The sequence below is a fragment of the Thalia democratica genome, chromosome 7 (genome assembly GCF_965202585.1).
Source record: "Thalia democratica chromosome 7, ktThaDemo2.hap1.1, whole genome shotgun sequence".
Taxonomy (NCBI): Eukaryota; Metazoa; Chordata; class Thaliacea; order Salpida; family Salpidae; genus Thalia; species Thalia democratica.
Window position 1 is genome coordinate 40,733,493 of NC_139171.1, and position 72,089 is coordinate 40,805,581.

The following is a 72,089-nucleotide window of genomic DNA, read 5'->3' on the forward strand; positions in this document are numbered from 1 at the left end:
AGCAAAGATAAAAGCTTACAGTATAAACCAGCTTTTGCTAATCTAAAATAAAATTACATTTTTTTAGAGAAATAAACATCAGTTCTTACTCTGCCCTCTTCAACAATACATAAGTCAAGTATTAAGCACAAACTAAAATCAAAAATCAAATAAAAGTTAAATTTTTGGTATAGTTTTATGATTTAAAGTTTGATTTTTAATACTGGTACCCTTAAGCCACTTCACTAAAACTTTTGTTTTAGGTTACAGAACACTTACATATTTACTTTTAGTTTTAAGAATATACCAGATAGAGTAAATACAGATATTTATTTTTTTTTTTTTTAAAGGTAGAAAAACATCAGAAAATACTCACTCTCCCCTCTGCAACAATAAATGTTTTCTGAAGGTCAAGCAAGTGAGTTTGAGCTCATCACATGTTATTCCACCTGCCCTATCTTTAAATTTACTAAGAAAAAAAAAATTACCTCTTAACTAAAAATAAAAATGTCTATGTAATAATAAAAGAAAAAAAAATTTAACTAACTGAAATAAAAACTAATCCTCACCCTTTATTGAAAAAAACCTTTGGTGACACGTCATTTAGCAAACACTCACAAGGTTAAAATCTCAACACTAAAAACCACAAAGTGTGGGAAAATCATGAAGCTCAAATCCCCAAGTAAGTATTTGCCGACGCTACAACAAAAAACACACCAACAATCCAATCATGTGATCACTGCCACCAGTGTGAACTCACAATCAGCTGTTGCAAACTCAAATAAACAAATATCTAATTAAAAGTATTTAGTTCTAAAAACATAAAAAACTAACTAGAATAAAGAAATACTGTAGTATGAAAAAAAAATACTACTTGTATGGATAATAATATATACATATATATTAACAAAACAGCAAGTCTTAAGTCTTAATTACTTAGAAGTCAGTAAACTTCTAAGTAATGCAGGATAGAGTATGTGTATAAAGTATATTTCTAATATGTTATCATGAGTTATATTTTATACTTAACTGAGTAAAAAAATATTCTGAAAACAACTTTAATAAATAGTTTTTTTTTTTTGGATAATAGTCCTGGACAAGGCTTTCAAAGGTATCCGTGGTGTGCGACTCAATAACCAAAAGGTTTTTTTTGTGCACTAGGTCCTAGGACTAAATATTTTGGTAATTTCCTCGGATGATATTAGGTATTTTTTGTCCTTTAATAAACTACATAATAAGTTGCATTAAACTAATACGTTCTTTTAAGTATAAAATTGAACTTGCCACCTTTGTATTAAATAGGCATTTTAAGGAAATAAGTAAATGTCTATTAAAGGCATAAGGGGGGGGTGGGTAAACACCCTTTTTTGGTTTTTTATCTTATTTTATATAGTTTTTACTAAGCTACAAGTTTCTTTTTACATATTTAAAAAATTCAAAATAATTTTTGAGATATAGCCGGTCAAAGTCGGAGGCAACAATAGGATCCTTATGGGAGGTGCAAACTAAAATGGCAAATAACTAGAAATCACTAAAAATCTATCTCCTCCTGCCTTTTTTGAGGTAGTTATCTCAAAAATTGTAGGAGAAGATAAATTTTTAATGAAATAGTCTATTTTTGTTGTTTTAGTTTGCGCCTCCCATAAGGAACCTATTGTTGCCTCTGACTTTGACCGGCTATATCTCAAAAATTATTTTGAATCTTTTAAATCTGTAAAAAGCAACTTGTAGCTTAGTAAAAACTATATAAAATAAGATCAAAAACCAAAAAAAGGTGTTTACCCCCCCCCCCCCCCCTCCCCTATGCCCTTAAATAACTAACCTCAATAGCTTGATTTTATTTAAAATAAAAATTAAAAGTCAAAAAGTTATCAATACAAAAAATTAAATCATATGATTTTAAAAAGGCAGATTTTGAAAACATCAACAATTACCTGTCAAAAAATAATAGGACCTCATTATTCTGCAAGTCAAAAAATCTCCAAAATTTTTATGACCAACTCATCAGCTCAATTGAGACCTTAATTAAACACTTACTCTAAAAATCACAACAATAAGAAATATCCATCTCACATTAAAATATTATTAAAAAGAAAAACTTACTCTTTACAAAAAAAGTAAGACAAATAGATCATATTCTAAAGATTATAATAATATGTCAAAATAATATCAATTAGCTGTTAAAGAATACATTTTTAAATTTGACAAAAAATTCTGTAAAAACCCAAACTTTTTTTTTCTGGTTACATAAAATCTGAACTAAAATTAAGAAGTGCAATACCCTTTTGTATGACAATGATTAAGATTAAACAGTGACCTCAGATTGTGAAAAAGCCTCACTTTTTAACAGAAGTATTTTAAAAAGATGATAACAACCAAAGTATTAAACTAGCTCAAAAAATTGTAGTAAAATGCAAAATATTTTTATAACTTTTGAAGACATTAAAAATTCAATTAACCACCTAAAGGATAAATTCATAAGAACCCTAAAAAATATCCCGCCCTATTTAATTAAGTATGCAATTCCATCAATAATTTTTCCACTTTTGTTGATTTTCAATTGTTCTATAGAATAGCTGAAGTACCAAAACAATGGAAAATGTCTTTTGTCATTCCAGTCCATGAGAAAGGGAAGAAACACAATGTGTTAAACTATAGGCCAATATCTTTAACTAGTTGCTTTTCTCAAATTTTTGTAAACATTATATCTATAAAAATTCTCAATTACCTTTTTGACTATAATTTACTATTTAATAAACAGTTTGGTTTTGTCCCTAATTGCTTGTCAAACATTCAACTGTTAACATACTTACATTCATGGATAGTTCCTTATCTCAAAAACAAATATATTAAAGTACTTATTAGTTTACACTGATATTAAAAAAGCTTTCCAATCAGTATCACACAAACGATTATTAAAAATATTGAGTCAGTGTGGACTACATGAATTCTTAGTTAATTGCTTCAATAATTTTTTAATTGCGAGATCACAAAGAGTGGTCATTATTGATACACTGTCAGACCCTTTAATGATATATAGTGAATTACCACATAGTGGTGTAATTTGGTAAGTGGTATGAGTTTATTTGTAGATGATACAAAAAAAATTTGTAAGTTTTTACAATTTTCTCTGAATTATACTTACAAATGGATAAAAACAAGAAAAATTGATTTAAATCCTAACAAATGTAAAATTATAATAATTAAGTAAAATAAACTGCTTGACCCAATTGACCAATTAATCAATAACACTAAGATACCAACAGTTAAAGTTTTTAAGGATTTAGGAATATATATCTCTGAAAATTTGAAATGCAATGAACACATAAATTATTTATATAAAGTTGCACAAATTTCATCTAATCAAATATCAAAAAGTTTTAAAACTATTTCAGCTACTACTCTAGCAAAACTATTTAAAATATTTTTTTGACCTAAATTTGAATACAATACCCAAATTTGGTCACCCTATTTAAAAAAGACATTAATAAAGTTGAGTCTGTGCAAAGAAATTTTACCCTATTTATATGTAATTGTTGTAATATATCCAATACATCATATAATTATAGATTGTTAAACTTGGATTGAAATCTCTAATTTACTCTTTATAAAATTATAGATGGCAAATATAAGGTTTTTCTCAGTCAATTTTTCAGTTTTTCCCATAATAAGTATTAGTTAAGAAGAATCGATATTTATAAATTTAAACAGTCAGTGGCAAGGTTCATTTTTTCACAGAGCAAAGACTATAGGGAACAACTTAACACAGGATGTGGTATCATGTGAGAGGGTGGAACATTTTTGCTTAAACTTTGCAATTTTGACTCGTTCCCATTTTTAGCAGTTGCCTTAATTTTGACAAATATTAGAGGTGTTGGCAACTCATTTTTATTCTTCAAAACAGCAAAAATTTGCTAAATTCAAGCTTATATAACTTTTAATATACTTAGGAAGAATAGAACCAAACCCAGTTTTCAGAGAGGAAGCCTAGCTCTAAACATCTGAATAAATCTCTTGGTTTAATTTATAAGTCACTAAAATGGTCAATGGCCAGGCCACTTGCCAGCCCACTGTGCTTTGCAAACAACTGAGTTGCAACAAACTCTGGCTAGTTTGAGTTTTTTTTTAATCAAAACTTCTTATATTTTTCTGCAGAACTTTTGCTATTTTAAAAGTTTTCCATAATCATAGTGCATTGACTTAAAATGCTTATTTTTTAAAAACTATTTTGTAAAATCTTAATCTCTTTCTTATTATTTTGGTAGCTTTAGGTATTAAAGCTTGATTAAACAGTGTTTTTAAGTTTTTGTTCTTACTATTTTTTCTAGTTTCACATAATTTCAGACTAGATTTTGGTCAATCATGCTGTAACTTATTTTAAAAAGAGTGGCAACAAACAATTAGTCTCAATTAACAGAGATTGGCACCATGTTGTCAATCTGAAATACAATACTCACGATCGCCACAAACTTATATAACTCGGGCTGAATTGTTTTTTTTTGAAAAGCTCCGCTTGTTTGATATTTTTCGTAAATCTCAAGCTAGCATTTTGAAATTGAGTTACTTTTATTAAAAGTTGTATTTTTATTATGTCCTATTGTTTTTCTTTTTAGGTATCTAAGCTTGATTAACAGTTTTTTTTAAATTTTTTGTTATTTTTATAGGCTAGCTTGATGTAACTTAGGCTGGCTTTAAGGGCATAGGGGGGTAAACACCCTTTTTTGGTTTTTTATCTTATTTTATATAGCTTTTACTAAGCTACAAGATGCTTTTTACAGAATTAAAAAATTCAAAATAATTTTTGAGTTATAGCCTGTCAAAGTCGGAGGCAACAATAGGTGCCTTATGGGAGGCGCAAACTAAAACGGCAAAAATAGACTATTTCACTAAAAATCTATCTTCTCCTACGCTTTTTGAGATAACTACCTCAAACTTTTAGGAAGTGTTCCTTGATACATTTAGAAAATTCTGTCGGAAGGAATTTAAAAAAAAATTAAAATAAAAAAATTATATAAAAAAAAAAACAAAAAAAAAAAACAGTTTGTAGAAAATAAGTTTTCAAAAGTTGATTTAAAACTTATTTTCTACAAACTTATTAATAATATTAATAATAAAAATTATTAATAAATTTCAAATGAAAAGTTAGAGTTTATAAAGTATATGATTGTAAATTTACCCGCTGTATTGAAGGGTAGGTATAGTATCATAGAAAAATTCTAAATTGGAAAATTTTGTAGAAATAATCCTTAAAATGGTATTGATGATTCTTAAAACAAAGTTATTAAAAACTTTTGAATTTTTAATAAGGTGATACGACTCTTTAATTTTAATAGACATAAAAAGATCATAATTTTCATTTTGCTAAGTTAAAAATGTTATTTAGCTTATATGAACAAATTCAATTGAGTTTGATATACATTCCTATAATTTTTGTTCCACCTGTATTATCAAAGGTTTTTAATTATTTCTATACAAAAAAATTCTACTTATTTAAAAAGGATGATCCTAAACAGTACAAAAACATTTTATTTAAAAAGTTTAAAGTTATCCCTACGATAAAAGTTATGTAAAGTCTGTAAATCACTCTGTAATTTGTTTTATTTTTCAGGAACAAGTATAATAATCACCACTTTATGAATTACTTTGATCAACTTTCAAAGAACTACTCTCTTAAAGTTCCAAAGGAACATGAAGCAAATGTTGACAACAAGAAAAATGTTTTCTTGATGGCTGTGCCTAATGATGTCTTCCGAGAAATGAAACAAGGTTCATGTTTTTTGAAGAAAAACAAATTAAAAACAAAAGCCAGTTAGTTTAGCTAAGTATATACATGTATATATCAGAATAGTATTTTACAAAACAAGGTTCACTGTTTCTTACTAAGTTATGATAGTGAAGTAGGTAGTGGGTCTATTCATATAACCCTTTAAAAACTTACAATTATGTTTTCACATTATCAACTAAAAAACTTGTATCATTTGTTAAAAATATTACTAAATGATGTAAATATACTTATATAAGTTTAAACAAAACTTATTGATGCAAACATCAACATCAGCACTTGAATGATGGCTTAATTATTTATATAATTTTAATTAATTTTTTATAGAATTTAGAGTCTAAATAAACTTATAACATATATTCTGTTTTGTGAAAAGTTACCAGTACAAATTTATGGACCATATTTTAAATATTTAGTTCAATTATAATTTTTAAACATCACTATACTTTCTTTTTTTTTCTTTGAATTCGAAATCTTAAATTTCTAAATACATTAATTAAACAGTTTTACTAGTTTGGAATGTAGAATTCAATTATAAATTAAGTTCTAGATAAAAAAAATTTAAAAAATGGGTCATTTGAAAAAATAAGTTTTGTGTATAATCATTTAAATATTAGTGATGGACTTTAATTTTTTTTTGTTTTAGATCAACAAATAAAAATATTACTAACTTTTAATATTTACAGGTACTCATGAATTCAATAACACAAGTTTTATACCCTCTGTGTCTATACATAGCGAAAAAAAGTTTATTATTCCTTCAAACTTCATAAAGATTGCTGATGACAGTATTTCACAGACTTTGGAAAAAATTGTTTTACCTTGTGATACTGATAATGCATCAAAACAATCTAATAAAACAGTAGATGAACCTGAGCAAACCATTCTAAGTAAAAAGAGAAAGAAAGAAGATACACTCACTTTAAGTTGCCTTTCACCAAGTATAAAAAAGCCAAAAGTACCTTATGTACCTCAAATACTTACTCAAAAAGAGGAAAAGAGTATAGATGATGTCATTACTGATGTACTCAAAAAGTACTCAAATAAGTCTGATGAAGCTGAAACAGAAATTAGGCATACTAGCATGACGAAAGAGAGTAAGTTGAATATATCTTCAAATTCTGATAAGTTGAACTCTTCTGAGACCAGTTTAGCATCACCCAAGCGTAAGAAAGCTAAAAAAGAAAGTAAATTAACTCCTGTAAAACCAGTAATTACAGAAAATACTGGTTCTAGTAAGACAACTGCTGTAAATCCATCTGGAAATTTAAATCTTTCTCTAAAAGATGATGAAGAAAATGGAAAACTACAAGTAGCAAACGGATCTCCCAAAAAAAATTTGAAAAAAAGAAGTAAAAAGAAAGCTTCATCATCTCCAACTAAAACAAGTAGTTTAGTTGAATCTAATTGCACATCAGAGCAAACTGAAGAACAAAGTTGTATCAAATCAAAGAAAAAGCCTAAGAAAACAAAGTCTAAAGTTGAATTAAACAAAGTTGCAACTAAAGTTGGTGGTTTAGCTAGTGAGAAATTAAATGGATCAGACTATGAATTCGATTTAGATAAAGAGCTGATACCAAAGGCCACTCATTCTAAGAATAAAGAGCTTAAAAAACAAAATCAAAATAATGATTCTGATAAGAAACAAAGTGGAAACCAAGAAAAAACTGCTTCTGAAGAATATGTTGCCAAAAAAGAAAAAAAGAAGAAGAAAAAAAAGAAAGCCAAACAAAACAAAGAAAAACTTTATTAGATTTCAATATCTTCTTATGATATCTTTATAAGTTAGCAAAATTTAAGTTTTATTTAGAACATTGATTTATTTAAACTTGGTAGGAGAATTACGACTTGTAGGCTTTATTTAAATCAAAAAGTTGTATAAGTAGTTTAAAAGTATATTTTAAAATTTTAATAAAAATTGTACTTAAAATGTATTAGTGGATTAAACGTTTTAGTTTGTTTTAAGCTTGTACATATCTTTATGAGTTTTAAATGCTTAATAATGTTATGATTTCTTTATTAAAATCTAGGTTTACTTGTTTAGATAATTATTTCTAATGCTATGTAGATAATTCCCCGTCATAATAAAAAAATAGTGTTAAGTGAAAGTTATCATGTTTATTGCAAATAATAAGTAACAACTTTGATATTTGATGTTTTAGTAAGTTATGCTGTGCTAAAACAAATAACTACATTTTCTGAATATTTGAAATTTGATTTTATATTTGTCGGAGTTTTACTTAAAAAGCAAAATTATTTTTCATTCTTATAAATATTGTGCCTTAATTAAAAGAAAAAACAATTAAATTTATTTTTATTGGTAGCTAGTTTGTTAGTTTATTTAATAAATAAAAACAATTTTTCGAGGCTTTATTTACTTTTTTATTTTATATATGTTAAAATCTAAAGTAGTTACAAGAAACTTATATTAGTAGTTATAATATTTTATTTTTTGTGAATTTAAAGTTCTAGCATATATTAAGTAATTAAAAAAATTAATAATCCAATAATTTAAAAAATCGTAATATGCAATATTTTATTAACCACTATTAAGTGTTTAGTATAGAAAACCTATCATTTTACAAAAAAAAAGTGTTAATTAATCTCTAATGTCTAGATACTTTAAGTATTATTTTAGCCTTATATGACCAGGTTATCTTTATTCTAAAAACTTATTGTCAGATCAACTTAGTGCGATACTTATCTATAAAGATATTTTAAAGTTTTATTTTTATTAGTCACAAAATTTTTAAATCTAATGGATCTCGATTTAAGAAAAACTAAGTCCGTTTCTGGCCGGATGTTAGTTTCAAAAAAAAGGATACTATATTTTGAATTTGGTAGGTTTCTGAAATAAAAAGTGTTTTATTGATTATAATTTGCATTATATGATTAAGGCTTTGATAAACTAAATATTCAAGAATAAATTGTCCTTTCTGTTAAAATGAAATATAAAGTTAATCATTTTGACTGCGTTTTTATAATGAAAACTATTTTTGAAGACTAATATTAAAAAAGACTATGTAATGTTTTCAAATTAGCAGTGTAAAATGATATGACGGCATTGTTAAAATAGACAGTAATAGGAAACAAATTTTTATATTTTTTGATAGTAATTAAATATTTAATCTATTTTTATGAAGTTTTACCAGCTTAGTTTTTTTTTTGTAAGAACTCAAGTATAATTGAGTTGATTCTGTTTTATTTTTTTGTAATTTAAGTTAATTAAAATTCATAAAGTTTAAGATATGTTTTTATTTAGTTTTAAATTATTTTAAGAGAATTATCTTATTTTTGAGTGCTTAACTTAAGATACAACATGTCAAACAACTTTTAAAAATAAATTATTGTATATAACATATATTAATCTCTTGAGTTTAGTTTTAGTCTATTTTTTAATGTTTGGGTAATCACTGGTTATAGTGTCTGTCACCTAAAGATGGTTTAATTGATTACTTTTTCTACAACATGATTATACAAATTGTCTAGTCGTTGCGCCAGATGTGACAGCCTTTTGTACTGCACGGGTCGAATTTATTTAGCATGAAATTTAATGCGCTACTTAACCTTTTTTTAAATTGAACAAAAAAAGGGCTTTTTATTTGTATAAGTTAGAGTTGCCTTTTTTTAAGTTCGAAAATGTATAAATAAACATGCTTACGTCGAATTATATATTTTTTGAATTTAAGGTATTTGAACTTTGAAAATATATGTTGTATAGCATTTTCGAATTATTGGTGTGTGAGAATATTCGTTTAATGCTATATCATTTAAATTTCGTGTGTACATAACAAATCAAATCTTAAGAAAAATGTTTAGGGGCAATGTCTTAAAAAACTAGTATTTGTTAAAGAAAAACTTCTGTATGTTTAATTAATAAAGTTATGATATTAAAATAAAATTAAAAACAATTTTCAAAAATATTAAAAATTCTTATACTTTAGAACTTATTGTAGCCATATCTCAAAAAAAGGATATATTTTTAGAAAAAAAAAGCATGTAGATTAAATAAATAAGGATATGACGGTTTTTATTTTTTAACATTTATTAAAAAGATATGAATAAAAAGACAAAACGACCTAAATTTGAACTGTCCTAATTTTAATAGCTCTGTACCAAAATTTGGTTTATAAAAATTAAGTAGTTTTAACAGTTTTTTAAATATCAAACTTAACTAGCATTATAGGTTTGTTCGTATAAAGCTTCTAACTTTTGTATAGGTTCTAATTTGTATAAACTTATCATTGTTGCTGAAGATAGTTTGATGGTCGAAACGTACGTAGAACAGTTTTGACGAACCAGTTCTTCTTTTAAATATGTGTAGGTATATACTTACGGTCATGCTCTTAATAACTCTTATATAAATGTATAGAAACTTAAGGTAAAAGCAAGTAGCACCAGAAGTAAATGCTTTTTTAAAGGTATTTGTGATAAGTTTAGGCCGATTTTCAATCACTCAGACTAGATTAGATTCTTAAAAAAGTGGGTAATCTGAAGTTAACAAAGGTAAGCAAAGAAGTTAGAGTTTTATTTACATTCTTTGTCAAACAATTCTCTTGAATTAAACGAAGTAAGTTGAACCAAATCTAATACAACCTATTTGTATAAAATTTAGCTGTACTCAACTCGTTTAATTTATACGACACTAAAAGTGCTAAAAATTAAAGTAATGTCAAAAGCTATGCTTCAGGAGTGCAAAATTAAGTATAAACGAATACTAAAAGCTAAAAAGCAGATTTTAAAAGCTAAAGAATTTAAACAAAAGCAAGTTTTTTTTTGCAAAAATGTATACGTTTCTGCAGATTTGCAGAAACGTACCCTACACACAGTATTTTTGGTTTGAATTTTTGAGAACATCAAGCTAGTTAAAATAAATTTATTTAAATTATCTCCTCACTCAAATTAAAAGATATAGATTATATTCCTCTTATATTTTTTCTAAAGTTTTACTTGGTTTAGTTCTATTTATTAGCTGATATTTAAGATGTAAACATAGGCTGTTTAATTCTAAAACCTAAATTTAGTTTTATAATTTTAGCTTAACATCTTTTAACTTCAATTATTTTTGATGTATCAAAATATTTGTATAGTTTAGGAATATTTTACTTCTTTAATATAGTTGTGTTTAAGAGCATTTATAAATAGCTTCTTGTAAATCTATTTTAATAATATTTATCACTTCAAAAAAGTTAAAGTAAAATAAGTTAAGTACAGACCTGTGTTATTATGTTATTTTATGTATTCACTTACTATAACATTCGTACACATGATAGGAGCAACCATATTTTTACAGTAATAAGTTTGTTGACTTTTTAATTATTATACAAAAGTCTATGACAAAAGTAAATTGGACCAGAAAAAAAAGGTTATTAAATAGCTCAGGTTAGTTTGTAATGATTTAGGCTAGTATTTTACTAAGGTGAAGTTTAAACGATATATATCAAAAACACGTAAGCTTATACAAGGTTGGTTAGTACTTTAATTTAATATAAACTTTATGAAACTTTGTCATGTTATTCTTATAACCTTGATAAAAAACAAGCTACAAGTTTAAACTCATTATTTTTAATACTTGAATAATTAGAAAGTTTCGAAAAACGCGTGTTTTAGTACTTTTAGACCTTATCAAAAACACGTAAGCTTATACAAGGTTGGTTAGTACTTTATTTTATTACAAATTTTATGAAACTTTGTCATTTTATTTTTATAATCTGATTATAATGAAAAACAAGCAACAAGTTTAGACTCATTATTTTTAATACTTGATTAATGAGAGAGCTTCAAAAAACGTTCGATGTTCAGAGTAGCCAACTGCTTAATACTTTAATATTTGTTAAGTGCGAAAAATATGAATTAAAAGTTTAAACTTTCAAGAATCATCACCTTATTTAAAACTGCTTGCTTAGTTATTCAAAATGAAAAGGAATATGTAAAAATAGATGATTCTCTCACAACTTTAAGTAGAAAAAGTTGTTAACTTTAAAAAACATTATACTTTTGAAAGGTTAATGAAGATGAAAATGAATGTGTAAGAAATAGTGACTCTTTCACAAATGAAAGTAAAAATTTATTTTTTAAAAGTTAGCAAATTTAAAACTTAATATACTTTAAAAAGGTTATTGAAGACGGAAATGGTTGTATATCGAAAGATGATTCCTTCCGTGATTGAAGTAAAAAGTTCATTAATTTGTAGTTATAAAATTAAAACTTAACATACTTAAAAAAGGTTAATGAAGACGGAAATGATTGCATAACAAAAGACGATTCCTTCAACAACGTAAGTAAAAAGTTTCTAGTTTCTAGTTACTAAATTTTAACTTTATTTACTTTTAAAAGGCTAATGAAGATGGGATTGATTGTTTAACAAGAGATGACTCTTTCCATGTTGTAAGTAGAAAGTTTATTGTTTTGTAGTTACTAAATTTAAAACTTCATATACTTTTTAAACGTTAATGAAGACGGCAATGATTGTATATCAAAAGATGATTTTCTCAATAATGTAAGATGCCACGAAATGCTTTACACTTAACATTTAATTATAGTTTAAGGTAATTAAAGCTATAGAAACTAGGAGTAATATATATTTATAAAATGTTTTTGATGGTTAAATCTATATTACAACATAAGTAACGTTAGATACAACTTAAAATAACAAATTAAAAACTTAGTTTTAAAAATTCCAAAGCACAAAACTAAAATTGCTGCGAAAATTAGAACCAGTTTTGAGAATGAAAAGTGACATGTGTTAAAGAAAAAAAACCTGTTAGATATTATTACTTTTTTATAAGCAGTCTAACCCATTGAAGATGGATTAAATGAAAAGAGTTGTAAAGAATTTAAAGATGATTTCGTAAAAAATTATTGTAAGGCGAACAGTCATGTTAATGTAACTACATTTTAACTAAATATTCTTAAATCCTTTTTTTATCTATACTGTAGCTAAAAATCTTTCAGAGTGAAGCTGAAGAAAAAAATAGTTCACCTTCAAGTACACTTACTACCAAAAATGTTAGCTTTTATTATTATAAATTTAAATTTAATAACTAACATTGACTGAATTTCTTCAATCTTTTAGAAAAATTAGAAGTGTACACTTACATTTAACAACGTTTTAACCGTTAATTTCACATAGTCAATTATTGGTCCTACGAATAATACCAAATGTTTTGCACTACCATTTAACTGAAACTGAGTTAAATAAATTAAATTTTTCAATTTTGATAAATGATAACTTAAAGAAGGGTTTAAAGTTAATATTAAAAATATTTATGCTTTAAAAAATCCCTTTTGCGTTCTAAAGTTTAATTACTACCACGTAAAAAATGTTTACTCAAAAAAAAGTTCTTTGTTTGTAGTTTGTGAATGTTGAAAAATTCAATTTTAGTTTTAAAGTAAAAGTAGTTATAAATTTATTAAGCAATAAATAACTCATTTACGTGGTCACGCACTCGATATCAACCCATGTTTTAGAGCTTGTTTTTAATCGAATAAATTTTTAAAGTTATTTGTGTTTCTGTGTTATACTTCGACGTAAGAAAATAAATTCATAATGTTTAAAAACTATAGGTTGTAATGCTAGTCTCACTGTTAAAGAAAACTTTGGAGACGACGTTTTTTTCAAAATTGCATTAACACGCTCTGGTGAGATAACACACAAACATGGCGAACAAGCATATAATCAAATCAGCCAGCCTGAACGAAGCAATCTAATTAGAATAATTTCAATAGAAAAACTAACTACGAACGATATGCATAGAGACTCTATTAACAAATAAGTATTTCATTAGGTTTTTTCATGTGAAATGCTAACATTTTTTGTTTTCTTTTAATAAATACACCCGAAGAGCAGCAGTACGCAGGAAACTTAGGAAATGTAATACCGGAGAAGTAGTATGTAAAATGATGTCGGAGTAAAAACCAAGAATAAAAAAGACTGGTTCACTGAAATAAGAACGGTATAACAATGTTTTAAAAGTCTCGATGTAGCTTCCAAAAATTATCTAAGGTTTGTTCTTTACAAATACTTTATTGTTTTAAACTGTTTAAAGACACTTTTTATAATGATTATTAATATAACTTTTTTTAATAGTCTGAACAAGCGTGCCTTATTTTTTAATTAGTGTATAGCAGGGGCGTCGCGTAGGGTGTTGCACTGCCGCAATTGCACCACCTTAAAATTTTGTACGAAAAAATTAAGTGTCCATAACGTTTTCGTTATTTTTTAGAACAAAATCTCTTATAAAACTCCAATTTAGAAAACGAACATTTTGCTCACTTCACTGCCGCAAATGAACTCAAAACAGCAAAATTTCTTCAAGAATTACCGCAAAATCAATATCTTGCGGTAAGTAAGCTAAGTTGAAAATTCCCTGAAACAGTACAGGTTTAAGTATCATTCCACAAGTTATTGTAAACAAAAAATAAAAACAAAGCTAAGCAGAGCACAGGCGATTAATGCAGAGGCAACTCGAGTAAAACCATCTCAAGCAGAGGCAACTCGAGCAGAAGCAACTCGAGAAGAAGCAACTCGAGAAGAGGCAATTCGAGAAGAAGCAACTCGAGAAGAAGCAACTCTAGCAGAGGCAACTCGAGCAGGGGCAAATCGATCACCTTCAACTCGGATTTTTTTTCTGCACCACCTAAGAAAAATACCACGCGACGCCACTGGTGTATAGCTAATTATAATTAATGTTCTTATTCAAGTCTAAATAGTGTTATTAATATTAATTACAAATATCATTTGTTTTTATTAAAGTACAGACTTTTTTTTTAATGTGAACAACTATTACTTAATTGTTTTGTCGACATTTTGTTTTGCCCAGATTTCTTTATTTTTAGTTGTGTTATAGTAGATTGTTGTCAAAGACCTTTACAAATTAAGCAGATAATTTCATAAAGTTTATAATGAAATAAAGTACTAACCAACCTTGTATAAGCTTAGGTGTTTTTTTTGATAAGGTCTAAGAGTACTAAAACACGTGTTTTTCGAAACTCTCTAATTATTCAAGTATTAAAAATGATGAGTTTAAACTTGTAGCTTGTTTTTTATCAAGGTTTTAAGAGTAACATGACAAATTTTCATAAAATTTATAATATGATAGGTAAATATAGTACTAACCAACCTTGTATAAGCTTACGTGTTTTTGATATATATCGCATATATCGAGTACTATTTGTATATCGTTCAATCTTCACTTCAGTTAGTATTTTTTGCTTTTATAGGTTGCAACTTTGTAGAAAGTTAAAATTGCAATTTCTCTGTTGTTAGGAGTTTATCTAACTGGCTGAAACATCCTGTATTCCAAAAAATCAGTTTTTAAGATCAGATATACATATTATACTTTTTAACTCGTTGGTTATTTAACTCTAGTCTTTACTGTTTACTAGTTAGAAAAGCTTTACGATCAATAAATCTAAGTCGGTCTTTGTTTTTGATATATAAATATTTTTCCATATGTATAGTTTGTGCGTATTATTCGTTTCTGTTGTGTTTTGTCTTGTAAATGTTTTTTTTTTCATGGCAGCAGAGTTGTACATTTAATTTCATAGTACATATAACTTAATTACTTTGTGTATAAATTTTCTTAGATTCTATTTTTAGATATTCTTAAAAGACTGTAATACTTTGACTTGGGAGCGCTTTCAACCTCTCTGCCTATGATCTATACGACTTTAAACAAGAAAAGTTTTGGAAAATTAAAATAATTTCCTTTTAAACGTCTACTGAACAAAAACAAAATCCAGAAATCAAACTAAAGTCATTTGAAATAAACTATAAGATTTTATAAAAGTTATGTTTATAGTATGGAAACTTAAATAATTAATTTTAACTAGCCTTCAATAAAATAACATATTTGTTGCAAATCTAAACTAATTTATTGTTTGTTTACTAAAAAGATAGTAAAATAATTGCATAAAAACTACATTAATCCTCTGATGTTAAGCTATCAAAACTTTAGAAGCTTCTCTCAGACTAAGAAGATTAAAAGTTGTACAAAAGCTACAACCAGTATGCTGCTAGAACTGTTTTAAAAAGTAAATTGTTTCATAAAAATTTAAATTTATATTATTTTATTTTTACAATGTGTATGTAGTTTGTAAATTAGAACAAATTTAATTTTATAAACAATTCAAACTTTTAAGTTTAAATTAAAAACCAAAAATCTTAATGAAAAAAATATTTCTAATTTTGTAAAAACTAATTATACAGTAATCTTCCTTTATTGTACCAACATATGTTTCTGTGTGTTAGCGAATCAACACACTTCAACTGGGTTTTTAACGGAAAGAATAAAAACCTAGTTGAAGTGTGTTGATTCGCTAATACACAGAAACATATGTTGGTACAATAAAGGAAGATTACTGTATGATTTGTTTTTATTTATATTCCAGTGAACTTGTTTCACTAGGATCTTTTGTTAGAAAACACTAAAATCTATATTTTGAACGGTTATTTATAATTTTGTTCAATTTACAGTATTAAATTTCTTATATTGTTTTTCTTATTTAGAAATTGTTCGTTAATCTAAAAGAGTTTTTAGGTTTGAACAGTCGAATAATTAAATAAATAAATTTAAAAAGTATATATTTAGACAAACTAAGTTTACTTTCAACATTTTTAAGAATTAGAAGAAACAAAACTTATCAAATTTAATAAAGTCTATAATAAGGTTTCCCAAAAAAATTTTAATAAACGATTTTTTTTTAAATTAAAAAAAGAACGCCTCAACTCATTAGAAGCAAAATAATATCTCGTGTAAGTTATGCCAAAAACTATCATTTACTTTTGTTCTTCAATACAAACCCCTAAATGTCTAAGTTGAGTTTTTCTTGTGAAAGTATTTAAGTACCCCCTTATTGCCTTTATACTAGTCACAGCAGTGCTTTCTCAGCATACCACCCCAACTTTGAAAAAAACTTCTGTCTGTAAAAAGTGCTTAAAAAGTTTAAGTACTTTAATGTATTTTGATAAAAATAAATCAACAGAATTAAGTAGAAAATTTTAAATTAAGCTAAATAGTTTTTGAAATTAGTATGACGTCAGTATTAGCTTTTTCTTCTGAAACAATAAACGTAATATGAATTTAAAGTAAACTAACTTAGATGAAAAAAAAAATCGGCGAATATCCACAGAACCTATGCCACAGAACCGTGAGACAAGCTCAAACTTGGTTGTCTGATGATCCAATTGGTGTGTTCAAACCTTATGTTAACTTTGATTAGGTATGCTTTTATCAGTTAACTACTTTTTGTTTTGATTTAAATGACAAAGTAGACTTAACTTACTGTAAATATATCTACTTTAATCGTTAACTTGTTTTTAAAGGTTATGTTGGACCTAATTAGATTAATAAAATATTTTATGGGAGTGGGATAAAAATATTGATAAATACTGATTGATTTAAACTTTTTGCTTAAGTTGCTAAACGTTTATCTTATTTATGATGCACACCTGTAGAAAAGTTTAATTTTATTTGAAATTTGAAGTGTTTAAAAAAAGTACTTTTCTGTTGCGTGCGGCGCTTATCAACGAGCTGTGGGTGCTGACGGCCGCGAAGTGCATTAAAAAGTTTAGAGACAGCATCTAAATGTAAGCGGAAGAGGCGCAATATGTATTTATAAACTTCGTTGAAAATATTTCTCTTTTAAAATCGAACATAGTTCAAACTAACATTTTTTTACTATTCATTGAAGTTCTGCTATATAAAGTAAATTAAAAACCAAGTGCTGTTCTGTATATAAGTGTTCTGTAACCTTTTCAAAAACTGTGCAAACTAAATTGCTGGAAAGTGTATGAATTACTATTTTTAAAAACTCACATGTTTATGTATTTATATAAGTAAAGGGTTAAAAATAATTCATTTATGTTATAACTACCTTTTTTAAATATAAATGGCATCTATAAAATATTTCTTCACTTTTAAAATTTTTTACGCAATATTTTTATCCACACCGTGAAAACCAATCTATAAATACTTTATTTGAAGATTTTTAATTTTTTCTAATGATGTTTTCTAACATATATGTTTTTAGAAAACTATGTCTAAAACAATAGTTTATATGAAGGGTCAACCATGCTTGTACTTGAAGCGATGACCTGCCATAAAAACTTATTAAGAAAAATCTTTAAGTTTTACGAAATTTGATTAAAAAAAAATTAACATTTAATTAGAAAACTTAACTTGGTATTTTAGCAGACTACCATGAAAAAACAGTAAAACCAATTTAAAATATTTTTAAGTTTCTTTATCATTTGAACTTTTTTACTTCATATTGTAAGTTAATTATTCTTCAAATACCGTATCATTTAGTTTTTTTGATGAAAAAAGAAAGTAAAAAACATGATTCTGTTATTTTAATACATTTGTAGATTTTTAAAGAAATTAAGTATCTTTAAGTATATCGCAAACTCTTTTAGCTTCTATATATATTTTTTTTATACGTTTAAAAACTGATAACAAACTATCATTACTATTTGTACACCAGGTCCTTAGATTTAATGTTTTTGATTAATTTCGATTTTTTATATTCGTTTGTTTGAATAAACTAATCATACTGTTATTGTTTACAAGATATATTAAAAGTGATTTAGATTTATTTTTGCAGCATGTTTCTTTTTTACTGTTGTTTAACGTTAGTCGTAACTTGAAGATTTTTTTTAGAACTTAATACTTTTTTTTTTGTTCTAGATTATCATTTTTTTGATAAAGCTGGTTTTAGTTATGCGAGACAAAAACACTTTTTTAGCAATTTCTTAAAAAAAACAAAGGCAACGAAACATCTGTTAAGTTGACAAAACATAGTCAATAGAACAAATTAAACTTGAAATATTTCAAGAAAAAGTTAAGTATATTGTTACTCAACTAAATAAGATTTAAAAAGATACAAACTACAGTTATCAGTTTTTTAAACCTAAACTAGGTAACATTATATTAAAAGTGTAATGTTATATTTTTAAAAGTTATATGTAAACCAAATCACGTACAAAACAATTATTTTTTACTCAATTTAATAGTACAAACAGTATAGTATAAAAACAAAAAAAAAACTTCATTTTTGAGCAGCAAATTAGAGAAAAAGTTATATAGACAGACAAACAAAAAGTAGTAGCAAAATAACGCTATAAAAATAAAATGTTTTCAAACTTGAGTTGCGTTTTCCATTGATTCACCTGTAAAACATTTCTTTAGAAAATATCATTTTCAGTAAATCATTTATAGTTCTTCAGTATTACCTAATAATAAAGTTTAAATACTAAACTTAAATTAAAATTACATATTACTAGAAAAAAAATGTTATGGTTAACTATATGACCTGTAGAGTCTTAACTATGGTAAAATAAATTTCAAAAAAAAAACATAACTTTTTATGTTTAGAAGTTGTCATTCATTTTATTAAAATTATTGGTTAATCTGAACTATTCTATCATGAAAAAAACGACTTAGCGTTTATTTTTTTTATCTAATGAATAATGATAATAATTCTTAGATAAAATAAGAAATACTTTTATAAGAAACTTTATGCTGCAGAAAAAAAAAAACAAAAGTTAAAAAAAAAATCGAAGTCCTCTATTGAAAAAAACTTTACTTATGACAAAAATTAATAATAGTAAGCACTAATTATAAAACTAACTTTTGACAACTAATCTGTGGATAGACTTGAAATGATTTCTTCTGTATAGCACTTCATCATACGTTGGTAACGTTCTTAATTTATCTAGAAAATAAAGTTTTCGGTACAACGTAAAAATATTTACTTTTGTAGTGTTGACAAAAACCTAATTTGAAATAAAAGATTCAAAGAATAAGTCTTTATATGTTTTTTGTGTACGTAGATCTATATACTACAGGGTTGCTACACTTTGAGACATAAAATGTAGCCTGAGTTTATGGTAAGCTTGAAAACTACGACAAATATGAGTTAAAAACTGATAATAATAATTTTTAATCAAGCTTAATTACATAAAATCACTTAAATAATAAGAAAAGAACTTAATAAAAATACAACTTTAGTCACATAAAATTTAAAGTCGTAAAAAACTAGCCTGAAATTTAGAAAAACATTTCAAAACTAGTCTTAACTTTTCAAAAAGGTTTCAATTAGCCTAAGTATTTAAAAAAATCAAACTAGAATTAGTTTTTAATATTTTTAAACTAATCTGAGTTATTCTGAGTGTGATACAAACAATTTTGACTTAATAAAACAATATCAATGATTATTTAAGACCCATAATATAAAGGTTCTAAAAACTAAGCCATTTTAATTTAAGCGTGTTTTGTAGTAAAGACATGCAACTGCAATTTTGAGCTGTTATTAAATTTTACTATTTGGAAAAAAATAAATCTCTACTTATGCTATTTATTTGGTTTTATACTAAAAAACACATACTTCAAACGCTATAAAAAGATACGAGCTCTACTCGTATTTAAACTTAGTTATTCAAGTAAATCTAAGATTAGTTAAACGTAACGGATTTACCACAACATTTTTTAGATTGAAACTTCATTTAAAAAAGAAATATTTTCTAAATTATTAAACTACTTTTTACACATCAGTTATCTTTCGCCAACATATTATAAGTTATTTTTATTTTTAAGAAAAAGCTTTATAAACATATTTGATGAGAATTAAATACATTTATATTAATAGTATAGTTTTCATAGTTTTGCTAAAACAATTTTCTACATTCAATCATTTTGAGGCAATAAATTAATTTTTAAGTTACTTAAACTTTATTTATTTTATTATTAGTTTCAGTTGAACTAGATTTTATAAGATCTTAGTGAAATTTTGACTAAAATACGACATTTTATGTGAAATAAACAAAATTGCTAAAAAATAAGCATTAAAAAAAATGTTATCAGAATTGTGCTCTACAAAATTATTATGCAGATTTTGTTAAAGTAAGAATAGTAACAAGTATGTAAAATTTTATCTCAGAAAAGGGATCCTAGTAAATATGTACATTTGAAAAGGGGATTAAAAAAATAAAGCTTTGTTTTACAAATTGATTAAAAAGTCTTATTTTTATGGGTTTGGCTAATTATGAGTATGCAAACACATTTATAGACAAGTAATTAATTTTGTAGAAATTTAGTCTTGCATAAAATACAACTAAACGCTTCTAAATATGGCAGGTTGTACAAAGTTAAAGGTGCTTGATTTATTTCGTATTGTAATCTCTTAGGACACTTAGTTACCATGCATCAAGTTTTATTAGATTACATTTTTCTTTCTTAACTTTTGATAATAGTTAAGTTCACAGTTTTGTAGACAAGCAATTTAGTTTTAATTTTACGTAAAATATTACATCTATGTTTAATCGCACTTTTTAAATTTTGAGTCAATGTATTTACTTAAAAACAGTTATAAATAACTACTGTACAGTTTTAACTTCATTTTACTTTACAAATACTCTATTTGTGATTCAAACTTTTATTGAGTTACCATTAAGACGAATAGATATTGAAACATTAAAGCCATCATTATTTATAAAAATCTGGTCAAAAGAAAGAATATAAATTTTGATTTTTTACTTACTTCTTATTTTACTAAACAAATTATTATACTTAAGTTATAACTTAAAACAAAAATATTTAATGAATTTAATTACTCATAAAGTATTTAGAGGTACAGCAGTCTTCTGCTAAATTACATACTTTGAATACAGTCCAAAAGTGATTATTCTCAACCTTATTCAAATATATTTAAAAAAATAATTATTTTATCAGAGTATGCCTTGGAAATATAACCTTTTATTTTTTTATTGCAACATTTAAAGTGTTGATTGATATAGTAGTTTGTTTATGTTTAAAATATTTAATTATGTAATCTATCTTGAAATGCAACTTCTGTAATTCTCTAATAGTGATTCTATATTGGTCAATCTAGAATAAGGGTGGGCAACTTCTCTAATCAGCTTTGAAAATTAGACAGCCTTTTCTACATACCATACTGAATTTGTTAGACAAAGACACCTTCAACTTTTATAAACTTATACTAAAAAGACATTTTAATTTGTCTTCCTTAGTATATTGATAAAAATAACACTATATTTTAGATAAAAAAAACTTAATTGATTAATACTGTTTAATCATAATAAAATACTTTGTGGATTTTTATAAATCGCTGGTAGTATGTTGCCCATCCCCATTCGAGAAGGAGTTTTTTTTAGCAGAACTTATAGCTGCTGTTGGTAACAAAACTTTTAAAAGCTCAATTCGTTTTTAACTTCTTTTAAAAAACTTGCCAACAATAAAAAGTGTTTGTAATAGCTACAGGTTAACCCAGGTGTCGGAAGGCATTTGGTGGTCGCGGACCAAACTACAAAAATATTCGCAGGCTGCAGTCTTATATTCAGCTTTTACTCAACACTTAAATCTTAGAATATCTAGTGTAAGTTTCGATTCTTTTATAAATTTTACTTAAGACTTATATTTTTCATAACCTTAAACTTCATAATATCTAGTGTTAAGTTCAAAAATTTTTATTTGCGGGCCACATTTACATGCTCGTGGGCCTTAGGTAATACCTTTCAAGGAACGCATCAAATTTAAATTAAAAACATGCTAGCGGGCTGCAACTTTACCTTTCATGTGCTGCAGTTTGCCGACCCCTGGGTTAATCTAACATTCATGCTTTGTATAGTATTAAGTAAACGTCAATTACTTGATTCGTGATTTTCGTTAAATATGAAAATAATTTACAGCGCGTTTAGTGGTAGTACTTCTAAGTATTCTTATAACTTTTTTTCATTCTCATTAATTATAAAATTTTTATTTTTGTTTTTAACTCCAGTATTTAAACAAAAAAAACATTTTGTATGCAAAGCTTTGTGTGAAAAAATGTGCGTACAATAAAATACACCTAAACTGTCCTAAACATAAAAAATGTAATAATCTAATTAAATTCTGAAGTTAACTCTAGATTTAAATTAATTAACAATGATTTATAAAATAAATTCTGTAACAAATGAATTAAACAACAAGATTGCTATTAGATCCATTTTTCAATAAGAAGGTATAAAATTAAATATGTATTTATAAAATTAAATAATCTTTTTTCACATGATGCAAAAATCTAACTTACATAATTAAGTTAATAAAAAAAATCAGGGTCATATAATATTTTATAGTTTAATTAAGTTTCTAGTTTTGTAGCTAAGAGCTAAGCCGGTCTAATTTTGTTATACTAAAAGCACTTTTTAAAAACTAAATGCAAAGTAATATCTAAAGCAAAAGAATTTCAGCTGCCAAGCTTTGATTACTCTAATTCTATAATCATAAAACTATCGCAAACTATACAGTATTCAATTAGGAAACAATAGAAATTGTTGTTATTAGTATTAAAACATTAAAAAAAACAAATTTACAAAATTTTGAGCTTATTTTAATGAAGACGATTAAACTACACTACATAAGTATACACAAAAATGTTAGAATTTTATTTTTCAAAGTTTTTAAAACTAAAATATAAAGTTAAAAATGGGATTTTTACATTTGCTAGTATATTCTTTAAGTAAATTTATCTTATAACCTTTTCGTGCTATGCTAAAAAGCTAAAGCTCATTTTATTGATCTACAAAACAGGTGTTGTTAAAAAGTATAAAATATGAAACCTTTTTAAAACTGAAATTACAAAAACAGATCGAATTAACAGCAAGTTAATTGTCATGCTCATATTTTCGGCTTTAAAAGTTTTATACGCTTTAAAATAATCATTGAAAAAATCTTTGATAAAAATGCTACTATAAATCGCTTCAAAATTAATATGATCTAATTCACTGAACATTATTTTTAATAAGAAAAAATGGATGAAAAAACTTTAGAAAAAATTAATTATATATTATACTAGACTTAAGATAAACTCTTAGAAAGAAACACGATTAGATTTGAAGATTAAGAAATAATATAATTCAAATTGGTAATTAGAATAAAATAAAAACAAAGCAGCAAACAGTTTAACATAATTTTAATTTTGAATAAATTGTCGAGTCATGTAACGATGCAGCCAAGCTTCTAATCAATAATTGCGTCACAAACCTGACGTGGACGTTTTTGTGGCAGCGGCGGCATCACTGTCCGAAGGGTCGAGAGGAGTTGAAGTCCAGCTTTTGGGTTCGCTCAACCTCCTGCTTGCTTTGGAAGGCGATCCTTTTTGAGCAGGAGCGTCTCTCGCATCGTAATTAAAGCTTGGGTACTGCGGAAGAGCGGGGTCGCTTTGATAGGCGGCGCTGTAGTCGAATATCAACTCCGATTGGCTGAGAACTTTCTTCGGCCTGCTGTTCATCAGCTTCAGCGTGAGCAGCTTCTCTTGCAGCTCCATTTCACGTTGTTTGTGGTAATAAGCCTGCTGCTGCTGGTGGTGATACGCTGCTTGTTGCTGATAGCTCTGTGGCGCCACGTAGCGGTGTTGCCTGTGCAGCGCCCTCTGGTGACGCTTTTCGTGCACCACGTACGCGTCAACCCCCTTGACGCATCCCCGTCGAAACATGCTGACTTCCTGGTGCCTGTGATCCATTGTGACGTCACGAAGGGGGCTGGCGGGCAGGTAAGGGTCTTTTCTGTGGGTTTGTTGTAGCGGGGCGCCCTTACACGGACCCCTAGACCCACATAAAAAAGATTGCTCGATCTGCTCGTCGCTCATCTGCTGGTTTCTCATCACCATCATGTCGGCGGGGTTGAGGCGCGAGTTGACGTCTGACGCGTCGGTCGCTTCTGAGAGGATGCCGCTGTCACAAGATGGCGTCCTCGGCATGACGCGCACGTTCTGATTGGTCGGGAGGACGAGACCGGCCACATTTTTTGACTGTTGGAACGTTTTTTGTTATACAAAATTATGTTATCCAAATTTCTTAATAGAACGTATTGAATCAAATAAAAAGTACATAAGCTTAATTAAAATAAGCAATTAAAAATTAGTTCAATAAATTGAAGAAGCTTTTGATATAAACATACTTGTTGTAAGTTGTTAAGACTGGCACTGGCGCTTATCTGTTGCGTAGACACGAGCCTCCTATTGGGTAGAATTTGCTGCCCGTTTGCCATCAACAAAGACGACCGGTTCGATCCGTTGTGTCGGATGTTGCTGCCTGAAGATGCTTTGATGATGGGATGGAGACGCTGAGTCGGTTGTCTGGCCAACGAATTATCTGTATAGGATGTGTTTAACAATTAAAAAAAAATTTTGGTACAATAACTTTTAGTATACCAACAGCTAATTTAAATTAAATTAGCTTATAGAAAAAACATTTAAGACAAAGGAAGCGTGAACACAAATGAAACGTATTTTAGATTAAGATAAAAAGTATAACAACATAGTATTCAAAAATGTAATAGATGTCTGCTATGAAAAATTACAAACTTTCCTAGCTACAATTTTTTTTAAATGCTGACAATTTCATAATATGGACGTAATAGTATAGTCAAATAAGTTTATGTTAAAAGCTTTAGAAAAATATTAATCTTACTATTAGATAACTATCTTTTTTTCAGCAAACACTACAAGTTTATTTGAGCAAGTATTATTACTAGATAAAACAGTTAAAAACTAAAAAACAAAAACATTTAAATTTAAACGAACCAATGATAGGCCTGCTGGCTTCGTTAAAAGTATTTCTATGGTGGTGATAACCTCTTGGAGGGTGATGATATTGAGACTTTCTATCTGAAGACGAGTTGGTTGGCAACGAGTTGCTACTACCACCTAACGACAAGCTTTTAGAATTAGCTAGCATTACGACATTGTTACAAGATGAAGAATTTGTAGATGACATTCCTGTTAAAATGTATAATTCTTGTCATAAAATAAGTGAATTAAAAAAAAATATTCAAGTCATTCTTTATTAAAATTACTAAATTTGATTACTTAATACTACTAAGTTATAATTAAAAATAATAACCATATTTATAATCTTTATAATACATAAGTATTTTAACAAGGCTGCCACTCCGTAAGAAAAAAAAAAACTTTAAGTGTATGATTAGTCTTTAAAACTACCTAAACATTTGTTTCTACCTATTTATAAAAATCCATTTAACAAATACTATTTAAGAAAGTAAACTACTGATAGTATGTGACTATAGAAGCAAAACAGCTAGAAAACTTTAATGTGTTTAGAAAAAATTTGGGTGACATTAAGTAATTTTTGACAAACTGATTTTTTGGGATAGTTTTTATGATACACAAGTTTTTAAGGATATGTAACTGCAAATTAATTAGTAATCAATTTTTGTTTGTGATTTTTATTTAATAGCAAAATTGTCTTAACATATGTTTGTCAGATAAATTAAAACTTCTATTAAAGCTTTAAAAATCTTTGAGCTATGAATTTATGTATACAAACTTTACAAAGATACAACCATAATTTTTTAACTACTTCATAATTTTTGAACTACTTAAAAAAGTAAAAAGTTTTATAAGTAAAAAATAATTAAGAATATCAGTAAATAAGATAAAACATTATTTTCGTGAGAATGTTGACTTAAATTCATGAAAATGATACTTATCCTGAGAGAGTAACACACTGTTACAAGCTGCCTATAAAAAACTAAAAGAGATTTAATAAGAGTTGCCAGTTTTCAGTAAACAATTGAAAATTTAAGCTAGATAAATGTTTCACAAACCAGAAGAAATACTCGATCTTGCAGATGATGTTATGTTTTCATTGGATGAATGGTGATATGTCTTATCATTATATGGCATCATGTTAGGAGGTAAACTGTGACGATTGGAATTGTTTTTGTTGTCCATTGCGACATTTGAGTTGTTGTTGACACTACCACGTTCCTTCTGTAACGTTATTTTTTAGTTACAACATAAAGTTAAAACATATAGATTAAATAATGTTTCGATAGTTTTTTCTTATGTATACAGAGTTGAGAAAAGTTCTTGGCAAATTTTTTCCATGTTTTCAAAACTTCCTTCAGGTTTTTAAAAGTACACATTAAAAGATACTGTAATGCTACTTCAAATGTGTTTTTTAATAAAAAAACTTAATTATGACATTTTTTTTATTTGGTAGATTTTTTATGTCAAATCAAATCTTTTGTACTTTACATGTAAAAGTTGTTTAAAATTCCAGGTTTTTCCAGGTTTCCAAATTTTTTGGCAACCCTGTATATGCTTTTAACTATAAAATCAACTAAAAAGAGACACAAGAAAAATAATTCCTATCAAAAAGTTTTAAAAAACTCAATAAATAGAGTTGCGATGCTTTTGTTTAATAAAGTATAACACATTCTTTTAAATATTGCAACTATTAGAAGACTATTTACAGTTGAAGAAGCTCGTTTTCCCGACAAACTTCCGCTTGAAGAGGACAATTGCGGGGAGCTTGGACCGACAGAGTTGCTGTGACGGGACTTTTTGTTTCCCTCTCTACTGCCCTCAACAGACAAAGCCATCATCTTACGCAATGCTCGCGGTGATGTTGCACCTGGAACATGTTTTATATTTAATTAACTAGCACATAAAAAAGGCGTTTTAAATTATTTACTGACTTTTAAATTTTAAGTGTTTAATAAGTATAACACATTTTTAGAATTACTAACCGAATTTCGGCAGTGAAGTTATAGGTACTTTTTTTCTTGTGGGGTGCAGCGTCACCGCGTTAATATGCTGGATGTGGGTCTGTTCTGGCTTTTTCTCCGGTTTGCTCGTGTCAATGCTGGTTATTGTCGACCTTGAGCTTGATAATGACGATTTGGACATTCTGGATGGCGAGTCTGATCCGGCCTTACGCTTTGCTTGTGAAGAACCAAGAGCTGTTTTTTGCATAATAACTTTTTTATTTCGAAATAACAGTAAAGCAATTCTATAATTGTGTATACGACTAAACCCAAATATTGAAAAAAAAACATTAAAAAAAATAACACGAGTTAAAAAATATGACGAACGTGTGTTGGGTTCGGCCAGCTTGCTGAGTTCGTCTAATTTATCCTCGTCCATGATGACAGTGATCTTCTTCATGAACTGCCGCACCTTCCGCTGGTTGATCTGATCCTCGTACATCCTCCTCGCGTTCTGGAAGCTCGACCTCCTCACCCTCCTGCTCAGCGTCTGGTACGCCGAGCTGCTGTCCTTCCCGCCCGAACCGCCCTGCAGCTGGCTGGCCCTGTAAAGTCGGTGTTGCCACGACAATCTACACCTTACCAGTACAATATGTTATTGTTTAAAAATTTTGCATTATTTAAATGATTCTGAAGTGTTTAATTCAACTGCTTAAAAAAAATCAACTGTCTCACTGACTTTTATAAAGTAGTTATTACGGCCATCATCAACAGAGTTGAGATGTTTCGCGCCATCAATAATAATTAATAAACTTTACCGCAAGATCAACAACAACAGCATCCGAGACATCCTACGACCGGTTTCGTACTAATTAGGACTCATCAGGTTCATCATGATGAGTCCTAATTAGGACGAAACCGGTCGTAGGATGTCTCGGATGCTGTTGTTGTTGATCTTGCGGTAAAGTTCATTAATTATATGACTTTTACATAAAAACATCGAAGCAACTTTATGAGCAATACTTTTTAAATTTAATTTCATACTAGTAGAAAAACTTTATTGAAAACTGAACAAATAAAATACTTAATCTAGTTTTAGTTAATGTAAGCAGTTAAAGTTTTTGTTAAAAGTATCTAGGTTAGAGCTGGGTTTTGAATAAAAAGTACAAACAAGCTAGAAGTAATCAAAGTTAATATCGGCAGAAATATTTTCTAGTTATTTTCTTATTAGATTTGTAACTAACTGCGCAGCACTGGGTAGTATCTGGCTAACTTCGGGAGCGCACTGCCTGCAAACTTTTCTGACTTCACTGGCGATCATTCGCATCTTTTCGAAGTTTATCAGACCTTCTATTTTCGTATCATTTCCTGCACAATTAAAAAATAGTTAGTATTTTTTCGCCGTAAGAAATAACTTTCAAATCATAAACGATGCTTCAAAAACAAGCAACTAATTTTTATACTAAAATCAACACATAGTAGTAAAAATTTCTTTTTACCGAGAAGAAATTAAGTTATGATAACAAATAACATATACATATAAACAATAAAGAAAATAAATGATATTTGTTTCTTTTTAATTATACCTCCGGTAACTTTATATAAACTCGTATAATTACTGTCAAATTACGTGTAGTCAATTAAAAAGATAAATACATATTTTGTCGACTTAAAATGTTTTGGAAATTACATAACTTATAATTTTTGCATTTGTTTGGACTGCTTTACAAGGATCTTTTTTTATTTTACCTATTAGTCAGAGGTCGCATACAAATAAACTTTCGGTTATCACGTTGAAAAAACACAACTTCTAAGCGATAACGCATAAACTTTGTTTTGAAAGATGATGATAACAGTTTACAAAAAATAGGTATGTAGGAAGAACATTATTGATATCTGTAAAACTTCAAGACAAACGTTATTCTCTGTTTTTTACAATGCTGTGAGTACGGCTCTACTAAATAACTTAAAACTTTTCAACTTTTATTTTGAAAAGAATAAAATAGAGTAATGTCAAGCTCGCCCACTTTATTATGGTGTTTTTAGGTCGGCTGTAAAAATGAAAATAATTGGAAACAATTGAATTACTAGATTTGTCAAATAGAAGTATTAAACCATATTTGCAAGTAAATATTCATTTTTAATAATTTTGTAGTTTCAGTCTTAAAATGAGAATGTTATAAAATATTTTTTGACAAATTTAAGCACAATCAGTTGAAATAACAACTAGCTACAATGGTTAAACTAAATAGATATAAAATTAAGTAAATTTTAAAATCAAATATTTTACAAATACACCAGCAATTACAAAACCTATCGACAAATAAGTAAGTATTGAAAAAAATAGAATTAAACTTATAAAGCGGTTATAGTATGATTTAAAATAATATGCTTAAACTTGAAAATGATTAATGTCACAGGTTATAGGCATTCGTAATTCATTACTATTTAAAGAAGTATTAATCAGTGATATGAGTAATATAATGTTAATTGGCAGTTATTCTTTTATCACGAAAAAAAAAACTTAAAATTTATGAATTATATAAAATATTTATACAAAATCTGTAATATATATAAAGCTATTAATCTAAAACATATTTTTCATCGCAGCAAATAAAATAAAAGTGGTTTAATTTGTCATACAAAACAACTACTGACAAATAAAAATATATTTCATTGTTTGGTTATTTAACTTTTAAGTTTAATTATTTTCATAACCTTTTAATTTTCTTTTACAAACAACGTAATATATTTTTAAATTAACTTTTAACTACTTTTATCGGAAATTTGTAGATGATACAGCGTTGCCAAATGTTTTTGGAAAATTTTCTCCAGGTTTTTAAAAGTCCACAATTTTGGGTCTATTTTTAGTTTAAAGTTAAGTTTAAGGCAAGAAACTGTGTTAAATAGTATAAAAACATTGAAAAGATACTGTAAAGCTACTTTAAATGTGTTTTTTTATAAACATTTTTTTGATGATGACAATTTTATTTGTCTATATGATAAATTTTTAAGTCAAATCGAACTTTTACTACTTAACATGTTAAAATTTCTAAAAAAGTTTTTTCCAAGTTTTTTAGCCTAAATTGTCAAGTTCCAGGTTTTTTGGCAACCCTGATGATAGCTAGAAAGTTATACTAGTAAAATATTAACAAACACTTGTATAAAACTTCAATTTGTTTAGGATAAAATATTGAAAAAATCTTTATATAATATGAATGCAAACTAACCAAGATGCAAGAAGGTGAGGTCCTTCTTCATGATGGGAATGTAGGGGATGAGAGGCGGATTGTGCATGCACTCGGCAAGCAACGTGCGGTACTTGCTCATGTTCCTCGACGGATCCATCAGCGCCTCGAGTTCTTTGAAGTTTCGCTGCGTCTTCTGCGACAACTTCTCCCAACTCTGCTTCATTCGCGACACTGCTCGGTACATGAGCCCGCTAAAACATCATATATTTAATATTTGATAACTTTAAAAAAGCTGAACGCATTGTATTAGAGCAATAGAAATAATCGTTAAAGTTATAAATCGATAATAAAAAATAACTAGCTTATTATTTTACAATTAAGTAAGCTTTTTCAAATTTAGCTTTAAATCTTATTAGTTATGTTAAATATTTCATCACTTATTTGTAATTATTATTTGGTAAAAAACACTAAATCTCAACTTCTTTAAAAAAATAATTTTTACTTGAAGAATATTCATTTATGATTATTTACTTTTCCAATTTTTGTAGTAAATATAGTAATTATTCAAATATATTAATTGACTACATGAAAATATTTTTTAATATAGTTATTCACATAAAACTTATTTTATTTCGTATATAAATCGGTTCTACAAATAAGATGTTATAAAATAAACTAATAACCTGGCAATAGCAAATGTAGAATTTAGATTTTTAAGAGTTTTACAATGATGTGCTATTGCAATGAAATGTTTTATTATCTTAGCACGTTGAATGTAGCTTTCCTCATTACATAACATTGTCACCACCCAAAACTGCTCATCATTTACTAATGCTGTAATACAATTGACTTCTATTAATTTAAATCACTTTTTTCATCTTACAGATTGCAAAATTTATAGTTTAAACATTATTTGACATACTTTTAAAAGTAAAAACTGCAAGAACTGTAAAATATGCATTTAATTTACTATTTCTATATAAGTTTATTATGCTTGATACTTAACGATCCAACTAACAAAGTATTATAAGTATGAATTAAGCTTATTTGTTAATTTTGTACAATTTCATATTTTAAAGAAGTGTTTTTCCCACAACCCATTATCAATATGTACTCTATGAACTTATCCTTAAAAGAATCTGAGCTTTTCATAATTTTTTTATTATGACGTTATGGTAACGTGACTTCCGGAAACAATGGCTGTAAATAGCCAAGTGATTGATAGTTTTCACCCGCTTTAATAACGAGCCGCGTTTAATAAAAAAAAGTGTAAGAAACATTTTGCTTTAAGAAATTAAAGACAGAATGTAATTTCGAGTAGTTTACATTTTTAGAAAAAAATTGTACTAACACTTTAAAAACGACAATAATGATAAATTAACACTTACATAACTTAATTTCAAAAAACTATACTAAAAAACTATGTATAAAAACACTAATGGTAGACAAGAACCGTAAAGTAAAGTCACTACACGAATTATTGCATTATTATCGGTAATGCCTAAATAAATTTTCCTAAAAAGGCAGGTTTGTTTGACGCAATATCATGAGATCAGTGTCAGCTTATTTTATGTGTCAGCTTATTGCCGTGCTTAAAACTTTAAGTTAAAAAATTATTTTATAATAAACTATACTAACTAACCTAAATGCTTTTGTAATTGATTTTAATAAAACTTTTTTATTTTTAATCATTCTGAAAATTAAAAACTGTTTAATTCTAAGAAGTAACTAAACTACTACGTGTAAGAAATAACTAAGTATCTAAAAGTAAAAATGATGTAAAAACCTTCAAATTTCATCAATGGTTTTTTTTCAGCATCTAAATCAAACAAATCGTTCACGTAATGAGTTGCTTCAGTGTCCTTAAATATCTTGTAATCAGTTTTGGATAAATACAATGCGACCTAAAAAGTACCACTAGTTATTATTTACGCCATATAGTTTTATAGGAATAAAAACACTTTCAAATAGTTATAAAAAATTAAACAGGTAAAATACTGATATATTTTATCATTAATCTATTTTATAAACTTTAATTGCTTTATACACTAACCTCAAAAGATTTCAAGTCAAGAAAACCAAAGTTTTCTTCTTTTAGTAAATCACCAATGTTATCATCAGGTAACAAAACTTCGCTAGACGACTGATTTTTCAAGTAATACCTAAATTTTATGAAGCAAAGTATTAGTAGTGATTTATTAATACATGATTTAATATAAACTTTTAGTTATATCAAAGTTTAAGTTGCGATTATACCTTGCATAGTACATAACTAAGTGTTAGTAAAATATTCCGTTAAATAAAAACTTAGTAAGATATGTTTGTGGAGTATACACGTGTTAACTGTAAGATATGCTTAATAAGACTACAATGGATAATGCACGTGCATGCTTTGTTTACTGTAATCAACTTCAAATTAAAACAAAAGCCTATATTAAACTGCATTACGTATTCTTTATTTATAGTTTTTAGTAAGTGGAGTTGATTTGATTTTAACTGAAAATTTTTAACTTGAAACTAGTACAACATGATTAAAATAAATTTTATATTTTTCGAAACCAGAGTGTTTGACCTAACAACCTATTTGTTCAAACAAAATGCTAACAACAGGGAAAGTTTGTAAAATGTTATTGCATACTATATGATCAGTTTTTATTTATTGTTACCTGGCGCCAAGGGGTAAATCGGCCAGGTTGACCCACATGTCGGGCAGCTTGGACTGCTTGATGAACTGGCCGCCTTGCACGGACACCTTGTACAGCGAGTAGGCGTGAACTTCGTGCTGTATGGCGAACTCCCTGCACGCCTGCACGACCGCTTCGCCCGCCGTCGTGTTCTTGTTGATGAAGATGTAGCGGCTCGACTGGTCGCTTCTGTACACTTTGATTACATCCTCGGGAGCGGCTTCTGTGAAATTTAATATGAAAGTTTATTTACAAACAGGCGCCCTTGTGTTTATTTTATTTGATCTACTATTTATAACTTAAACAAAGAATTTTATTTTTTTAGGAATGTAGCAATTAACTAACCGGTAAAATAGTGGAAACTATAACTACACTATTTAAGTAAGAGGTTCTTATCAAGTTTTAATGCGGCATACTCCAACTAATAGTTAGCTAAAAATGTACACTAAAGTATGAATGTGTTTACTTTAATACGACCATTTCCTATTATGCGATTAATGTAGTTATAAAATGTAAACTTGCTTAGATTTTGGATATTTATTTTTAATAATTTTAAAGTTCTAATTAAACTTAAGATAGAAAATATTTTAAGTCAGTGGGAAAGATTAACCAAAAAAATATTTTACGGGCTAAACTTATGTGAATTCTTTGCAGCTGCACAATTTGTAAAATTTTACTATTTAAAAGCAATTATTATGAAATAATCTTTTTATAAGCAATACCGTGTACTAAAAGTTAAATCGAGAGCACATTCCAAAATGTTTATTATAAAAAATATCAAATTGTTTATTTTGCACAAGTTGTTTACTAAGCTAAAAACACGTTTGCTTGGTGGGCCATACGTTGACCATAATTAATTTAGAATATAAAAACTGAAAAAAAAGTTTCTATAAATCATTTGAAAATATAATACATATATACAATGTTAAAGCAACATACAATACTTAAAATATTTAAACCTCAAGGCTCAACCATCTTAGTACTAAAAGGTAAGAAGTAGTTTTAATAAATGAGTAATTTAGTTTAAAAATTTGAGGGAAGAGAAGCTTTTATATAATATATATCTTACTTACATCTAAAAAATTTAAAATATCATTAGAATATAACATTAGAGTTAAACAACAGAGAAACCTTTATAAACTATTAAATAAAAGCTGTTATGACCAAAAATTTGAAAGTATGTTACATTATTTAAATTTATAAATACAAATTAAAACCAGTTCTTTCAAAGTTCTAAACTCGGTTTACTAATAGGTACGTTTTAGTATTTATAGTTTTAGACTTCTTTTGTACGTTTTTTATAAATGAAAAATGTCCTATACAAGAATTTTCTAATAAGGTTACAAAATATTTTTTTTTACTTCTTCATCAATTTATTGCTGTATATTAGTGTTAAGAACACTGTTAACCTAAAAATAATATACAACACTATAATTTTGTAATGTTTTGCAAAACTCTAAGCTTTAAAAAATTTTTGCTTCAACTGAAGTGAATATTTGAATTAATTTTAAAACAAAGTAAATTTAAACGAAAATAACAGAAAGAGCAACATAAATAAATAAAAACTATAAGCCAAGTAAATTAAAGAAATATATCAGATAAAAAAGCAATCAGAAATTATATTAAAATGAACAAACAGATTTATCAATCAGATTTCAACAATAAGTCAAAAAAAAAAAAAAACAATTTATAACGTAAATACTTTATATAATTATACAACATTTCTATTAGATTACAAAAATATATTTTGTATCAGTTGTTTCCAAAAATAAAAAAAATTGTGAACAGCATATCATTGAATGAAAAATTCTGTGTACATGAGGTACTATTCATGTAATTATTTTCCAAAAACTTTTATTTCAATTTAATTGCTCCGAATGATATAAATGCTAAACTTATTCAAGAAAAGTCACAAAAATAAAAAAATACTAAATTATATTACAAACCCATTCTAACATTTTACATAAGTCAACACAATTATTTCTCCATGTAAACTACTGCGAACCTTGGGAAAAACTGATTTCAAAAAATACTTAGTTTTACAAACATTGCAACTAAAACATTTTACTAGCAACAACTGAAACATCCATCCTCACAAACTACCTTGGTCGTCTTCTACATCCCGGTTGTTGCCGCCGGCGAGGTTGGGGTTGGACGACGATATGTTGCCGTGGTTACCGCGGCGCCTGATCGGGTCGAGGGTGGCGGACTTGTGCACGGGGGTGGTGTGAGCCGATGACAAGATCGAGTCGTCGGTGGCGTGGGGGTCTTGACCGCTGCATGACGTTATTATTACGCCACAAATAATTTTTAGCAGAAATTTTATTAAAAACAAAGTAACTTAAACTTTTTTTTATACAAAAACATACTTTTTTAAAAACAAAGAATGCAATGTGGCATGCTCCTACATATAGAAGCAAACAATTGAGTGCATGCTAATTATTCTACTCAAGCGGAAATAATGTACGTTGCAAACATACACTTTTATTTCGTAAATACCACTATGAGCGATATTTATGAAAAAATATGCAAAAAGTTTAGATATTTCTAAAAAAAAATGTCTTCATTAACCGTTTCATTTTACTCAAATGTAATAGAAAAATGTTAATTTAAGAAAAGAATTTAGATAAAGTCATGCAAACGAAAACAATGCAATTAATTCAAAAGCAAACTTTTCAAAATCATTTGAAATTCAAAGAAAAAAACTAAAGTAATTAGAGAAAAAAAAAAAGTAGCAATGATTGAAAACATCTACGCCACAATTTGTTTCTAGAAGTTTAAATTTACTATAGTGTTCAAAAATCCCACCTATAATTTCTAACAACTTCAGAACACTAATCTTATAAAATAAACGTAGGTAAAACTTCTGATAAAAAGCATGTATTAAAATGTTTAGATGTATAAAATATACTAGAATACACAACTTAAAAAGCTAAACTTGGATTACTAATAAAATTATTGAAAAAGTAATAATATAAAATGATAAAAAATACATGACAAAAACAAAAAATATATAAATAATAAACAAACTGGTATCTTAAGCTTATAGCGAAATAAACATAAAATATAAACAATATTAGAACAAATTTTATCAAAGTATATGTAGTTCATTAAGTTATAGTACAAAATTAAAAGAACTAATTCAAAAATATAATTTTGAAAAAAAAACTGATCAAAATATCAAAAGGAAAAGAAGTCAACAGAGCTAAAACGTTATTCCAGGATAGTTAAATCACAATCAAAATTAATAAAAAAACTTGATTTGCCCTATAAACTAAAAAGAACTAAAAATGATCACACTTTTCCACTTACTGTTTTCTAACGTAATCTAAGAAGCCCATTGAAGTTTTCCTACTAAATAAGGGTAACCGCTTAGGAATGTGAAGTTTTATTCTTCCAAGCGTACCTCCTTTATAACCGTGTTGATAGAATTTAAACATAAATAATTGAATTAAACTTTTATTAATTTATTAAAATTTGTAAATAACTTATTCATAAACAAAACAGGTAACATTCCAAGTAGTACGCTATTAATAGACACAAATGAAGCACGGTTACTAATAATAAAAGCTGTTTGTTTACACATTTCAACACATCACATTGTAATTAACCGAAAATTACGCGACACTTTGAATTATCAGGCAAACATGATGTTGCGTGAGGCATGTTTATTACGATACAACGACTAATTAGCATGATAAAATTTCGTCCAATTAAAACACTCTCTGCTGTTACTACACTGCTACAATGTGCACGTGAAAAGACATTTTTAGCTTTGGGTTACTACGGCTGCATATACTCACTTGATGAAGGGGATCATGCTCGGCAGCACGTTGAGCTTTTGCATGAACTTTTTGGCTTTTTTGGTGCGAGCTAATGCACCTACAGTAGGAATTGTTTTAATTTGAGTCGTAACTGCTGGGTTTTGTAGCTGATTGCAACTGATTTGACACGTTTAATACAAATTCAACACAAATACTTTATGAATTAAGTTTTAATTTACGGACAATTTTGGTGGTATTTATTAAATTTTGCTTTCAAGTAGTAACATATTGATGATTTGTTACCTTCTCAAAAATAAAATAAAATCTCCTTAAATCAAAAAATTAAATTTATCTAACCTTTATTAGAGACTTTATCTATAAAAACGTTATCGTGAAGCGTGGTCATGCTAGGAGCTCTGTGTTTGCTTTTTAGTCCCCTTCCAGTGGAACTGAAAGGTCCGGAATGCCGCATACTTGACTTGTCCTTCCGGGCTGGCCCTGAATTTTCAATCATCTCTTTGAAACCTGAAAAAAAACATCATCACATTATAATTTTAGATTTATTACTACAAAAACTAGACACAAGTTTTTATAAAAGAAAGTCAAAAGCACTTTTTAAAAATATACACGAGAACAAATGATTCACACTAAATCAATTTCAAGAAATTTTACAGGAGTAATTATAACACTTTAAAATTCAAAAAAATTTATATACATTAGTAAATTAAAATAAAATAGCATATCAAAAAATTAAACTAACAAAAAAGAGATGTTTTTAGAAGCAATCGAAGTTCAGTGTTCTTTTTGATAAGGGTGTGCGCTTTATCAAGGACAAGTTTTTCAACGTTCTGTCCATTCACTTCAATAACTTGATCACCTATTAAAGTAATAACAATAGTAATAAAAACAACTACAAATATAAAAACATGTTCCTATTATCAAGCTTAAAAATACTACTAGTAAACTGGATAATAGTAAACATTAAAGATAATGCTACTTGATACTTAAATAATGTCAATAAAGTAATAATAAACATTTAAAACAACTATTCAAAGTTCTTTATAATACAATAAGATGTATTTTTGTTCAGAAATCGAGAAAAATAACAACTTTTTTGTTTTCTTTATACATAGTTATAAAGTCTTAATCGTATAATAGCACAACGCAACATGTGGTTTAAAGCACATAAATTATTTTAAAATTCATACGATTTCGAGAACATACTCAATAACTCATAAATAATTAATTACTAGACACCGTTTATACAACATAAAAAACCTCTTTTGACGCCCAATTTTTCGGCATTGGAACCAGTGTGCACGGTTGATATGTAAACGGGGCACGAGTACGCTGCCCCTCCCCACAACTCAAACCCCAACTCGTCTTCGTTTGACCCCCTTTTCTGTTTCAAATAAGTTTTGGTCACGTGGAGTACAATTTTTAAAACAATTTAAGAAATGGTTTATTAAAGTTATTGTCACTAATTGTAAACGATAAATAAATTAACTATCGAGAATATATAAACTTATACTTTAATTAAATAAGTTAACTTTGAAAAGTAAATTAAAGTAAAACAGTACAAAAATAAGTCTAAGGATATTGGGTAATCATCATTGAAAAAGATTAGCTAAACTTTTTTATTTGCAATAAAGTAAAAATAGATTTTAAAAAAACTATATCATTACGTTCAATAAAAAGTGATTTTAAAAGTTATGAAGTATGTACTTTATAACTATTATGCATTACGTATACAATAATTTAAATGAATGAAAAAATTAACCTTAAAGTTCACCATATAAGTAAGCATATTATAAATAACTAGCTAGACTTATACAACCGCAACATATTCACAGCATTAAGTCCACTATAACCTACTTAAAAGGTAGCGCTCAGCAGCAATTTAACACTATTTGCTAAACTACGTCACGAATAAAACAGAATTTACCGGAAGCATGGTTTTTCAAAAACTAAAACGCTATTTTGAACAGTTTAAAGCAAAATAAAGGTGTTATTAAATTAAAGTTGCTGGCCTAGTAGACACTTAGCTGTACAAAACTTGGTGTGAAAAAGTATTACTCTCATTTACCCATTGCGTAAATAAATTATGGTGATTCATAAGCAAGCATAAAACTATAAAGCTTACTTTCTAGTAAAAAAAAAGCTTTAAAATAATAAAAAACATTGTTTTTTTTTTGGTATTGACTAAAATGCATGTTCTAAAAAAGATTCTTTCAACTACAGTGCTTAACCAAAACACTCAAAAACATATTTAATATACAAATTTTATCAACTTACAATGTGCACACATCGCTTTTTAGCTTTAGCGTTGCAGGCAATTTTCAGCAACTTCACTTCACCGGTTGAAGGCTGGTGGGAATTTTTGAGCTTTTCATCGAATTTCTCCAGCAACGCCATCAACTTCCAGTCATTCTCAAAATCACTGAAGTGATTGTTCACCCACAAAAGCACCAGTCTAACGACCTGAATGCGAACAATTGTATAAATTATATGTATCAAAAACAGTGGCAAAACTATTAGTATTTTCTGCATTAAAAAACACGTTTGTTTTATTTCATGACAGTGAGTAACAAGCTGTTGTAAAAACATTGATTGTATGAAGTTATTTTCAATGTTTAAAAATATGTTTCAATAGAATTAATCTTAAAGTTTAATTAATTATAAATTTAATGTAAAAAAACAACATAATGATTTATTTATTTCATAAACTAATGTAAACATATACTTGTAATTACGTACTAACAAATGCCTATATAGTTTAAAATTTTCAAAAAAAATCTAGAATTTTTTTCAGCTCACACAAAATTTTTATTTGATTTATAATTAAGCTCCTTAGAAATACTTCTTACACAAAAAAATTAATAACTACTTTAAAAAAATACTTTAAATTTCTTATAATTCTAAAGTCATTCAATTAAACTATAACTCTCCGTTGAGCACATACTTAAGTAAATTCCTTAAATATTTAAACAGTTTTTTAATATAAAACAGTTTCAACACATACTAAGTGCACAACATAAATTAAACTGAGCACAATTATACTTTACTTAAACTCAGGTAGAAAATTAGCTACTTCAAATTCATATGTAAGCTTTTAAAAGCGCTGGTGATTCAAACTCACATATTACCCAAATTATGTAATCAAAATAATCTCATAAAATAACTAACAGTAAGAAAAAAACATTTAAAATATTTTGAATCGTAATATATTGGGATAAATAAATGAGTTTGTTTTTTTACAGCAGTAAATTAGAACTAATTTAGCAAACATAGGTTGCATTTAAAAAAATTATTTAACTTGTTGTATTTGATGATAAATAATTATACAAACATGAAAAAACATAACTGCATACAAATAAAAACAATTTCAAACTACTTTAATAAAATATTTTAAGTATAATACTACTATCAGGTACGTCATATATTAGTAATTGTATATTAGAAAAGTATACCACTAAAATTATTTTCAAAAACATTAATATTGGTTGAAAAAGGCAATATTATAAGCAACAAAAACACTTCAAAAGTTATTTTTACTGAGGACAAGTTATCTCGAAAGTATTTTAAACTTTTAATGTGCTAAATAAATTTCGTAGAGTTTTTTTCATGCGAATCTTTTGATTAGTTATTTATTTTAAACAAGTTAAAATTTTATCATTTAGAGCAAAAATATTTGATTTTAAATAAGAAATTAAATACTAAAAAATAGTATAAACAAAAATTGTACCAACTTTAACACTTAACTTTAAATGTTTGAACAAAAACTTTCAGATATACGTACTATTATTATTTAAATATAGCTTAGATGACTGGTATTGTAATAAAAAAATATCACAAAAGTTTAAAAGGAACAAGTCCATTGTTATTTTATTTACTTTAAAAATTTTAACATATTTTAACAATAGAAATCATGTTTTTATAATAAGTACTGTATTTACCATTTTTAAACAAATAAATATAGAAAAGTTTTATATAAATCATGTAAATTATCTTTTTTTTACCATGAATACAAAGTTACACTATTTATACTTTTTTTTTTAAAGTTTTGTTTGGCCAAAATTTATACAATTAAAAATACTAAGAGGCTTGCTAAACAAAGCACTATCATATGTTTAAACAAAAATAAAAATGGTTAGAACCATCAAAAAAAAATCACTGTCAATATGTTTGAATTAATATCATATGTTTAAAATATCATATGTATAAATATCATATGTTTAGTTAGATTAAACCTTTCCCCTGCGTTGTTGGTTGTCAAGAGACTCGAGAAGCTTCATGAATATTTTTTCAGCCGAATTATCGAATGCCCTATATGTGAGCAAGTAGTCTTCGGCGTATGTTTCGTCCTGTGTCTGATCTTCTAATAAATGCAACATCAGTTGCTCTGGCGTTGCCTGTACAAAATAACTTACATTAAAAACAAAACGTACCTAAAATGTTTTTTTGCATTTCAACAAGTTTTACTACAATATTAATATACTTTTTTGAAATTAATAACTCTTAGAGACAGTAAAGTTAAAAATTAGTTAGAATTTTTTTTTTATCAAAAGTTATTTAGAACTATACTTTCAAATTTAAAAACATTAAAAGTATTAAAAATTTAAAGAATTGTTAGTATTAAACTTATTAGCTTTAGGTTAAGTTTTACATTTAAGTTTTTATGTGAATAAACTTAAAAAACAGTTTTTTATTACTTTCTTCCCAAACACTGTACTAAGTAAATACCTTGTATAATATTCTGTTGAAGGAATTCATTCTTATTAACAACTAATATAATTTGTTAAGGGATATATCTATTTACTTTAAAAACTAAAACATGTGTTTTTGCACCATTTGCTTTATTTCAAGTTATAGTAGTACTACATATAATTCAGAAAACTACAAAAAAAATTTAAATTTAAACAGTATCAAAACCATATCGTAATCAAAGAACGAACTCGAATTAGGATGTTGGCTCCCTGATTTCCCTGCTGCGGCTGTCTCCATTCCTTCACCACCACCAGCTTGCCGTCGTCGTTGAACACCTGCTTCTGCTTCTCCTTGCCTTCGTTCAACACTTCGAAGTATTCCTGCTGGGCGACTATCAGAAACTGTTCGAAGTGAAATTGTTTTCTAGATGTGATAATTATATCGTAAAAAGAACAACTCATACACATCCTACAATAATGTAATCCTAATATTATGTTTATATTATATGATGCTGGAAACAAGGCGTCGCCATTCTTTGTATAAGGTATAACGGATCAATTTTCTTAAAAAGTATTGCTTGCTGGCGGCAGTTGTTTAAAATAGTTGTAGCTACCAATAGAAAAAACAATTCAAACCAAAAAGGTAATAAATTATGTAATGACAAAGCACTAGTGTAGTACTTCATAGTTATTTTATTAAAGCCTAGTTATAAGCATTTACAATATATTTTTTAGTATATTTTTAGTTGAAAAACACATCGCGGGCCGCAGTTTACAGACCGATGCTCTGAACTTTTTTTCTAACTAACAGGGTGGCCAAATAGTTTTTGAGAAATTTCTTACAGGTTTTCTAAATTTCTTCCAGGTTTTTAAAAGTACAAGTTTTAGAGTCTATTTTTAGTTTAAAGTTAAGTTTAAGGTAAAAAAATGTATAAATAGTACAACAACATTGAAAAGATACTGTATAGCTACTTTAAATATGTTTTTTAAATTTGATGATGAGAAAAAAAATATTAGTATGATTGATTTTTTGTGTCAAATCAAAATTCAACTACTTATTATGTAAAAATTGTTTAAAATTCCACGTTTTTTAGTGATTTTTATTCAAAATTCAAGGTTTTCCAAGTTTTTTCAAAACTTCTCAAATTTCAAGTTTTTCCAAGTTTTTAGCCTAAATTGTCAAATCCAGGTTTATCCAGGATTCAAGGTTTAGTGGCCAACGTGAATTAAAAAAAATTCAGTTAGAAAATTAGTAACTGAAACATATTATTAGAAAATAGTTCGATTAGCTCATATCATAGATTTAAGAAACTTTATTAAGCAAAGCGATGACAAACTGAAAACTTAATTTTGTGCTCGCTATATTATTAAAAAAATGTTTAATTCAACTACATCTACTTTAAGTTAAGTTTAAGGGCATAGGGGGTCCGACAGTTTTTTTTTAAACTAATTGGATCTTATATGAAAGCTTAAATAACAAACTACAAGCCAGTTTTTATAGAAAAAAAAAAATCTTATTTAACTTTTTCGATATTGCAACTTCTATAAAAAGTTTCTGACACAAACGTATGAACCGCTAATTTTTCGGGAAAAATTTTCTCGGAATTTTAAAAATCACTAAAAATATATATTCTCCTTCATTTTTTGAGCTAGAGACCTCATACTTTCGGGAAACGTTCCTTTTATAGTTTAAAAGACTTTGATTGTTGCAATTTTAAAAAATATAGAAATTAAAATTTTAGATAGAAAAAATAGGTATTTTTTTTAACTGTTCAAAATATAGGTTTAATTGTTTGCTAACAAAAGATCCTAGTGAAGTAACTTCACTGGAATATAAACTGGGTTCTGTTATTTTTACAGAACCCAGTTAAAGTGTTTTGATTTGTTAACACACAAAACATATGTTGGTAGAATAAAGGAAGATTACTGCATAATTTGTTTTTATTATTAAAAAAATTTTTTTTTTGTTTAAAATTAAAAAAATTCCTGCATTCAATCTTTTTTAAATTTAATAATAGACTTTCGGTGAAAATTTGAAGAAAATTGCTTAAATATAAAGGAGGAGATAGATTTTAGTGAAGTGGTCTTTTTTCGCGTTTTTAGTTTGCGCCTATCATTAGGAACCTATTGAGGTCACCGACTTTGATCGCTCATATCTCAAAAATTACTTTGAATTTTTTCAAGCGGTTAAAAATGTCTGATAGCTCAGATAAAACTCTATAAAATAAAATCAACTTGTAAAAATCAAGGTTCTCGAACACAAATACAAAGTTGTAAATATTCACCTGACAGTCGTCGGTAACTGTAGTCATCACCCCTGAATGCTTTTGCTGGTCCATTGTTGGGGAAACACCAAAAGAATGACCGACGTCGAGGATGCGGATGGGACCGTCGCCGTCCGCGGGTCCTTCTTTCACCTGCACCTGGCCGTTGATGATGACCGACCAAGAGTCCAGCTGAATATTTTATTAATTCGCTTAGAAAAAGAAAACAAAAACTTAGATTCTTAAACTCAGACAAGCTGTATAGTTTTAAGTTATTTTTTGTAGGAAACATTTGTTTAATTACTAAAGTATTTTTAAAACACTTCAAGTATAAATTTAGAATTTTTAAATGTTAAAATTTTTAGTTACAATATTTGTGCTACACATCTATCAAGGAAAAATTTAATTGACTTTGCGACTACGTACCATGACTATGTGCTTTTTTATTAGATTAATTAAAAATTCTAAGCTTTAAAAGTAAATTTAAAAATGCATTTTATTTAAACAAAAACATTGAAGGTCAAAGTATTGTGTTTTACAAGAAAAAAATATTATGATCACACAACATTGTTAAATTACAAACATGCATTGATAAAACAATAACTTATATTTGTCTAAGTGATTAAGAAATAAAAACTCATGGTGGTTAAATTGTATATAATTTCACTATTAAAAAATACTTGGTAAGAAAACTTACATAATTTTATAATTAAATCAAAAAGTAAAAACAAAAAGTAGATTACGTACAATACAAGGTGTCAAGCTATTTCTTCTATCAGTCACTTTATTGTCCTGCAAGTAAAAAATATAACATGCAAATGGTAATTATAAATAAACATGGCAAATTATGAGAATGAAAAAAAAAGTTTAATATAGAAAAGGTGTAGAAATATTAAGACTTTAAATTTTAAATCATGCAATTAATTTTATGTAGAATTCGACAGTCTATATTTCTACTAATTAATTTACTAACAAAAAATTAAATTATAAAAAGATAAAAAAAATAAATCAGTTTTTGTAAAAATATTCATATCAAAAACTAAAAAAAATATTTTTGTAAAATGTTCAATTATGTTTGAATCCAAAACTTTTTCTATAAAGTTTCAAATCAGTAGAAACTTTAAAACGAAACAAAAAAATGCTTATTTGTTTATTTTTTGTAAAAGTTACAGATGTGGTTGAGTCTTCAAAAGTTTTTACATTTAATAAAAAACATTATAATCTAATATTATGCTTACTTATAAAAATTATTTCTTTTATGTATATATTGAATTATGATAACGCAAAACTATTTATTTTCAATTATATTTTGTACAATGAAATAGTGTTTAAAAGTTGAAGTATTTTATATAGAATTTTTTTTTTCACCAAAATGTAAAAGCATTTCAATTATAAGAACTTTTAAAAACTATTCTTAATTAAAATACTGGTTTAATATAGCATTTTACTTTATATTTAAAACAAATAATTTTAAACGCATTGAACATAGGACCATTTTTACAACTTTTAAAGATGGATATTATCACAAAATACTATATTAATCAAAACTAAACACACAAAAAGTTTTCACTTTTTAAACATGCATATTTAAAAAATATATATATAACATTCGAAATTCAAATGTTATTTAGTTTAACTAAATTAAACATATTAAAACTAAGTAAAAAATACACAAACCAGTTCTTGATCTTTTAATACAACTGTTCCAGCAGACTCGACCCAAGCAAACACAAGAACTTTGCAAAGTGACCTTCTTATTGGCTCTGTCATATTTTTAAAAGCTTCCAAACTTCTTGTAAATTCCATCAATATATCTGTTTCAACAATTTTTAGTTCAATCAAAAACTAAAATTCAAAATAGAATACTTAATAAAACTTTTAATTACTAATTAGCTCATTTAACTTACAATCGAAGTCGACTAAATTTAAAAAAATGATAAAAATATATTACCATAAACAAATAAGACTCAAATTCATTGAAATATTTGCAAAGTAAAACTGCGAATCATTGCAACTTAAATTGCTTCTTGAAACCAAAACTTAATTGTCAGTTATGTGAAACCCACTCAGATCATCGTTGTTGCGGTCGCCGAGTTGCTTCTTAACAACTTCGATGACGACGTCCTTCATCATCGGTTCGCTTCTCAGCGAGATGGAGTCGCCTTCGTCGTCCGGATCCAAACTCAACTCGTCGCCGTCCTCCTGAATGTTGCAATTTGAAAGTACAAGAAAGAATGTTTTTAATGTTTACATACTGTAGAAAATTAAGTTAATCTCTGAATAAAAATTTCAGGAGTTTCAAAACTAAAAAGAATATTATTAACCAAATTACTTTTTGTTACTAAAAGCTAACAAAAAATACTGGACATGCTACTGCTTAAAACTTTACTGATTTCTAAAGGCAAAGACATTTTATTACAGTAAAATAATTAAGTATTTTTAATTTATTTAATTTAAATTTAAAATAGCTAACCGTTGTTTTAGAAATACTCGACTGGCTTCTAGACATGCTTTGATTGGCTTGAAGGTTTGTGTGACTCTGATTAACGATTGCTTGTTTTTTGTCAGCTGATTGGTCATGCACGGGGGATGACTAACAAAAAATTCAATTCAGTCAAAATTACAGATTATTTATTTTTTTAATGGAAATAAATATATTTTCAAGTAAATAGTGTGTTGAGATATTTATTTAAAATATTTTTATTTGTTTTACTTCGTTTGATGAGTTTTCAGTGACAGAGTCTAAAGTCGAAGCGCTTCTTGCACTGTTTAATGAATCATGTTTGGATGATGATGTCATTCGATTGTGTTGTGACGTAACTTTTACATTAACTTGCCTGGGGGATACTAATCTGTTGTTTGGCGGGTAGTCTATCTGTTTTTTTTGGTTTTAAATAAAATTGTAAATCTTTTTTTAATCACTGCTAAATTTGTAAAACTTATATTAAATGTACTAATGTATTATACAAAATTATATGCAAGCAATTAATATAACAAGCAATATTCTGTAGAAAAAATTGAATCAGCAAAATTTTTTTGCTTACTAAAAGTAAAACAGAGTCTTCTAAAGCAACACATTCTGAGCCTCTTCGGTGGCTACCCGGAATTTGCTTTCCAAAGCTGTGAAAATTTAGTTATTTGTATTTCTTATGACAAACTGATATATTCATATATATGCTTGCTTATTTTAATATATTGGAAGTATAAAATTCATTTTAAAATAAATGCTAAAAACCAAAACAAAGAAAATAATTATACCTACTTTTGTTACTTAACTTAAAAATTAACATAGTAAATTATACTTTTCAAATAGTTAATTACTAATGCAATAAAATTAAACTAGAGATTTTTTTAAATTTATTCATTTAAATCTTATTTTTTATGAAAGTAGTCTAGTTGGTTAAGGTTTTAATTTAAAAAAAATTTAAGCTCTGATGCTTAAAGTTTTATAAAACTGTTCTGTCTGTCAAATTTATATATTTATTAATTTTTGTTTTAAAATCATGAAATTTTAAAATCATATTTTGTTTAAACCTAGTTTTTCTTGAAAATATGCTTTTGGCAATACTAATCTTCAAACTTTTTTTAGTTTTTAATAATTGTAAGTATAATTTTTTTAAAGGTGTTAAAATTAAAAATTTACATTAACACATATTAATGTTGAAATACTATTAAAATGCAAAGTAATTAATGACTGCTATGTTTAATTTTTTTTTTGTTTAAATGAAATATATGGTTTAAAACTATAGCTTTAGGCCAAGTTTTTCTAAGTTGTTAAATAGCAGAAATCTAACGTATTTAAAAATACAAATTATCTAAAAATAAGCTTTTGATTAAACTAGATTTTTTTTATTTAAAACAACAGTTTTTATAAGAGATTATAAACTTGTAACAATCAAAATTTCAAAACATTTTCAAATTTAAGTTATTGAACTAAAAGTTAAAGCAAGGTATAAAGCTTTAAAAATATACCATACATCAAATTGTTAGCTTGTACTAAAACCTCATCAAAAGTATTTGAGCATAATCAAAGCAATGAACAGCAGAATATTTCCTGCTATTGTGACGTAATAATGACTTTCTTTGTTTGAAAACTCAAGGGTATTTTCTATTTTTGTGTAATAAGATTTAATAAAATTAAAGGACTAGGTAATTAGAAAGATTAACTTCTATAGGTAATTAAAAGTTTTAAAATAAAACTTGGATAAATAATTTTAAACTTATTTCTTTTGTCTTCAGTATGAGACTAAGAATTTTTTTATTTTTGATGACCGTTTACTGTAATATTAAGGATACATGACTAATCAAAATCTGACATTTCGGATTTTTATAAAAATTTCAAAGGGGCCACATAACAAAAACTAGTCAATATTTAAAGAAAAAGCTCATGTAGGTTAAAATTAAAAGAAAATAATGGTAAAAAATCTTTGAAAATTTCTACAAAAACAGAAAACTAGAAATAACTTAAAATTACTATAAGCAGTATTTTTTTTTTTAATTGTCGAAATTAAAATTTTCAAAATTTAAACTTTCATGCACCAAATATAAAAACCTGGAACAAATTTTACAAAAGCTCAAGAACCTAACAAATTATATAAAATATCAATTTTTATACAGCACGTTACTAGAAACCTAAAGCTAAGTTTCTATACTTTATAGTTACTAATACAGTAATGAAATTGCGTGATGTGTGTTTTATGGTAATAAATATTGACTTGGGACTGATTATAAAACTGACATAACCTAATATAAAACTTCTTATATTTGTATTTAGAAACATATGTTTTAGATTTTCTTACAACATACAAGTAAAGTTAGTTTTTTTTTTATTGCGCTAAATTTAATCTTTAGTTCAGTAGTTTTCATAAACATACCTTTGGCGAGGTAAAAATATATGGCTGTTCAAAAAAATACATCCAGATTGAACAATATACCAACATGTACATAGATCTTCACCTCTAAAAGTAGCATGGTTTATTATATTATAGGTTTGAAAACTTATTTTGATGACAATACTACAAGTTTATTTAATTACTTTATTCAAACACTTAGTACTAGCAAATTTTAGTTTAAATTAGATGTATAAATCATATTAATAAAAAAAAAGATTTTAGTATATAAGTTATATAGTTATTTGCCTTAACTAAAGTATATAAGTTATAAACTTGTTTTACAACAAAAAATAAAGCTTTTTGTATAACAAAAAGGTTTAAAACATTTTGTAATAAGGTGAAAACTAAAACTGTCGTTTATTAATTTATACCTGTATACAGTTTGTTCTGTTTTGAAATTTTTTTGTCTTATAGTTGCGCATACTTGCTTTAAGTCTTGTTCTTTGTAACCATTAAAAGCTTCAAATCGTTGAATGTAGTTGTAAATCAAAGAAAAATCCTTGAAAATGTAAGTAGAATAAACTTTTACAATGTTTAGAACTTTTAAGCTTTTTTATTGACTAAAATTGTTATAAAACTAAACATAAACAAAAAAGTATCAGCAAACTTTAAAGGTTATACATATAACTATTACAAAATTTAATGTAATAACATTTTTCATTGAAAACACTATACTCTGCATTTTACAAAATCAGAATTATATTTTATAGTTTAAATTATTTCAATTTAAAAATATTTCATTACTATAGTTTAGTGTTTTTTTATACAGAGTGCATCTTTGCAAAAAAATAATTTTATTTTGCATATATAAATAAACAAAATTAAAATCAAATAACTATTAGCTACTGTCAGGGTTGCCAAAGGTTTTTTTTTTAATTTCCAGGTTTTAAAATTTTTTTACAGGTTTATGAAAGTACAAATAATGAAATGGCTATCTTCCTTTGAAAAGGCAATAATGAAATATAATAAAAATTTATTAACAAAAACCCTGTGCAAAATTTTAGATGATTTGAAGAAACTTTCACCTTGGCAGAATTCGATTTTCTGAAAACCACCCCTATGAAAAATTTAAATGACCTAAAAAATGCAACCTTAGAGTTTAACCTGGATTTTTTTTACACGTGGAAATAATTAAATAAACACTTTAAGCATATTTATAATAATTTAAAGAAAGTTTCATGGTGGTTCTTCTTGATATTAGAAAAAAAATCAATAAAACTTACATAAAATCAAGAATTTCCTCCATAAAACCTTCTTTATACCGTCTTAACCAGTATTTATTACGGCCCTCATCAAAAAAGTTGAGATATTTGCCTAAACTATAAATAACTAACTTTACCACACCACCATCAACAACAATTTCAAATTGTCTTAAATTGTGTTTATGTGAAAATAAACATGTAAAAAAAATAAGCTAAAAACACCAAGGTGATCTTAGACCAGGGGTCAGCAAACTGCGGCCCTCAAAGTCAAAATCTGCGGCCCACGAGCTGCTTTTCAGCCAGAAATATACATTAAAAAAAAAATTAAAGACTTTGTATAAAAAAGTTACAGTTAGGCTCTTAATTCAATAAACACTCTTTATTAGTGCTCTAAAATTTCTTAATTTATCATATTTTTGATCTTAAATAAAGTTTTTCTACTGATTACTAAAACTTTTTTTAAAATAAATGCAGCCCTCAAAGGTTTTTTTCCAAATAGTGCGGCCCGCGAGTTACATAAGGCTGCCGATCCCTGCCTTATACCAAACTTTTTAAGTTTTTTTTATTTTGTTCTTCAAGAAATAATATAAAAAATTAGGCTTAGTTTTTATTCAGCAGTATTATTTAATTAAAAAAAACATTTTACATGGTTTGTTTTTATAACCTTTGTTAAATTTTGAAACCATAGTTTTACAAAAATAATATGAAATTTCTAAAGAAAATTTAAACTGACGGAATTTTGGGAGTTAAACCATTTATAAAGTATACTTCTTTCAAATATTAGACAAAAATTATTTAAAGTAAGTAAAGTAAAAATATTTATAATAAAATAAAAACTAAATCAAAAAATTGGTTTATATCAGCTGTAAGTAAATCAAACTTTTGTTTTTCAATTTTAAATTGTTTACAAATACTACTATTATAATTAAAAATGTATTTAGTTATATCTTAATATAAATACACATTTATAAAACAAAATATCAAAAATTAATTAACATTTAATACTTAACAATAATATTCATGCGCTACAAAAATCAGTATGAATTTCTATACTAAAAAACATCATAAATCCGATATAGATAAAATAGTTTAGTACTTTAACTAAATTATATTTAATACTAGATTAAAATATAACGGCTCGTTTGTTAAATGTAAAAAAGAGTTCTGTAAACTTACATTTTCATTTCTATCTTCAATATTTTTATTCAGTGCTTCATTAAGCTGCTGATTTGATTGAACAACTGCCATTAGTTGTAGGTTATAGATATAGTTAAGAAGAGGAAAAATACATTTCACTTAAAAATTGTCTAAAGATAAAATTGCTAGAAATATACTATGATAATTTGAGTTAACGTTTAAAGAATTTTGATAAATTTTTATTCTTATAGACTAGTTTTTTTTAACTTAAGTACCACAGATAAAGGTTAATAGTATGCTTGCTACTAACAACTAATTAAATATTCTTATATCAGTTAAAACATCAGTCACATACTATTAAAACTAAAATAAATTTATTCTACAGGTACATAAAATTAAGAGTACTAAAACACATAAAAATTAAGAAAGCTGCTTCACTTCCCACACACATGTTTGATCTTTTGATCTTTTAGCTGAAGAATGAGTAGTGAACAGAGATTTAAAAGTTTCAGTTTGTAAATGTTCTTTTGTTTCAACTTGTTCAGATTTGCGCTTTAACATCTTCTGTTTTAGATGAGAATACTTATTTGCTACTGACAATGTAGATTGACTATCAGACTTGGAAGATGTGCTAAATAAATTTTTATCTTTCTTCTTTTTATTACTTTTACTAGCCAGTTTTCGCTGCAGCATCTGTTCTTCTTGAACCTTTTCTGTTTCTTTGTCAGGGTTAATAATGATCACATCATTTTTCTTGTCATAAGGCTTAGAACAAGATGGGCAGAATTGACTTTTGATCTCAGTTATAACTTTATGGCTTAAAACACAACAGCACTTTAACAAAAAACAAAATTTGTACCTTCCACTCATTTCAGTTTGAGAAACTGGACAAATATATTTAGCTACATTTGTATCAATGTATGCATCTCCCTTTTTTTCTTTGTTACTCCATGCAGGGTATAGATGTAAATTAAGTGTTGAAACACTCTTTAAACCTTTTATGTGAGACATTTTGGATAACTTTTTAGACTTATCCAACAAATACTCTATAAGAGCATCTTTGTTGTACAGTCTACCAAGCTGACAAGCCACTACCGGTTCTTTCAAAGGCTGGGAAGTTAAAGCGCAAGTTGTCCATTTTGTGTTGCGCACAGAATCCTTGTCTTTTTCCTCTGGCTTCTTTTTTGTTTTGCAAAGTTCATGTCTTTTTGGTATAGTACCTCCATCACAACCCATTTTATTAGTTATTAACAAATATTTTCTGTTAAAAATCAAAATATTTTAATTACAAACTTTACACCTTACTAGTGTAACTAACTCTGCTAGTATTACATAATTAAGTAATTTTTGCTTAAATACAAAAAACTTTTAATATACAATTGGGTAGACACATGCTTATTTATTGTTATTTTTATTTTTTTAATAATTCTAAAATGACAACAAAACTTTTTTATTTGTAAGATAGATTTTGTGAGTCAAATCATAATTTTACTACTGAACATGTGAAAATTATTAAAACTCCAGATTTTTCAATGTTTTTTTTTCAAAAATTAACAAATTCCAGGTTTTTCAAGGTTTCAAGGTAAAGTAGCAACCCTGTATGGACAGTATTAAACTCTATGCAGGAGTAGCATTCTAGTAGATCATTTTAATAATTAAGATATCATAAAAGACATTTGAAATAGTTTAAAAAAGTCCTAATTTATTGTCTAGCAACTTAAAAAATTCTAAAACTTAAGTTTGTTATTTCTGAACACCAATATAGTGGATAAGTACACTAAAATCTATAGAAAATATTAAATTATACTTTGACAAATATCATAAAACCTTAAACTAAATATTATTTTTATTTATTTTAACATCTAATATACTTTTTTTTCATCTTTGAACATAAAATAAAATGAGAACTAAAACAAATCTAAATAAAATACTTTGTGATATCCCACTAAATTTGTTATAGTTTTAAAACTAAAAGTTAACTTTTGTTTCTACATGAAAACAAAAGTATAAACTGTAAGCTATTTTGACTACTCTAACTTTAGAGGACAGCAGTTGTTTAACAAAGTTTTGGACTTGAACTTTTCAAATAAACTTTTTAATATTTTTCTCTATACCAGGGCTAAAAAAGTAATTTATTTTTGTTTGTTACAGATGATGTCTATGTAACTTACACTTTTAGTGTTACGCCTACTTATAATGAAAAAAATTAAATGTTATAAATAACTTTAAGCAGGGTTGCCACAGATCAAGCTAAGAAAAATTTCCAATTATTCCTGGCTTTTCTAAATAAAACTCTTAATTCAAACTTCTTGTTCTATTTTTTTAACTCATTTGGGTGCTTTAAGAGTTCACTTCCATATTTAAGTTTGTTATTTCTGAACATCAATATAGTGGATAAGTACATTAAAATCTATAGAAAATATTAAATTATACTTTGACAAATATCATAAAACCTTAAACTAAATATTATTTTTATTTATTTTAACATCTAATATACTTTTTTTTCATCTTTGAACATAAAATAAAATGAGAACTAAAACAAATCTAAATAAAATACTTTGTGATATCCCACTAAATTTGTTATAGTTTTAAAACTCAAATTTTTGTTTAAGCTTTAACTCTAAAATAAAAATAAAATCTATGAAACAAAAAATTATACCTTATACTATCACAAAAATTTCAATCTCTGTGCAAAAAAAAGGTAATATCTAAGAAAATCTAAAGATTTTCAGAATTTTTTTTCTAGGGAATTTTTGAGAAATTGCAAATTTCTAAGGAATTTTAGTCAAGTGAAAAACCTGATGTTGGTAACCCATTTAAAATTAGTATATGTGAAATCAAAAAATAAAAAAACTATGTAATAAACAAGTGACAACTTAATAAAAAATTGGTTCATCCCTAGGCTGTTAAAAGCTTATAACAATAAAAAAGTCAACTTTTGTTTCTACATGAAAACAAAAGTATAAACTATAAGCTATTTTGACTACTCTAACTTTAGAGGACAGCAGTTGTTTAACAAAGTTTTGGACCTTTTTGGACTTGAACTTTTCAAATAAACTTTTTACTATTCTTCTTCTATACCAGGGCTAAAAAAGAAATTTATTTTTGTTTGTTATTCATGATGTCTATTTAACTTCCACTTTTAGTGTTACGTCTATTTATAATGAAAAAAATTAAATGTTATAAATAACTTTAAGCAGGGTTGCCACAGATCAAGCTAAGAAAAATTTCCAATTATTCCTGGCTTTTCTAAATAAAACTCTTAATTCAAACTTCTTGTTCTAATTTTTTAACTCATTTGGGTGCTTTAAGAGTTCACTTACATATATGGTCATTGTTGTCTTGCTCTAAATATTCAGAATTCAAAAAAATGGAAAACAATTAAAATGCAGTAGATTCATAACAAGTTAATAACATTATCTCATTTTACTTTTTTTTCAGGTTTGAATAACTTTGAAAAAGTTATAAAAAGGTAAAGTATACACATAAACTTGTTACATACAATATTCAACTTTATGCTTAATTATTAATAAAGAGCATAATTATTTACCTAAACAAAAAACACTTTGATTTAAAGTTCTGAAAGATAAACTTTTGTGTATATATCAGTTTCACTATGGAAGTGTCCTTGCCACAGATCATCAATACTAAAAAGTATACAAAAACTGCTTGTTCAAGTAGGGTAGTAGTTCAATATGTTAATAGCACAACTTTGCAGTTCTATGATATTTTATTAGACTTTACCAGATGAAGGCATTGAAAATTAAGTTATTTTTGTAAATTTCTATGAAAATTTTTCTATTTTAGCCTGACTTTAAATGTTTTTTAATAAAATAATTTTTTGGTGATGACAAAACTTTTTTATTTATATTATAGATTTTTCGAGTCATTTCTATCATATAAATAAAGGCTTTGAAAAAAAACTGAAAATTTCTGTGAAAATTATTATCTTCAAAACAAACAAAAACAACATAACCTTTTATTTTAATATTGTCAATTGTTAACAAATTTCATATTATTTTATTAATTATTTAAAATTTAAAAAAAAATTAAACTTATTATATTATGAGCTAAATGGTATAGACATTTAAACATAATTTTAATATAATGCAACTTTTACAACCTATAAAAGCTTTTTTTAATGGTAGAAAAAGCATCAGTTTAGCTTTTCCTTCTACAACAATTAAGTTTTTTAAAAGGTTAAGTTATGTCATGTGTAATTCTACCTGAAAGATTTAATCTGAACATTTACTTTTTACTAGTTACCAAAGCACTTCAATATTTTTTCAATCTGCAAACAATAAACTTAAAAAAAAAATTATGGTAGAAAAACATCAGACTCACTCTTCCCTCTAGTAATTTAGTATATCCAGACAGTTTTAAATAATTGAAATCAGAAAACTTTATTAGTTTCTAAATAATTTATAAACATTATGTGTGGCTAATGGTGTCAGGGTTCTAATAAAGGCTTTGAAAACTCTACAAGTAGAACTTTACAAGACCAAAACCTTGTGGGGGACACATATACATAAAAAAAATTTCAATCTTTATTATTTTATACCTGATAAAGTGTTTTTTCTAACAATTAATTGATTAAATTAGGTTTAAAAACAACAGAAACACTTATTATTTGTAAAATAAAAAGTTATTAAACTAAGTTAGATGTTTTTTTTTTGGTTTTGACAAAAAGTAGCTCATATAGTAGCTCAGTGATGACGAAACACTTTTCAGCTTTAGTATTTATCCAAAAGTATATAAAACAAATGAGTCTAAGTTTACTCTTTTTATCCCAACTTTCTGCTCATTAAACACATCTTTATTGAGAAACTAGTTTAAGCATTAAACTAAATAGTGTGAAATTTTGTTTAGACACTCCTAATACTTCCTGTATAAAAGCCCATTTTGTGTCATCCATACTGGGTTAAAATTTCTTTTAAGTTTTCAGATTTAATTAAACGTAACAACAAATAATAACTTGTTTATAACTATTCAGCGTAAAGTCGGTAGAAAATTTAAGATTTGAAAATTTCATATAATTTAGTACAGTTTATATAAGTAAATTTGTTTTAATTAATTTCTTTTTAAAGCTAGCAAAGCTTCAAAATAAACTATAAAAAAGTTTTACAATCTTAAATCAATATAAGTATATTAATAGTAAAAATTTAAGTGAATCTTAGTCTAAATTTAACATCGTGTTTATATAAAGGTTTATTATTAAGAAAAACACATTGATTCTATTTTTAACAATATATTTTTAATATATCATAAGTAGCTTATGTAACTACTTTTTTTAAGAAATTATACTTGAAGGTTAGTCTGCGTAGAAAAAACCTAGAAAACTACGTCTTTTTGTTTTGTTTATAAATTACCCGCTTAAACCAAACAAATTAAAGAATGATCAAAAACTAAAATTTAGTTTATAAAATTAAAAAGAAAATGAATTAAAATGATTTCGTTTTGATGATTCAGCTTTTTTTTTTCAGCTCAGCTCAGACTGATCCTTAAGTATGCTAGCCTATTTTGTAAGCTTCATGTATTCCTCTTTACAGTATTCAAATAGTTTTAATTTGTAAATAAAATGATTCTTATAATGTTTAACAATCGAGTTAAGTAAAAATAAATGCACAACAAACAGCTATTTAACCACAGTATAAAGAAAGTCCTATTTTTTTTTAAACAATAAACAAGGAGAACATGAGTTCAACGAGCAGACTTTTAAAAGTTTAAAATTCAGTAGTTTTCGGTTAGGATACAGTTAACATGCAACTGGAAATATAAAAAACCAAAATGTTGAATTTATTTTGTAAATAATGATTAGAAAGCTGTAAGTGTAAGATCGCCTACATGAAAAAGCATGAATTAACTAATTTTAGCACTTTCTTGAGAAACTATTGACTAAATTAAACACCCGAAGACTTTGTTTTTGTTTTATTTTATTTTGTAGTTAAATTTCCGTTTTGACTTAATTTATTATTTTAAAAGAATAGAAATACTTGTATCAAAAAACTATGTTTAAAATAAAAACAAAAACTACTAAATTACAAATATTTTTACTAAATATTTATTAAAATCTATTTTAATTTACTTAGAAAACTTTTTTTTTTACAACTTTATACTAACAATTTTTTGATCATTATTCTTAAAAGTAAATTTCAATTAGGTTTTTGTTTTTTATTAGTGTCGACTCCAAACCAAAAAGTTTTATTTTTTCACATCGTTTAAATTTAAAGCTTTTAAATGTTTATAATTTTTAAGTTCTGGTTGGGTTTTCAATTAAAAATACGATCGAATAATTCGCTTCTTTTTCAGAACAATTATAATCTTCAACTAGTCGTAATACTTGTGTGTCATAAACTTTTTTGATTAGTTTGTTAAGTGATGAAAAAGAACGGAAGATTACAAAATATAATACAATAAGCTCTACTACTTTAAATTTTTTGTACTTACTTGTGTCTACGCAAATTAGTTACAAATCATTGTTTGTTAATGAGTTTTAAAAAAATTTCTATGATTCATTAACTACATCTTGTAGTTTTAATGGTATTAGTATTCTACTTTTACTTATCTAAAAAAAATTGCTTTATTTATTTATGCTTATTTTATTAAGCTTTTAGAATAAGGGTAGGCAACGTTTTCAGCCGACGGGTCAAATGTGAAAAAATGCATTAAACTTTTTTTACCTTATTTTGTGAAGACTATAAGCTTTGTAAAGCCTCTGGCTAAATAAAATTAATTTTTCAATATTGCAAACATTAGGGGGTTTTTTATATTGTTCTCCCGCCAAACAAACAAAAGTGATTTTAGTGCATGAGTTTACTGAATATTGTGTTTTTTCCTCTTGGAGTTTTTTAAGTTGGATTTTTTTGATAGAATCTTACATAGAGGTGGACTATAAAACACACTGAGTATATTTAATATTGTTTTGGTATTGTTTTTGCAGTAAATTTCGTGTTATAATAAATTCTTTCATTTGTGGTTGCTACATTCACAGTATTAGTTAAAAGTTTTTGCTAAAAATTTAATATGATTTGTAAACAGTTTTGCTTTTCTTAAAAGTGATCTCAGTCAAGATTAATTCTAAGAGTTTTAAAATAATTGAATTTTTTGAGTAAAATATTGTCATAACCAACTGTTAGTTAATTTATATTTGGTTGCTGCTCTAATTAAATAAGTTTTAGTTTTTGCTACCATTATACATAAGTTTAAATCATTGTGATTTTAGTAAATAATTTACAAGCAGTCTCTCTAACTTATTAACATTTTTTATCAAACTAAGTTATATCGGTTTGATACCGGCGGTTCAGGAGTGTGGCTTAGTACCCCTATACCCTGTTTCAATAATATCTTCAGTGTAATTCAATAGCGTGGCTTTAGCTCCCCTATTCCCTAAATAACTTACATCATGGCTAGTATTACTACTAGTATTATTAGTGGTATTACTAGCCTAGTAATACCACTAAGAATGATAGTGATAATGACTTTACAAGACGAGTCAGTGACCGACTGTTAGAGCAAGGCGTCGAGCCCCGGCCTATTGACCCGCAATGCTCTGCACTCCGTGGTAGGTCTTGTCCCACTGGACAAGTATCATCCTCGAGTGTACGACAGCTTTACCATCAAAGTAAAGAAAATTAGAACATTTACAAACGCTATATATAGAAAAACTCAAATTATGGCAAGGCAACTATTTAAAATAAGTTAAAAGTCTAACTTTAAATAATTATTAGTTGCTAAAAAAATTTGCACCAAAAGTTTATCGCAAGGTAGCTTATCAATATAAAAACAAACTAGTTAAAATACAAGTTTTATAAACTCAACTCAATTATTTATTGTTATAACGAAACTTAATATAGATATATTTAAAAATCAAAACAAACTAGATTAAAATAAAAAAATATAACTACTTTGATACAGTAACGATATTATGTTTAGAAAAAGTTTAAAAAAAAAAAGATAATCTATGCTGAAAATAAACTTTGTATCTTTTAATGTAGATTCATATAAACCTACGTTAAGTTATCTTTCAGAATTTTTTTAATAATGTTTAATAATTATAAAATCAAACTAAGTGTTGGTTTACTTTTGTTAGCCTGTTTTCCACATATTTATTTTTAGTAGAAAATTTGAAGAATAAAAACGCTTTAGATTCTTTTCTATGAACAGTTCATAGTAAACAAAAAAACATATTTCATTTAATTAAGAGTCTTAAGTAATATAAATCTCATTCAAAAACTTTCTTAGAATACTGATGTTATTTTATTACCTTATAAAAATATTCTTATACATTTATAAGTTTAACACAAATACAAATGGTTTAACTTTATTAACGCGAAAAAACTAAACAAAATGAATTAGCACAAAGAAAGGAGCATGAAAAATTAAAATTTTGCAAAAAAGCTTTACATGTTTATCGACTTTAAACAGCTTGTTAATAAATAAGTATCGACTTTAGTATTGAAAGCTCAAAAAACTTTTAAGTTTAGAAATCATTAAAAAAACGTTGTAGCTAAACCTGCTGGTGGTTAACAACGTATTGAGGTTGAGCATATTGAGCATTAGCTTGTTGGTACAACACTGGTGGTGGTACACTGTAGTTAATTTGTGGTTGAACCTGGGGAGGACAGTTAAATCCATTTTGAGAATGAGGTAATGGAACAAAATACAGAAATGGAGAATGAGGCAATGGTGGTTGATTAAAGTTATTTTGTGGCTGAACTTGACGAGGATAGTTAAGGACATTTTGAGGTTGGGTGTTTGGAATAAACGGCTGTTGATAGTTTAGATTGTTCTGTTGTCGAGCATGAGTAACAGTATTCTGAGCCTGAGCAGGTTGTGGGTGTGGCATCAGTGGTTGATTACGACTTACCAGCGGGTGAACTTGAGTATTGATTACAACGTTGTGAGTTTGATTGTTTGGTTGATCGGGGTGCATAGTTATGTTCCTGGTACATGTTGGAATCAAATCATTCTGAAAAACGAGAACAGGGTTAATTTAGTTATACAAAATTTTTTATACAAAAGATAATTTTTACGCTACATACTTGTCTTAATGACATGTTCTTGTCTTGGAACTCAGGATCATAGTCATTTTTAAACACTTGTGCTAATCTTAGTTGACGTTCACGTTTGCTCATAAATTTTGTGACCTTCAGGTTGTTGTCGTGTTCCTTTTTTAAAGCATCTATAGCAGCTTGTGTGGTTGTAAAAGAAACATAACCATAATGTAAAGATTCTCCGTTTTTGTTTCGAGCTATCTGTGGTTAAAAAAAATATTATTTTTAATGTAAAATTAAGTTATAACAAAATCAAAATTAGCTGTAAATAGATTATAAGAATTTACTGTAAATTTTAGTTGATTTTTTTATGTTAACAGATGTTATAAGTGTCTCAAAATATCGCAGAGTTTTTAAATAAAAAGTTGCTTATGTTAGACAAAATCTAACTTTTGCACTAGAAACTTTTCCAAATTCAGTGAAATATTTTCTAAAATCCACATCTGTCCAGTTATCAGGAAAATTTTTAATGTATAGATTTTTAATTGAGATGTTTACAGTTTGTGAAAACATTTTATTCTTTTGAAATTTGCGAACAGACTTGCTAATATACTGTTCTATCTTTATTTTGTTCGTTTTTTGATCCACAGCATCTAAAAAACCAATATAGAGCCTTAAATTTTTTTTTTTTGTTTTTTGCTTAAGCCAAAACTAAAACTACTGCAAATAAAGACTTTATTGTTAAAAAGACTAAAAATTTAAACTTTAAAAATTAAAAAAAAAAAATTGGTAGTATTAAAAACCTTTTGTGAGAGATATTCCTTGTAACCCTTCATCGGGTGGCAACAAACATTTCAAAGCTTCGTCGTGGTTAGACATGTTAACGTAAGCAAACTTATTCACCATTTGAGAGTCGTTTTTCAACAAAATACTTCCAACATTTCCGATATTCTGTAACAAGAAGATACAAATGTTAAATAACTATAACAAAAATTTTCATTTAATACTTTAAGAAACTTCAAGATAATTAATACTTCTATTTACATGTATTGAATAATATATAAAATCTTTATCTAACTTAAAATAATAACAATTTATCTGTAGAACTTTTACAGACTATTTTAAACTTGAATAACTTTGTACTAATTAAAAATCTATCAAACACAAAGCAAATTTACCTGAAATGTCTCACGAACAGTTTTTTCAGTTGCAGATAAAGGCAAGTTAGTTACGTAGAGATTAGTAAATGATGTCCCTTCTTGCTGCTTTTGCTTAGATCTTCTTTCATTTATCGATATAAATTTTTCAACTTTTACGACTTTATTATCAATAAGCTTTTCATTCAACTGTAAATAAAAAAGCTTGTTTTCAATTTATATATTTTCCGTTTTACACCAGTTTCCGTATTATCTAGTGCAGTTATAGAAAAGTAAAATAAGTAATAAGCGTGTAAAAAAGTTTAAGGTTAATTATAAACAACTTACGTTTTCAATGCATTTTTTCGCATCTTCTTCACTACCCACTTCTAAATAAAAATTACCAGGAATTTGTTTTGATTCCTGTAAAAAATGTTAGTTTTGTAGATAAGAACAGTTATTTTGTTAAATAAACTCATATTCATAAATAAACTTCATGTTTATAAGTGTGTAAGTCTCAAACTAAACTTGTTAGATAATATTTTAATAAAAGTTTGTCATCTTTTAATTTCTTTTATAAAGAATTTAAATTTGTTACAGAATAAAAGCAAATAAACTCTTAACTTAGAGTTGTTTAAAGCTTTTTTTAGTTACTGACAAAACAAGTTGTTTTTAATGCTCTAGCTAAACAATAACAAAGTCTAAAAGCAGTTTTTACTTACAGCGTAATTATTTTTAAAACTTACTAATTTAGTTTTTATAACTAATAGAATATCATCAAAAAAAAGTACAACTTACAACATTTCCAAAGTATAGTTGACATTATTAGATTTCATAATAAAAAATAAAACTTTTGTAACTTGCTAAAGGCTTGTAAAAAATTTGTTTATTTTTATAAATCTGTTCAATTGTTTTAAAGGACAAATTGTATTAGATTACTACGTAGATGTACATTATATTTATGTATAAGTTATCACAGTTTTACACTGAGCGTAACCAGACATTTGCTCTATTATTATAATGAGTAGGGAAATAGGAAATATTTAGTTCTTTAAAGTTCTTTTACGTTTTACAAACTGCATACAACTACTTGCATAAAACTTTGTACAAATTTCTTGTTTTTAAACAGTGTTTCAACAAAAAATTACCTTGCAGTAAAAAACTTCGACTTCAAGAGCGCTCACAGCAGTGAACAACGAACGAGTATCCGAAAAATTTGGGTAGGTGTCAGAAAAGCACAGCGTCACTTTAGCACGGGGTGACACTTTAGCACGGTGTGACACTTTAGCACGGGGTAACACTTTAGCACGGTGTGACACTTAAGCACGGGGTGACACTTTAGCACGGTGTGACACTTTAGCACGGGGTGACACTTTAGCACGGTGTGACACTTTAGCACGGCGTCACTTTAGCACGGAGTGGTACTTTAGCACGGAGTGACACTTTAGCACGGCGTCACTTTAGCACGGAGTGTCACTTTAGCACGGGATGACACTTTAGCACGGCGTCACTTTAGCACGGGGTGACACTTTAGCACGGATGACACTTTAGCACGGCGTCACTTTAGCACGGGGTGACACTTTAGCACGGCGTCACTTTAGCACGGAGTGTCACTTTAGCACAGTGTGACACTTTAGCACGGAGTGTCACTTTAGCACGGCTTCACTTTAGCACGGGGTGATACTTTAACACGAAGTGTAACTTTATCACTGATTGATTCTTTTGCACAAAATGGTTCTTAAGCACGGAGTGACACTTAAGCGCCATCGATAGTTTTAAGTAACTTAATCAAATACGTGTAGAGTTTGTATTTAATAAAACGTTTAAAAATTAATTTATATAACCAGCATGCTGTTAATTATGCAATTTAGGCACTTTAAAGTGTGATTTCAAGAAAGAGTGTGTCTTCCAAAATTATTTTTAATAAAAACATTATTTAAGTAAGATGTAAATTGTAAGACAAAGTTTGGCAGTCTTTTCGAACTATATTTAGAAAAATCATTTGTAGGTAGCAAAACGTTAGAAAATATCTTTAGTGGCCTGTATTTTTTAAGAAAAAACTATACTTAATAACAAAAATAAGTACTGAAAAACAAGAAGTTGGTAAATTAAATGGTAACTAGTTTTAAAAATCCTTAATTATATAAATGTTCTTATACTGTATTCTTTTTTACTTCTGTTAATAAAATAGTAATACTTTACTTACATTTTATTTAATTACTTTGCTCAGCTGACATGGTTAAAATAACTTTATTTATGTAAAAGAATAATAAAAAATTTATGCATAGCACTAAATTTTATTATAAAAACGAACACAAACGAAATTTACAAATATATACATTTAATCTATATCAAAATTGTATTGAATACCGCGTAGGTATTCAAGTATATTATTATTTTTATTAAAACTTGACACCAGATAAAACAGACGCTCATCTGCTTGTCTGAACCTTATTCTTTTGGGATCTGGTTTTATCCCTGCCAGAAGTTGTTCTAGTCCCATATCCCGAGAATTCTGAGTCGTTTTCAGAATATTTATAAAACTCCACAGATTGGGATGGTTTCCATTCAATACTGCGTACAAAGCTCGATGCGCTGCTTCCGCAATATTGTTCGTTCGATCACTTTTTGTAAGTACTCGTTCGTACTGACTCCACAAAGGAATTGGAAACAATGGCTCACCTCTAGCACCTTTAATTTTTTTTTTTAACCTAAAGTTTATGGACATTTCAAAATATAAACTCATAATTTAAATTCAAAAAGTTACGCTTAAATTTCAAATAAATATACCAATCAAACATTAACAAACAACAAATATTTTATTTTTCGAGTCCACAGTCAGACTTGTCAAAGTTTCTTTATTATATTTTTTCTTTAAATGACTTTTAAATAGTTATTTATTTAGAAAGAAGAATGATCAAATTAAGTTTGTTTACTTATATTTTTGTGTTAACAACTGTTCTTTCACCCTATTTTTTTTAATAGTCGGTAAGTTTATGTTGTTAAATTTTTTAGACCTTACATTTAAATTATGTTCAAACTTTTTTTTAATAAAAAGCTTAAAATAAATAAATACTGCAACGGCTTTGCGTCGATTAGCGGGGAAAATTACTTTTCTTTTTGTTGGGTTCATTTTATTGTACTGTTTTGGCAGTAACTTGTTGCCGTTGTTATGAGCTCATTTTGGCTGTGCTTTTGCACAGTTAACTTGACGCCATTATTATCTTGCTCAGTTGTTCAAGAATTTAGTTTAAACGAAAATTTTGTGTTCTGTTTCTTTGATTCGGTATTTCGATTAGTTGGCATTCATGTTCTTTAGTTTTTTATCATCTTCATGTTTCGCAGTTTATTAATTGTAAAACACCATTTCCTTGACTCGATTTTATTACAACTAGTGTAAATTTAAATAGTTAACTGGTTTTTAAATCCTTTTTAATAAACAATAGTTCGTTTAGCACCTATAAAATATTAAGTTAATAGTAAAAGTTTAATTCGGATTTAATACATCGACTTTATTAACATGTCAACTTAATTTAAAAGTAACTTAAGAAACTATCTACGACCTATCTTATAATAACGTGTTAAGTCAGTTAAACGCTAAACCCGCATATATAAAAGTAACAATATCGGCAGATGGTAAAATGCAAACATGAGTACAAACACTTTTGAAACAATCGGCTTAAAACAATCAAATAAAAATTTTACTGATCAAACTTCAAATTGTACTATTTCTTAAAATTTAAAAGAATAGAAAACCTAAGTAGACAGAGAAAATTGTAAAATAGTTATATTTACTTTTGTTGCAGTCTATATATAAATTTTACACATTTACACTTTTATTAAACGTATTTACTAATATACTAGTATTTATTAGTATTTATACTTTACTTACTGAAGTTAAATTAAGCTATATTCTTATTAAATAACGTTATAAAAAACCTTGAGCTCGTATATGTTGCTAGGTTTAAACAAGTAGTTTTACGTTTAAAATATGATAGTAAATATTTAAATACGTTAGTTAAAATATCTTAATAAAATGATTTGATAGAATTCTTAAAATTATTTTTGTATTGTTATTATTAAGTTGAGGTTTGTCATAGAGTAACTAGTGTAATTCTATATTAAATTCAAAGTTTTAGTTGAAGCTTTAACTTGAAACATATTAAAAGCTTGTAGTATTATGTTGCATAGTTTATTTTTATATTTTTCAACATAACATATAAGCATAAACAAATGTGTCATTCCATGCTAAAATGACGCCGTGCGAAAGTGTTACTCCGTGCTAAAGTGACGCCGTGCTAAAGTGTCATCCCGTGCTAAAGTGTCACCCCGTGCTTAAGTGACGCCGTGCTAAAGTGTCACCCCGTGCTAAAGTGTTACCCCGTGCTTAAGTGACGCCGTGCTAAAGTGTCACCCCGTGCTAAAGTGTCACACCGTGCTAAAGTGACACCGTGTTAAAGTGTCACCCCGTGCTAAAGTGACACTCCGTGCTAAAGTGACGCCGTGCTTAAGTGTCACCCCGTGCTAAAGTGTCACCCCGTGCTAAAGTGTCACACCGTGCTAAAGTGTCACACCGTGCTAAAGTGTCACACCGTGCTAAAGTGTCACCCCGTGCTAAAGTGTCACACCGTGCTAAAGTGTCATCCCGTGCTAAAGTGTCACACCGTGCTAAAGTGTCACCCGTGCTTTTCTGACCCGTTCCCAAAAATTTTGCACGAAAAGGTTTCCCGCACCTTCCGGGTCCCAATTGCCTTTTTGCTCATTGCTCGCCCATTTGATGTTGATCAGCTCCCCGTTAATTTCTGTGCAGTTCAGCTCACTTTTTGCTTTTTCGGCTGTAAATTAACTTGATGAGTCGTCGAAATTGTATTTTTATGAAATAATAACAAAATTATCTTGCTTTTAAATATATATTATGTAGACTTAAGTAAAAATGTCGCTAAGCAAAACAAAACTTGGGAGTTTTTTATTTTTTAAAAGTTATATTGTTTATACAAGTTGTCGACAAAAAGTTAATAAAAAATTATAAAGTGTTCTATAACTACGAATTGTCATGAATAATCTTTTTCGTTTAATGAATAATTTTAGTTATTATTGAAAACAAAACATCTATACAACTTGTTTAGCATATTTAATATCTTAAATTTGTCTTCAGTTTAAACTAGTTCTAAGTAATACTTATACTAAACTATATTAATAATAATGTATAGAAAAATATTCTTTTACTAAAACTAGACTCTAAATTTGAATAAAAATCGTTTAATATTTATAGGTTTTTTTAAGGAAATAGTTTCAATGTAAAAAAATATCGTTTCATAGAAAAACAAAAAATTGAAGCAGTATATTGTTTATTAAATTGAGAGGATGGCAAACGCAGTTTATTACAAGTATTTAATGAGAACGATTATAATAGATAAATAAGTTAAGATATATTCAAATTTTTTCAATTTTGAAGCAGCACTTAAATAGACAAAATTTCATATGTGTAACTTTTAGCGAATATTAATCAATTAATAAGCTTCAAACTTGATTAAAAATAAAAGTGGAGTTCTAACCTGAACTTTTATCACTAAATTCGAAAAGTGCTACTCTCACACCAAATAGATGCTTTTTATTAATAAATGAGCTCGCTTTTAGGTTATAATTTTTAAAAGCTTCGACAAGCATATTTTGATCAATTTTTCTACTCCAGTAAATGATACGAAGTTTATTGTTTTTGTTCATTTGATTTTCCATTTCAGTTTAACTTTTTCTAAATTTTTATTAGCACCTAAAAAACATAAGAATATAACATGATGAAGTCTAGACTATAAAAGTATAGCTTTGAAATATTAAAATTGTTTAATAATCATATTCTAAATACTTTGTCAAAAAAAAAATTAAACAAGCCGTATAAAAAACATTACTAAATTGTTTTTAATATGGTAAACTATAGTCGGAAAAGTAAGCTAGATTAAATACTAATTGATTAAGTTATAAAATAGTAAAACGTACTCAAATTTACTATCAACACCTTACAAAAAGTATAATAAAATAAAATAAAAGACGATTTCATACTAAACTGTAGGCTAATAAAAAAAGAGTTCATGTTCAGAACAAAGTTGTACGCTATAATTTTTTTAATACCATAGTAAATGATCTAAGATTTTTCAAACGTAAAAAAATACAAAAAAACCATTAAAAAAATAAAACTTTGTTTTTCATAAATTTAAGATATTTATTCTTTTAAACTTATGGAGAAATTTTTGGGACAAATTCTTATTTTTAATTCAAATTAATTTTTACAGATTTCAATTTGATTTTTTTGTTGTATATACCTTTTTAAACAAGGAAAGTGATTTTAAATGTTTGCTATAAGATTAAAAACTATTGAAAAAGTTAAAGTAGTTGAAAAAAAGTATTTTTGAATATTATTCAAAAACACTTCAAAAAAATACATATATAAAGCATATTTTTGCTGATCTATATATATATATTTTCCAAAGTAATTAAATTATCTTTTAAGGAAATAAAAATTACCAACTTAGTTTAAAACATAAGCATGTTTAAACCATAATTATTTTACAATTTTATGATAAGTTTTGTAAATACTTTAAGTTTTAAAATTTTCCAAAAAGCTTATAATGTCTTTAACAAATCAGACAAATTATGGTTTTTAGTAGCTTGTTTAATTAGTACTGGAAAATAAAACTAAAACAAGCTATTTAAACACGCTTAAAAACATTAATAATAAAATTATATTATAATGTTTAAGACTTTAAAACAAACAATTCTACAGTTTAGCAATTAATACCTACATTTTTAAGTATTTAATAATTTGAATGAAAAAATTTAGTTAGCTATTATTTATACTAAAAAAACATGTGAAACATAATAATATTAGAGTTTAAAGGTTATCTTTGTATAAATAACTAGTCTAATTGTCATAAGTTTGAGCTTTATGTATTTTTTTTGTATTTTAAGCATCTAAACCAATTTATAATATAAAATTCAGTTGGTAAATTGAAAAAAATCTTACTTTTTACTAAATAACTCATTACTTAAAGTTTTAATTGTATTTAAACACAGACTTAAGCGAAGGTAAGCTACTCTCATTGCTTAGCATTTTAGAGTTGACAAAAATACTAAATTAAGCTATTTAACTGTAAAAATAATCATTAACCGTTGTGGTAATATTTAAATTTTTTCTACTAATTGTAACATTATTCTCAAGCACGAAGAAGTAAAGGTACACATAAACGATCTGGTCGAATTTCTAATAAAAAATATCTTTTTTAATCTATGTTGGTTTTAGTTCAATATTTATAAAAAATTTTAATACCAATACTTTAACTTGGTTTAATCAATTCACTTTAACAAAACTATATTGAATTAAGCATAACTTTTTAATGAATACTTTTTATGTTATTAACTTTTTTCATTTACAAAAATAAGTTAAATATAAATATAAAACAAAAAAAACGTATAACTAATAGAATCAAAAAATATTTTTAGTAAGTTTTATAAATTTATTATATACATTTTTAATCCTTTATTGTAAAAAAATAAGATATTTGTTAACACATCATTTGAGTATAGTAGCATGTTTGCCTAAACTGTTGACTAAACAACTTAGATTTGATTCATATGTGAGATTTTACATACTATTTTTTAGTGAACGACAAAAAAATGCGCTTAAAATATTCGGTCCTATGACCAGGTTCACGAAAAAACCTTTCGGTTATCGAGTCGCACACCCCTCGGATACTTTTTAACGTCTTGTCCAAGACATACAAAGCGATTCAAATTTGTGATAACTATAATACTAAATTGTTATTTAGAATAGGTAAAAGAGTTAAACAAAAAACTAAAAAAACATGGATTAGAATAAAGTATAAACTACTTGCATAAAATTTTACAAATTCTAATGTATAAACGTTTTGCACAGTAAAATTTTACTAATTCAATACTAAAGACGTTACATTAAAAAAATACAAAACTTATGTATTACTTAAATTTTATCTTTTATTCTTTTAAAACAACTATTTTTGTTCACAAGTACTTTGTTTGACTAGCAGTCTCTGCTACTCATAAAATGTGAACAGGTCTATGGAGTCTGCAAATAGAAGAAATAGTGAAATAATTTTGTGTGTAATATTAGTATATGTATCAGATATATTTATAAGTGTGTATTTTTATACTTATAAAAAAGATTAAAAACATCTCTAAAATTGTATAAGCTTGAATTATTAGAATTTATGTTTAGATAACTTTGGACTTTGATTTACTGTTTAAAAAAAACATATTTAAAGTATGACAAAATAAACGAGTACTTTTGAAAAAAATATTATGCTAAACGTAAGTATTGATACTCTGGTTTTATTATGGAACTAAAAACAAATTTTAAGGTCGGTTGTGGTAGTAAGACTTTGTATTTTTTATTCGTAATATTATGCAAATGAGATAACAGATCAGTCAAAATTATCATTTATATATCTATCTCTAATAACCAAAAATATTTAAAAAGTTTATATCATTCAATACTTCCTTTCTAAGCACATACCATTTGCCGAAACATGTAACAATTAAAACGACAAAAAAAGTTTTATCAATAGAAACTTAAAATAAACAGAGCTAAAATTTTTGCCAATCAAAATTGCCATGAATTTGCAACAAACCGACAATATTTAGCTCTAAGATTTTTTTAAGTAATTTAAATTAGTTGTTTTAATATTTTTCTTAGAATTTAGACTAAATAAAGGATCCATAAGAAAGAAAGGTATCACATGGATTTGAACTTTAAATTTTCCAGTACTCAAAAGTTCTCTCCGTTGCTTATACTGTTCATCCATTGAATTTAAGGAATAGTATCAAAGTTTATGTTGTATAAATTTAAGTATTTTTTTTTTAAACAATGTTTTTTTTATTGAAATGGTTGTCGAAAGTTTTTAAAAGATTTCTTACTCATTAGCTGAAGAACAAAATTGTGTGCACAAAAAACTAATAAAATGAAATATTTTTAACATAAACTGCCATCACAAGTATAAAAAAATTTATTAAAAAGATATTAAAATATATTAGATTTTTACGTAACTAAATACTACTTTAAAAAGTTCAGCCAATTGTACGTAACAACTTAATATTTGTTTTTATTATATGTTTTCTCAAACTTGATTAGTTAAAAATATATTTAGTTATTTTTATAGTATCAAAGTATAAAACAGCTAGTCTCCTAAATCTTTATCTCAAACTATACTTTTTATTGAGTAATTTAGATTATTTTACGTACATTAGATATGTAAATATATTAAAAATAATCATCAGAATTTTAATCTATCAATTAAAATTACAACAAAGTTAGATTATGTTTACACAATGCAAAATTAACAAACTTTTAAGTTTCAAAAAAAATTAATCCACTCTTTAAAGTAAATAGTTAACTAGTCGTACTACCTATAGAAGTCTGTTTTTAAGTAAAAACAATGTGTTAGTTACAAAATTATTCTATTATTTATATTAAAGCCACAATTACACATACCATAAAATTGTCAATTGTTTAGTGTTAGAAGTTTAAGTTTTGAAAATTTAGTTTTGGTCATAAATAGACTAGAACTAAAAATTAACAAAGTTTTTTCAAAATATTTCAAGTAATAATTTTAACTAGCCTGGGTGATTTGTCTATGTTCTATAATTAAACTATTTATTTTAATCACTTATGACGTAAAAGTTTTATTTTCTGATTTTTACACCATTTCAAAAAGGTCTATTTTTATATAGCAAAAATAAGAAATATACACAAAAAACTGCTAGTGACAGTTTTTTAAATTTAAGTTTAAAATGTTTAAAATTAATTTTTAGCATTATATGAAATTGAAAGATATATTAATTAAAAGAATCGAACGTATGCAAAATTTCAGCACCTCTTTTTTATAATATCGGTAGAAAAGTTGTTTGCTGCTTGGAATTTGGATTATCTAAACTGTTTAGCAAACTGGTTTGAGCTATTTATTTATGTAAAGAGGTAAAAAAATATTTTTAATGAGGATAACAGCAAAACATAGATGATATTTAAATATTTAATTTAAGCCAGGTTTTCCCAAAGTGGGTAATAACTAGCAAGGCTGCAAAAAAGTAAATGGGTAGTTGACTAGTAAAGGAGCACTATCTAATTTTAAATAGAGTCAAATTCAGCTTTTAAATCTAACACAGTTTTTTATTCGGTTTAAGAAACCGTAATAATATTTTTTCTAAGTTTCTTTTTGTAATTTATATCCCTACAAACTATCCGAGGTATATACTATTTGTTATAAGTTTAGTTATTATATATTTTACAAACCTTTTAATGAGTAAGTTAAATTTCAGCTGATTAAGTTTTGTTTTGCTTTAATTAAATTGTTTTTTAAGCTTTAGATAGTAGTTGAACAAAAAAGTATATGCTATCTTTTATTTTTTATTTATAGCTTCTATAACGAAAATTTCAATAATTAATTATAGTGCCATATAATTTCAAAAATAAAAACTAAAGATTTCGATAAATAAAATTGTTTGTATTTAGTATAAGTGTATTTAAAGTTTATATGAACAAATAAAATAACTGATTAATTTTTGTTTTTTGTATGGTAAGTTAATTAAAAAGTAAACAAAAAATATTCCCAATATATTTTTAAGACCAAAAATATTATCTCAGCTATTTAACTAGCGTATTGTTTTTTTTTTCACTTGTTAACTTAAACTCTAAAAAACATCAGTTATATAGCTACTAAGATTTACAAAAAAATTGAATAATTTTTTCACGATTACTACTGTAATCTTGAAAAATATTATAAGGATTTATTTTTTAGAGCTGAATGTAAAAAGAGACATAATTTATG

The 72,089-nt window shown here is 26.6% G+C and overlaps 3 protein-coding genes across 7 annotated transcripts; 1 reads left to right on the forward strand and 2 right to left on the reverse strand.

The window, feature by feature from the left end:
- Nucleotides 1–5,593: 5,593 nt before the first annotated feature.
- On the forward strand, nucleotides 5,594–7,854 carry LOC145840812 (uncharacterized). The gene is made up of 2 exons (XM_082948150.1): nucleotides 5,594–5,787; nucleotides 6,448–7,854. The coding sequence occupies exons 1-2, from the start codon at nucleotides 5,613–5,615 to the stop codon at nucleotides 7,512–7,514; spliced, it is 1,242 nt and encodes a 413-aa protein (XP_082804276.1). The 5' UTR covers nucleotides 5,594–5,612; the 3' UTR covers nucleotides 7,515–7,854.
- Nucleotides 7,855–18,561: 10,707 nt separating this feature from the next.
- LOC145841064 (rap guanine nucleotide exchange factor 2-like) lies at nucleotides 18,562–51,283 on the reverse strand. Of its 5 annotated transcripts, none has more exons than XM_082948425.1 (33): nucleotides 51,150–51,283; nucleotides 49,143–49,270; nucleotides 48,754–48,837; nucleotides 46,924–46,999; nucleotides 46,593–46,754; nucleotides 46,353–46,472; nucleotides 45,946–46,081; nucleotides 45,557–45,693; nucleotides 44,627–44,671; nucleotides 43,901–44,071; nucleotides 41,865–42,017; nucleotides 41,160–41,321; nucleotides 39,205–39,390; nucleotides 38,188–38,311; nucleotides 37,670–37,786; nucleotides 37,267–37,434; nucleotides 36,458–36,554; nucleotides 35,249–35,421; nucleotides 33,128–33,368; nucleotides 32,515–32,623; nucleotides 32,248–32,365; nucleotides 31,145–31,295; nucleotides 30,501–30,712; nucleotides 28,515–28,638; nucleotides 27,658–27,875; nucleotides 27,313–27,525; nucleotides 27,037–27,197; nucleotides 26,386–26,551; nucleotides 25,343–25,537; nucleotides 24,718–24,911; nucleotides 23,803–24,568; nucleotides 19,394–19,477; nucleotides 18,562–18,932 (listed from the first exon to the last, which is right to left on the reverse strand). In XM_082948425.1, the coding sequence occupies exons 1-33, from the start codon at nucleotides 51,219–51,221 to the stop codon at nucleotides 18,901–18,903; spliced, it is 5,295 nt and encodes a 1,764-aa protein (XP_082804551.1). In that variant the 5' UTR covers nucleotides 51,222–51,283; the 3' UTR covers nucleotides 18,562–18,900. The 5 variants fall into 5 exon arrangements, with proteins under 5 accessions (XP_082804551.1, XP_082804552.1, XP_082804553.1 ...); XM_082948426.1 differs by lacking the exon at nucleotides 36,458–36,554 and adding an exon at nucleotides 36,949–37,027; XM_082948427.1 differs by lacking the exon at nucleotides 44,627–44,671.
- Nucleotides 51,284–51,512: 229 nt separating this feature from the next.
- Nucleotides 51,513–52,367, reverse strand: LOC145841065 (replication termination factor 2-like). Its single transcript, XM_082948431.1, has one exon. The coding sequence runs from the start codon at nucleotides 52,344–52,346 to the stop codon at nucleotides 51,531–51,533; it is 816 nt and encodes a 271-aa protein (XP_082804557.1). The 5' UTR covers nucleotides 52,347–52,367; the 3' UTR covers nucleotides 51,513–51,530.
- Between the last annotated feature and the right edge of the window lie 19,722 nt (nucleotides 52,368–72,089).

Coding starts and splice junctions, on each gene's coding strand:
- LOC145840812 (XM_082948150.1), top strand. CDS start 5,613: ATGAATTACTTTGATCAACTTTCAAAGAACTACTCTCTTAAAGTTCCA. Junction 5,788..6,447: donor CAAATTAAAAACAAAAGCCA/GTTAGTTTAGCT, acceptor TAATATTTACAG/GTACTCATGAATTCAATAAC.
- LOC145841064 (XM_082948425.1), bottom strand. CDS start 51,221: ATGGCAGTTGTTCAATCAAATCAGCAGCTTAATGAAGCACTGAATAAA. Junction 44,072..44,626: donor ATAGCTTGACACCTTGTATT/GTACGTAATCTA, acceptor TAAAATATTCAG/CTGGACTCTTGGTCGGTCAT. Junction 39,391..41,159: donor ACCAACAACGCAGGGGAAAG/GTTTAATCTAAC, acceptor GTTCGCATTCAG/GTCGTTAGACTGGTGCTTTT.
- LOC145841065 (XM_082948431.1), bottom strand. CDS start 52,346: ATGGGTTGTGATGGAGGTACTATACCAAAAAGACATGAACTTTGCAAA.